The 72,089-nt window shown below is 44.0% G+C and overlaps 1 long non-coding RNA gene across 1 annotated transcript; it reads left to right on the forward strand.

Annotated features, from left to right (window-relative positions):
• The first annotated feature begins 21,817 nt into the window (after positions 1-21,817).
• Positions 21,818-60,275, forward strand: LOC115088808. Its single transcript, XR_003855898.1, has 3 exons — positions 21,818-21,857; positions 51,263-51,390; positions 60,144-60,275. It is a non-coding gene; the product is annotated as an uncharacterized LOC115088808 (long non-coding RNA).
• Positions 60,276-72,089: the final 11,814 nt, after the last annotated feature.

Consider the following 72,089-nt stretch of genomic DNA (forward strand, 5'->3'; position numbering starts at 1 on the left):
CCCCCCAACTGGCCAAAAGTTCTTTTTGGGCCGAACGAGCCGTCCGGCGACGAACGAGCCGGGAATCACGTGACGCCGCATCACTCGACGTGCCACCGACGTCACATGCTTCTCGCCAAGGATTGCAGAAATGACGTCCTCACTCCTCGCTCGATCACCAGGGAGTTGTGGTAAGTCTGGGGGGGGGATTAAGGAGGGTGAGGGGGTTTAATTTTTTTTTTTGCACATATGTACATATACCCAACTCATTGGATTTTTTTTATGTCCATATTGGCCGCAAGTGGGACCCCCTTTTGGACATAAAAAATATGAACATAAAATTTTGCTCTGCACATCCCTACTAGGTATGCATATATTGCCTTCCCCAATATACTTAAAAAATCTGGCAGTGACCTGCTATCCGGGGTGAAGACTCTTTGGCGAGGTCCCCAGATGACAAAACTCCCCTTTTCTCTCTCAATCTCCTTTGCAAAACAGATTGTAATTGATTTTCCTTGAGGAAAGACATCTCACTGAGAAGATGGTTTTTAAGGCTTGCCAGCTATAGGTATGGAAGGATGGCAGAAAAGAAGTTTCCTTCCCTAAACGCAGGTAGAAAAGTAACACTTGTAGAAAATATGCTTGATCTCTCTCTTACCTTTGAGATCACTGCAGCCTTCTCTTGATCTGGGTGAAGAGGTATGCAGGACCCTACTGGCCTTCATACTCAGGGGAAACAGGCACAGGCACAGGTCTTAAACAGGAAAACTGAAAAACTCAGGAAAAAGAGGGAAATGAACCACTCACTCAAGTCCTCCAAATAACAATTCTCTTACTCATAGCCCACACCCCCTCCAGTCCTCGCAGTCACTATCTCTTCAAACATACTCCTCCAATCTCCTAATTCACAGAGCACAGTGCCTCCAAACCCCTTACTCACTAAACCTCTGCATCCCTTTTGATCCCTTCACTCAATAACTTCCCTACATCTCTTCTGATCCCCTCACTCAATCATTCTCTTTTCTGGTCACCCCTGCATGTCTCACTCACACTCCCTCTCCTCACCACCCCTCAGATCCCCCTCATTCTGGGTGGCAGAGAAAGAGAACATGGCCAAACTGCTGCCACTGCTTGCTTCCTCCCTTCTCCTGATCTGCAGAAAGGCATGGGGCTGGGGGGGGGGGGGGGGGGGATGAGAAATTGACCAGTAGATGGGGAGGGGGTTAATATCATCAACACAGCATTCTTTGCATAATCCAGCTTGGCTCACAGTCTTCCACAGCAATTCCGCAGTAACTGGCCATTTCTGAGGGAAGGGCTGAATTTTGTGGGCCTTCCAGTAGCTGCAAATTCACGGTAGACTGGGAGCCCTAAATGGGTGTTAGTCTTTGGGGTCCTGCAAGGCTTTATTTTGTCACTTTACTTGTTTAATATTTTTGTGGCCTCACTCTGTGATGTGATTAAGACAGTGAGGTTGACATATCTTTTTTTTTTTGCTGATTAACTATATACCGATGGCTGGGGAGAATTTGTGTGATTTGTCAAGAATTAATGAGGGCTTGGATGCTGCAGCTTTATGATTGGGGTCTCACGAGCTGAATATGAAGACATAAGTGCCATGGATAGGAAAAGATGTATGATGAGTGTTCACAGATGGGTCAGTCTGCATGACATCTGGGGATTTGGCTGACTCAAGGCTGTTTTTAAATTGTTTAGGAAAATATATGGTTTTCTTCTTGTGATTTGCCCACTAAGGCTATATTTATTGAAAGAACATTTAAGAATATTGGAGCAAAACTCGATGAAGTCAAGATTAGATTACTGCAATTTGATGTATGCATAGCTACCACAAGCATCTTTTCTTTGCATGCAATTTTTGCAGAAAGGTGTAACAAAAATGATAGGGGTTTGACTGTTAGAAACCATATAATTCCTTTGCTGAAATGGCTGCATTGGTTGCCAGTGGTGCAATGTAGGAAATTTAAAATATTAATGCTGGTTTTTAAAGTAAAAAAAGGTTGAGGGCTAGATTATTTAACAGAGAAACTAGTCCCATTTAGGCCTTCTCACAGTTTGCATTCTTCTTGGGAGGATCTTTTGTGTATCCATCCCTTCTCATAAAGAAATGTAGCTATAATTCAAAAGAAATAGAAAATTTTCAATATTAGTTCCAAAATCATAGAAAATAAGACAATACGACAATTAGACATTCAACAATAAGAATATTCACATTGTCACAAGATGGTTAAGTCTTGGTTGTTCCAGCAGACATTTGATGGAGGAGTGCAATAGGTTGGTGAAGACTGTGGGTTGAGTTTAGTAGTGGGTGGAAGAGTATTTTATGGCTGTATTTATGACCATAATGTGGTGGTAGTTAGATTTATTGATCAAATCATGGTATGTCTATGTCTATGATTTTGTAGGATGTAAAGGAAGGGTGGGTGGGGCAGTATGGTGTTGGTGGGGAGGGGTTATTAATAATGGGTTTTAAATGATGGTGTAAAGATATATATATTTGTTGATTGCGGATTGATTGTGAGAATTTTATATGGTGGTTTGGGAGTTGGGTATATAGTTTGTATATCTTTACGAGCAAGTTGAAGATGTGATAAATAAATGCAATGTAATGTGATCCCTTCATGAAAAATTCTCTAATCAAGCATCTATATTATAGAATTATGATCATACACTGTACAGTTTTATTCTATGTCTTAAAGGGCCATTTTCAAACAGCCCACATAGACTAAAGTCTGTAGGTATTTTTGAAAATTTGAGGATTCACATAGTGCTGATATACATGCACAAAGTTACACCTACTCAAGAGTAGCTATAACTTTGTTGAGTTTGTATATTTATTTGCATACTTTTGATTTTCAAAAGAATGTGTGGTAAATCATGTGCAATCATGTGTGTAAATCATGTAAAAATATGCACTGAATTGCTTTTGCATGTTTGCTTGCATGCACAAACTGTTCCCTCCAACATGCTAATATTTAAAAAGGCCATTTAAGTGCATGAATTGGGGGTGTATAGGCAATAATCCATTGAAAGTTACCCCTTTAGAGGGGTAATTTTCAACAACCTGCATAAGACACAATAACACAAATAAGTTGGTAGCATCTAAAGTTATAAAATAATTGTCATTTTGTTTAAAACATTTAATATCCGGCTTGAAAAGCATTTTAATCTAGGTGGTGTGACCAATAAAATAGTGTTTATAAAATACTGCACATTTCTCCCTGAAATGTACATGTACATGTATTATAATGCAGTAAAATGCATAAATCTCTATCCATTATACACAACTACATGCATATATTTTACACATAGTAATTGTAATATGTGCGTGTATTAACTCTGAGTTATATGGAGGCATGCATTTTATAAAAAATGTGGCATACAATGTCTACAAAAATATTTGCATGCATACTTCCTATCACCAGTATGCCAACACCTCCACCAGCTCATCCAGTGCTCCACCAATTAAGACATACTCTCCAGCACTTCACTCTGACCTCTCACCAAAAAACTGCATACAAAAGACAAATGTAAGTAAGTGTGACTTAGGCCTGGATTTTCTAAGTTTGCAGAACTTAGAAAATCCGGCGGTAACGAGGGGTGGGCCTGCGAAAGCTGGAAGCCATCGCATCACTGTGGTGCGCTGACTGCCGGCTTCACACCGAATAACTACACCATAAAAGGTGTAGCTATTCAGCGCGAAACTGGCGGCGATAAGGGTCCTTACCTTTTTCCGCCAGCGATGTCACCGCAGTGTCGGCCCCGGTGCCGCCCTGACTCCTCCTCTTCCGGGGCTGACTCTGCCACGACTCCACCCTGATCACCCTATCGCACATGAAAAGTCCCTTTTCGCGTGGGAAAGCTTTTGTAAATGATCCCCTTAATTAGCAGGTGTAAGAGCATATGGACTAGTTTGCTAATGAATGCAATATACCACTTACAAGGCACCAACTTGTATGCAAAATTTCGAACCCAGTTGTGAAATGCCCCTTAACCCTCCCCTTTTTTTTTTGTTTCATTCCTATGCATATGGTATGCACTGTTATGAACACTCCTGCCCGCGGGTTTCCCCGCGAGCAGGCACACTCACCCCATGCTGTTTTCTTCACCGGCGCAGCAGGACGCCACCGTCGGCCTTCCCACGTGGCCGGAGCCGCGGTCCAAAGTTCCTCATGCGGCCTGGAGGCCGCCCGTGCTTTCCTGTTGTTCGTGGTCGGAGCCGCGACCTTCTTCGGGGCTGGGACCGCCCCCGACGCATCTTTTCATCTTCGCAGCGCTAAGGCCGCAGCCCCGGGCTGGAGCCGCCCCCGGGGCCTCCTGCAGTGGCTGGAGCCACTGCCGACGTCGGAGCCTGCGTCCAGGCTCAGCCCTGCCTCTTCTGTCTTCTGTGTTGGTGCAGGCCGCTGTCCGTGGTCCTGCACAGCTCCTGCTCTCTCCTTAGGCGCTGGCACGCGCCTCTCTACTGAATTTAAAGGGACAGGCACAGGAAGTGTGCTGGCCCCACCTAGGGAGTGGACTTCCTGCCTCAGCCCTATAAAGGGCTGCTCCGTCAGTTTGTTCTTTGCCTTGCATCAGAGTTACTTCACTCTGGAGGCTCCTGCCTGCCAGAGCTCCATCAGGTCTTTTCTTGTCTTCGTGGAGCTCCTCATCTCATCTTGTCTTCTCATCATGCCATGTCATGTCTTCATAGCTTGAGGTCCTCGTCCAGGTGTCCTGGTGTCTTGTGATGATCTTCTACGTCCTGGTGTTCCTGACTTCCTGAATGTTTGTTCCTGTGTCTTCGTCTGGTGCTCCTGAGGCTTCTGGTCCTGTGGGCCGGACTCCCTCGGACGACGTCTTTACCGCGTTGGAGTGGCCTGCAGGTGGACTGGTGTCCTGTGCTCTTGAGCCGTCATGTCCTGGATCTTTCCTGCGCTGTCCCCTCGTGGTCCTGCAAGGTCTGTGTAGGGTGCGCAGTGGGACAGGGTGGTCCGCGACTCAGTCCCGCGGGTGGCCTGAGTAGGGCGCCCTGAGAGACAGTGCCAATGTCCGCCTTCCCTACTTCTCGTCTTGTCTGGATTCCAAGTTCCTCGTTATGTCCGCATTTCAGCGTCATGTCTCTGTTGCCGTTGCATAGACCCTGGTCCGGGATGCCGTCGCATCGACCACTGGTCCGTGATGTCTTCGCATCAGCCTTGGTGTCAAGTCTTCATCTGCGATGCCGTTGCATCGATCCTGGTGTCACGTCTTCAATAGTCCTGGTGTCATGTCTTCAACCCAAGTCTTCGTGCCATGTGATGCCGTCGCATCAACCCAAGTCTTCGTGCCATGTGATGCCGTTGCATCAGTCTTCATAGTCTTGTCTTCGTGTCAAGGCCGTCTGCCCTCAACCTCAGGCCAGGCCTGCTGCTCCATGCTGCTCGCAGCAGGACCGAAAGGGTTCGGAATGGTCGGAGGACCATTCAACTTCCAACATCCTCGGATGTTGGCCTTGGGAGCTTGCCAGCCTGGCAGAGGGTCAGACCGTCAGCCATGCGGAGCCACCGTCAACCCTTGGCTCGGCCCTGAAGGTCTGCGTTGGGCTGAGGCCCAAGGGCACACTAAACCACCCGCTACATAACATGTACATACCCTGGGCTCTTGTAAAATACAACTTACGGGTGTATCATCCAATTTTACATGCTTAAACATTTTGAAAATTTATCCCTTAATGTCTGTAGCCAAATGGTAAGAATACTAGTGCCATTAACCATGTGTTCAATCCTTCATTTAAAAAAATTGCATTTTAATTTTTGTGTTATTCTTTTCACTGAAAAAAGGAATATTGTTTTGTCATATAACTGTCACTCATTCATTAACAGCACAATGTTTAGATCATTAGTTTGGGAAGACTGGATTTGAAATTTAATTCTTACCCCTGACTTTTTTTATTAGAGTCTACCAGACTTTTCATTATGAAGCGGATTTTAAATGCCCTGCTCACCGGCTTTCCTATTTTGCATAGGCCGCCGGCGCACGCAGAGCCCCAGGATGCGCGTAAGTCCCGGGCTTCGTAAAAGGGGCGTGTCAGGGGCATGTCGGGGGGGGGCGTTGTGGAATGACGCGGCGTTTCAGGGGTGTGACGTGGCGTTTCGGGGGCGGGCCTGGGGGCATGGCACCGGCCTGGGGGCGTGGTCGAAGCCTCCGGACCAGCCCCCGGGTCGGGTGATGGCGCGCCAGCAGTCCGCTGGCGCACGCAGATTTACGTCTGCTTTCAGCAGGCGTAAATCTGCCAACAAAGGTAAGGGGGGTTTAGATAGGGCCGGGGGGGGGGGTTGGTAGGTAGGGGAAGGGAGGGAAGAGGTTGGGGGGAGGGAGAAGGAAAGTTCAGGCAGCGCGCACTGGGCTCAGCGCACGCAGGTTGCACAAATGTGCACCCCTTGCACGCGCCGACCCCGGATTTTATAAGATATGCGCGGCTACACGCGTATCTTATAAAATCCAGCGTACTTTTGTTCGCGCCTGGTGCGTGAACAAAAGTACGCGAGCGCGTATGTTTTTAAGATCTACCCCTATATATATATATATATAGTAACTAATAGAATTTAGACAATGTAAATATGAGTATAAAGTGCTCACTAAGTACACACAAAAAAAAAAAAACTCACAGTAAGGGAAGAAAAGTTCAAATGTATTGAGTACATAGGCAATATTGCAAAAATAAAAAAAATTACTTTATTAATATAGACCACACACAATGAAATAAAATAAATGAACATGAAGAGCCGGTGAGCTCCTAGACGCCCTCTTACCTTGGACCACGCTGAGGAAGCTGAGCCCCGGAGACATCTTGAGGAGCTGGGAGAGAGGCCCGCGCAGCCGGCGCTTGAGCCCATCGGGGTAAGGCCTTAGATCTCGCCCTACCTCCGTGGGCCCCCGCGCCGACCTCGAGGGAATCGGGGTGTCCACCTTCCGCCTTCCGCCTCCTCCGCTGCGACGACAGCCGACCGGTTCGGGCCCTCTCGCCGCCCAGCGCCGCCCGAATCCAGCAAGGGAGGAGTCCTCGGGGACTGCCACTCCTCCTGCCGACGGCCGCAGACCGACGCCCCACAAACGCAGCGAAGTCGCGCCGGTGACGTCACGCCAACGTGACCCAACGCGACCCGAATCGATTTAAAGAGCCGGCAAGCTCTTAGGCGCCACGCGCCGGCATCGTGCGCCAAAGGAGCGCAACAAAGGGGCCTACCCCTTCGTGCAGCCCCTGAGAAAGCCAACCCCATCTGAGCGACGGATGTAACTATACCCCCCAGGATCAGCCCTATCTCGGCCATCTGTGACTGCGAGACCTTCTCGCCCCGACCTCCACAGGCCCTATTGTCCCCTGTGTACCTCTATTAATCTCGCCCAAGCCAGCAAACACACAACCACATCCTTCCACCACTCAGCCAGCTGTACCCAGTTCCCCCCAGATCCCAGGACACATCCAACTGCATCCAGTAACCACCCATCAATGTCCAACACCCAATTCAGACACTCCCAGGACATTTTCAACACCATCCAGCAACCAACTCTGCCGCATCCAGTACCCAGTCAACTACATCCAGTACCCACACAGCTGCAGACAACAATTACCCAGCCACAACCAGACCCATCCATCCAGAACCCGCTCCTGAGCTCAGAAAAGATGACGAATTGGAAATAGAAGATATAAAAAGAAGGACCAAAAAGAAACCTTGTTCACCTTAAGGACCCCAAGAACCCTGAGGACCAATTTGCATAGCTGCAAGGACATCTCCCCCAACTTTACACACACAAGGTCAACTCCTCATCTAGAAGAATACCTCGCAACACACCCTCTACCTTCAACCACCTCTACAACATGCCTCCTCAATTTACCAACGTTCCTACCATGATCAACCGGCCACACACATACAAATCACTCATTCCAATCATGATCTCACAGACCACCCAATTTCTAGGACTCACACTGTTCACCATCATCCTTTTCAACGCTCAATCTCTCACCAACAAAGTGCTGATACTTAACGACCTTCTTCAAGACAACAATCCAGACTTCTGTGCCATAACTGAAACATGGCTCAAAACATCAGACATCGCCCTCCTAAACCAACTACCCACGCAAAGCTACGACCTCTTCTCCATTCCAAGGAAAAAAAAAAGAGGCGGAGGTATTTTCCTTGCAGTAAAAAAATCACTGAGATTTACTCATCAACCAATCATCTCATCAATCAAAATAGAAATAGGTCTCTTTAAATCCGAATCTCTTCAAATTCTCTTAGTCTACGCCCCCCCCAAGCATCCTAGAATCCAATACCTCCACTATTCTGGAAATCATAGCAACCCATCTAAATTTAGACTCACCAGCCATTATCTTGGGAGACTTCAATCTCCACGTGGATAAGTCTCCTCTCTCCCCCAACTGCGAAGCCTTCCTAACGGCCATGACAGCCTTGGGTTTCAAACAACAAATTAACGAACCTACTCACAAAGCGGGTCATACCTTGGACCTTATCTTTACCAATACCGGTATTGACCTCCCAAAACACCCAGAATGCAACAAAGTTCCATGGTCAGACCATTCAATAATCTCCGCTGCGTTCTCGGTGTCAAAACCGACCTATAATCACCCCCCCCCTCCACCTCAATCATTCCTATACAGAAAAACATGCCCCTCTGAGCAACTCGCAAAGTTCCTAGCCCCAGATCTATCCTGCATCGACACCACCACTCCCAACGCAGCCATACTATCCTGGTCTAAAATAACTGAATCTATAGCAAACACACTATGTCCTCTAACAACAAAACATCTTAAAACACAATGCAACAAAGAGTCAACCTTGGTTCAATGAGGAACTACAAAAACTTAAACAGACTCTACGACAGAAGGAAAAAAAATGGAGAAAATCCCCGTCACCTGCATCACTAGCTGAATACAAATGCACCCTCCACCTCTACAAAAACAGCACACTGAAAACCAAAAGGGACTACTACTCCAGTAAGATCCACCACCTCATCTTTGACTCGAAAGCTTTGTTCAACTACGTATCCAATCTCACAAAAACCTTGGCTCCAGACATCCCTATGGACATAGCACAGACTAAAGCAGACGAACTGGCTCACTACTTCAATAGAAAAATCTCTGACCTGCTTAAACAGTTGACACCAAACCCTAATCCATCATTCAATTCATCATATCTTCACCCAAACAAAAACACTACGCTCAACTACTTTGATCCCATCTCTACTGCTGACATACAAAAGGCTCTGAAGAAAATGAAACCATCATCTCACCCATTCGACCAAATCCCCACAAAAATCCTCCTACTAATCCCGGACACTATTTCCAAAACCCTAGCTGACATAATTAATTGCTCCCTAGCCCAGGGTATCTACCCAGATGACCTCAAAATGGCATCGATCAAACCACTACTCAAAAAACCAAACCTTAACACCAATGATCCCGTTAATTTCCGCCCCATCTCCAACCTCCCGTTCATAGCAAAAGTCATGGAGAAACTAGTAAACACACAACTATCCAATTACCTTGAGGATCACCAAATACTATCCCCTAACCAATTTGGATTTTGCAGAGCAGCAAGCACGGAAACGCTTCTACTCTCCCTCACAGACTTCCTCCTAACTGGCATAGACAAAGGACATGCCTACCTGCTAATTCTACTAGACTTTTCGGCGGCATTCGATACGGTCAACCACCACATTCTACTAAACCAATTGGCAAACATCGGAGTTCAAGGCACAGCACAGAACTGGTTCAAAACCTTTCTGGAGAACAGAGGATATAAGGTTAAAATCCATAACAAAGAATCTCAGTACCATCCATCTTCATTAGGGGTTCCACAGGGCTCTTCTCTTTCCCCCACCCTTTTCAATATATACTTGCTCCCACTCTGCCACCTCCTCACCAAACTAAACTTGAAGCACTTCCTATTCGCAGACGACGTACAGATCGTAATCCCCATAAAAAAATCCATTATAAACACATTAGAATTCTGGAACAACTGCCTGACTGAGATCAAACTCCTCCTTAACAGTCTTAACCTTATTCTAAATGCCTCAAAAACAGAATTCCTCATTATAGCACCCGAAAACAACAACATCACCACAAACATACCAGCCAACCTGCAAACCTCGCACATAAGAGACCTAGGAGCAATCATCGATAACCGCCTAAACCTTAAATCATTCATAAACCAAACAACCAAGGACTGTTTTCACAAGTTATTCATCCTTAAAAGAATCAGACCACTGTTCCACTCACAAGAGTTCGGAACAATTCTACAAGCAATAATCTTCTCAAAGCTGGATTATTGTAATTCTATTCTACTAGGTCTCCCTGCCTCTCATACAAAACCTCTACAGATGGTGCAGAACACAGCCGCCAGAATTCTGACCAACTCCAGGAAATTCGACCACATCACCCCCCATCTTGAAAACCCTTCATTGGCTTCCCATTCACTACAGAATTATGTATAAATCTATTACCACCATTTTCAAAGTCATACATCAACTCGCACCATTAAATCTACAAATACCCCTCAAAAAACACACCTCTGTCAGACCAACTAGAGAACACTACAAAGAATCACTTCATGTTCCAAAAGCCAAAACATTCCAACACAAATCTTTCGAAGACAGAGCTCTATCCACAGCAGAACCGCGGCCTATGGAACTCCATCCTTCAGAGCTTCGCCAGGAACCATGCCTACCAACTTTTAGGAAAAGACTAAAAACCTGGCTTTTCAAAAAGCCTACCAGAGTTTCAGATTGATCCAGGTTCCATTCAAACATTAAATGAGTCACCCCTAACCTTCTTCCCTTATCCTAGTGTAAACCCCCACCTTCTCCCCTTATCCTAGTGTAAACCCCACCACCCAATATTCCACCACTTCCTTGACTTCCATTTAGCCCTCGACGTCCACTAGACACAGATCCAATATTGCATACTATGTAAATACTCACTGTAAATGCGTTGTACTATGTAAATATTCCTGTCCCTATTCTCTTTTTTCCTCCTATCCCAGTTGTTAACTTCCTTGTTCATTGTAACTATCACTTTCTGCACCAGTTCAATACTTCTAGTTCTATGTTCAATGCACGGACTTGTTTAAATGTAAACCGACTTGATGCAACCTCTGGTCGTGAAAGCCGGTATAGAAAATAATAAAATAAATAAATAAATAAATAAATAAAAAACACAATTCTGAATCATATCAAGTTTATACTCAAAGAAAAAACAGTGTCTATCTGAAATAACTAAGGCCTAGATTCATCAAAATGCTATAAATATAGTGTAAATAGCACCTGTGATAAAAAGGGGGTGTGGTTAGGCTAATTTCCTTGTTCCTACATAGCATAGGTAATTTCTGCAACCTGTGAATCATTTATTGCTCCTGTGCTTTTTGTTTGCATTGAATGCTGATTAATCCACTGAAGGTGTGTAACTGAAAAGGTTTTTATTGCAAATGCTGGTGTGTGTGTTTGTGTGTGTGTGTGTGAGAGAGTAAGCACATGAGAGAGAAAGCACCTCTGTAGAAACCAATATGTAAGTTTACTATTTATACCACTGTAAGAGGGGCCACTTTTAACTTGGGATGAGGTTTTGGGGTGGGGTATGTTTTGGGGAGCAGTTTTATATACACAGTTAGAGGTACGAACAGCAAAGTTGACATCAGTGAAGATTTTCTGTTATTTGGAGTGATGAAAGGAAAAAGAGGAGTTGATTTGTAGAATGTACTCTCTACCTAACTCAATGTAGTCTCTACCTAGCTGCAATCAAGATAGGTAGAGAGTACATTGTACAAATCAACTCCTCTTTTGTCACTCCAAATGACAGAAAATCTTCACTGATGTCAACTTTGCTGTTCGTACCTCTGACCTCTCTCTCTTTCTCTCTCTCTCTCTCTCCCCCGAACCAGTGTTTACGATAAAAACCTTTTCGGTTGGAAATGTGCCTGTGGTAGATTAATCAGCATGCAATGTGAAAAATAGCATGGGTGTGATAAATTTATCACGCCTTGTGGAAATTACCTATGTGATGCGGGAGAAGGAAAATTAACCTAACTACACCCCCTTTTTTATCGTGGGCACTTTTTCCACTATATTTATAGCATTTTGATGAATCTAGGCCTTAATCAGTAAATTATGAGATACAAATGTATCAGTCATGTGTTACAATACAAAAGTTTAACAATGAATCTAGCACAGTGAAATGGCTTTATATACAGAGTAATCTATCTCATGAAAATATATAATAACAAAAAGTTCTGCTACCAGTAATCCTTTACCTAGACTTGAACAATCTATAATATGGTTGTATACATATTCATATGTCAATTATATAGATCTATATACACATGCATTTTACTCATGCACTTGCAAAGCTTGCAGTTAAAGAAACCTTATGAGAAATTCTAAATCTGGTAAGTCTCCCTTTGACTGTGATCAAATTTCCTGGGTGGTGTTGTAAAAACCCCAAAAAGGCCTTGTTTCACCTAAAATGGCTTCCTCAGGGGGAACCCTTGGAATGAAAGTAATCACACAGTATGGATGCCGTTTATGCAAAGTTAGATGTGCAACATAAGAGCAAGAAATGCTAGCATGATGCAGCCTATAAAGGATAGGTATTCAGAGGTAAAGTTCACATCAGCCTCTTAACTGGAATTCCTGAAAGTCATGGACGAGTGCCCAATGGGTTACAAGTCCACAAACAAGAACACTGATCAAACTGCCCTTTTTAATAGAGTAGGGCAGAGTGTTTGTGAAGATGCCGACGCCGAACCCATGATATGGTGGCACTCTGTCTTAAATCCCGATTTGAAAAATAGACCAATCTATACAAAGTAATTGGCAAGAGCCTATAGGTTTTATAGATTTTACTGGTATGACCTTTCTCCTGCAGCCTCTGTTGGGGTCTTTACAACACTACCTGGGAAATTTGAAAACAGTCAAAGGGAGACTTACCGGATTTAGAATTGCTCATAAGGTTTCTTTCACTGCAAACTTTGAAGGTGCTATGAGTAATACGCATGTATATAGATCTGTATACTTGACATATGAATATATATATACAATCATATTATATATTGTTCAAGTCTAGGTAAAGGGTTAGAACTTTTTGTTATATATTTTTCATGAGCTAGATTACTCTGTTACTTATTAACCATTTATTGTAATGATATATGAAGCCATTTCACTATACTAGATTCATTGTTAAACTTTTGTATTGTATCAAATGACTGATAAGTATCTTACACTTTCCTAAGTGACTTAGGCCTGGATTTATCAAAATGCACTAAATATCATATGTGATAGGAAAAGTAGTATGTTTTATGGTAATAGGTAGTTTATTACAATTTGTGATAAGTACCAGAATTGATATATTTCCTACTGGGGGGGGGGGGGGGGGGGGTTAACCATATTTGGTAGGTTTAAGGGGAGAAGGAGAGAGAGAGAGAGAGAGAGAGAGAACCTAGCCATAATGCCCTCACGCTAGATAGGTATTTATATCTCTATGGGAGGCCCACCTAGTAACTTGAGGTGAGGTTTAGGTATTAGTGTCGGGGTTAGGGGCCACTTTGATAAATGACCCCTCCAAGTTATTTCAGGTAGGAATTATTTTGTCTTTAGTATAAAACTTGATGTGATTCAGAATTGTATTCTTTATTCATGCTTATTTATTTTATTTTATTGTGTGGTATATATTAATAAAGTAGTTTTTTAATTTTTGCAGTATTGCCTATGTATTCAATACATTAGTGCTTTTCTTCCCTTACTGGGAGTTTTTTGGTATATATATATTTGTTTGTGATGCTGCTGTCTGAGTTTCAAATTCTCTCTAATATCAAACTTTCAATATAATATACTCTACACTTTAAAACATTATAGTGTTTCGTATATCTTTTTTAATGCAGATGTTTTGTCTTTGTTAATTTATGGCCATTGCATATTCATTGAGTGCTGACATCCTTGACCATATTTACCGCATTTGAAATTTCCTGTGGTATCTCTTCCAGTTGATATGTTATAAATATTCTGGAGCTAAATAAAAAAAATTACTAATCAAGTATTTAGATTAAAGTATCTTGATTATTTAGCATACAACTGTGATCTGTCATACTTGGCAGTATGAGCATCGGCTTCAGCTGTCATGTGTTCAGTCATTTACAAGAAGTATTGCCATGTTTTTGTGAGAAAAACAACAAAATGCCCCTGTTAATTTATGGACATTGCATATTCATTGAGTGCTGACACCTTTGACCGTATTTGCTGCATTTCAAATATTCCATGGCATCCCTGCCAATTGAAATACACTATATGTTGAGGAGGTGAATAAAAGATCTTCTAATCAAGCATTTGGATTGGGAGACCTTGATTATTTACTGCATGATTGTAATCTGTCATTGCTCAGAGGTATGAGCTGCTGCTCCATGGACTAGGGGTCAAGAGCAGAATCATTTACAAACTGTTCACTGTTTATTTATAAAAACAAAACACTCATAAAATTACTCACACATGGTAATAAAGCTACTAGCTTCCATAATTATCTAACCACATGTCTTCTTTGGTAGCCAAGCTAAACTCAGCTAATCCCCAAATCTTATGTGAATAGCCATGTCTAAAGGTAGAAAAAAAAGGAGGGGCTGAGGGAGAGAAGAGAGGATCATCATTGTTTTTGTGGGGAGCATTATGTTGGTACTGCCAAGCCTTCATCATTTTTCTTATTTGGGAGGGGTTATTTTGGGAGCCATTGAACCTTTGCTATTTTGTGTATGTGTGTGTGTGTGTGTGTGTGAGGAGGGGGGGGGGGGGGTAATTATATAACATAGAAACATAGAAATGACGGCAGAAGAAGACCAAATGGCTCATCCAGTCTGCCCAGCAAGCTTTCGTACTTATTTTTCTCATACTTATCTGTTACTCTGACAGCTGAGGTCAGTGCCCTTATTGGTAACTTTTTGGTTCTATTTTCCTTCTACCCCCGCCACTGATGTAGAGAGCAGTGCTGGAGCTGAATCAATGTGCAGCATCAAGCCAAAATGGTTAGGGATAGTAACCACCGCAATAAGCAAGCTACTCCCACGCCTATTTGTTTACCCAGCCTGTGCAATTTAGCCCTTGTTTGTTGTTGTCTGAATATAAATCCTCTTTTCTTTATTCCCTCCTGCCGTTGAAGTAGTGAACTGCGCTGTATATGTATTCAAAGTGAAGTATCAGGCTAGCTACTCCCACGTTTATTTGTTTTTCCAGCCTGCGCTAATTAGTCCTTGTTGGTTGTTTGAATATAAATCCTCTTTTCTTCGTTCCCCCCTGCGATTGAAGCAGAGAGCTGCTTGGATATGCAATGAAAGTGAAGCATCAGGCTAATTTGGTTTGGGGTGGTAACCGCCGCAACAAGTAAGCTACTCCCACGCTTATTTGTGAATGCAGATATTTTTTCCCACATTTCCTCTTGCCGTTGAAGCACAGAGCAATTTGGAGTCACATTAACCTTGCGTAGGTTTATTGAATAAGGGTAGTAGCCATCATTCCCGCAAGCCACCCCCATGCCTCTTCTCTTCATTTCATTCCATTAACATCCTCCAGACTTTATGGATCTACAGCGTTTATCCCATGCCATTTTGAAATCCTTCACAGATTTGGTCCTCACCACTTCCTCCGGAAGGGCGTTCCAGACATCCACAACCCTCTCCGATAAGAAATACTTCCTGCCATTATTTATGAGTCTTCCTCCCTGGAGTTTTAAGTCATGACCCCTGGTTCTGCTGATTTCTTTCCAACGGAAAATGTTTGTCGTTGACTTTGGATCATTAAAAACTTTCAAGTATCTGAAAGTTTGTATTATATCACGCTTTTCTCCAGGGTATACATATTTAGATTCTTCAATCTCTCCTCCTAAGTCATTCGATGATGACCCTCCACCTTTTTGGTCACCCTTCTCTAGACCGCCTCCTTCTGTCCCTTCTGAGATACGGTCTCCAGAACTAAACACAGTCCTCTTTCCACCAACTGACACAGTCCTCATTCCACACAAGAACAATGATTGGGGCCTGTGTTTCTAGCACTCTAGTGTTGCATTGCTTGTAGAGTCTGGCTTTCTAGGGATACCCATTTTAAGTTTTGTCTGTAAACATGCATTGCATCTTTGTACCCTAGGGCTGAGGGGAGGTTGCTCTGTCTGCAAGGAGGATCCCTGCAGATCCTCACATCCAGCAGGAAGACCCAGGCAAAGCAGTCAGAAGCTTTACATTTAACAACACATGTTCCCCTTGGATCGAGACTTTGGGTGACGGGGCTGGCAGGACGTCAGTGAAGGTCTCAGCTGATGATGGCAGAGCTGGTTCAAGCCCAGGCTAGGGTCATAGGCAGGCAGTGGTCAGGCATATAGTGAGTCCAAGCAAGGGACGAGGCAGGCAATGATCAGGAGTATCCAGAGTCCAGGCGAATGTCAAAGCCAGGTATCCATCCAAGGAAAAAGAAAGCGGGATGGCTAAGGCTGAAGCAGGCAGGCAAGGCAGTAGTAGAGCAGGCAGACAAGAACAGGAACAGGCTTGGTAAAGAAGACTTGAACAGGCTGGACCCTGAAGACTGGAACAGGCTGGGCAAAGAAGACGAGAAGCAAAATGCACTACTGAATGTAGCTGGACCTGTTGCTGAGGCATCGGGTGAGCATCCAGGATGTCTTCTTATAGTGAGAGGCTGATGACATCATCTAAAGGTGCTACAGGGATTATCCTGCCTTGGGCCCTTTAAATCCCTGATCTTAGGCGCACGCACTAGGGGAGTAATCAGTATCCTGCTAAACTTTCAAAACGGAAACTTTGATAAAATGAGAAAAATTGTTAGAAAAAAACTGAAAGGAGAAGTTACAAAAGTAAAAAAATGTCCAAGAGGCGTGGTCATTATTAAAAAATACCATTCTAGAAGCACAGTCTAGATGTATTTCACACATTGAGAAAGGTGGAAAGAAGGGAAAACGATTACCGGCATGGTTAAAAGGGGAGGTGAAAGAAGCTATTTTAGCCAAAAGATCTTCATTCAAAAATTGGAAGAAGTTACCAACAGAAGAAAATAGGAAAAAGCATAAATGTTGGCAAGTTAAATGTAAGACATTGATAAGGCAGGCTAAGAGAGAATTTGAAAAGAAGTTGGCTGTAGAGGCAAAAACTCACAGTAAAAACGTTTTAAAATATATCCGAAGCAGAAAGCCTGTGAGGGAGTCAGTTGGACCGTTAGATGATCGAGGGGTTAAAGGGGCACTTAGAGAAAATAAGGCCATCACGGAAAGATTAAATGATTTCTTTGCTTCGGTGTTTACTGAAGAGGATGTTGGGGAGGTACCCGTAATGGAGAAGGTTTTCATGGGTAATGATTGAGATGGACTGAATCAAATCACGGTGAACCTAGAAGATGTGGTAGGCCTGATTGACAAACTGAAGAGTAGTAAATCACCTGGAGCGGATGGTATACACCCCAGAGTTCTGAAGGAACAAAAAATGAAATTTCAGACCTATTAGTAAAAATTTGTAAACTATCGTTAAAATCATCCATTGTACCTGAAGACTGGAGGATAGCAAATGTAACCCCAATATTTAAAAAGGGCTCCAGGGGCGATCCGTGAAACTACAGACTGGTTAGGCTGACTTCAGTGACAGGAAAAATAGTGGAAAGTGTTCTAAACATCAAAATCACAGAACATATAGAAAGACATGGTTTAATGGAACAAAGTCAGCATGGCTTTACCCAAGGCAAGTCTTGCCTCACAAATCTGCTTCACTTTTTTGAAGGAGTTAATAAACATGTGGATAAAGATGAACCGGTAGATGTAGTATACTTGGATTTTCAGAAGGCGTTTGACAAAGTTCCTCATGAGAGGCTTCTATGAAAAGTAAAAAGTCATGGGATAGGTGGCGATGTCCTTTCGTGGATAACAAACTGGCTAAAAGACAGGAAACAGAGAGTAGGATTAAATGGACAATTTTCTCAGTGGAAGGGAGTGGACAGTGGAGTGCCTCAGGGATCTGTATTGGGACCCTTACTTTTCAATATATTTATAAATGATCTGGAAAGAAATAAGACGAGTAAGATAATCAAATTTGCAGATGATACAAAATTGTTCAGAGTAGTTAAATCACAAGCAGATTGTGATAAATTGCAGGAAGACCTTGTGAGACTGGAAAACTGGGCATCCAAATGGCAGATGAAATCTAATGTGGATAAGTGCAAGGTGATGCATATAGGGAAAAGTAACCCATGCTATAATTACACAATGTTGGGTTCCATATTAGGTGCTACAACCCAAGAAAGAGATCTAGGCGTCATAGTGGATAACACATTGAAATCGTCAGTTCAGTGTGCTGCAGCAGTCAAAAAAGCAAACACAATGTTAGGAATTATTAGGAAGGGAATGGTTAATAAAACAGAAAATGTCATAATGCCTCTATATCGCTCCATGGTGAGACCACACCTTGAATACCGTGTACAATTCTGGTCGCTGCATCTCAAAAAAGATATAGTTGTGATGGTGAAGGTACAGAGAAGGGCAACCAAAATGATAAAGGGGATGGAACAGCTCCCCTATGAGGAAAGGCTGAAGAGGTTAGGACTGTTCAGCCTGGAGAAGAGATGGCTGAGGGGTGATATGATAGAGGTCTTTAAGATGATGAGAGGTCTTGAATGAGTAGATGTGACTCGGTTATTTACACTTTCGAATAATAGAAGGACTAGGGGGCATTCAATGAAGTTAGCAAGTAGCACATTTAAGACTAATTGGAGAAAATTCTTTTTCACTCAATGCACAATAAAGCTCTGGAATTTTTTGCCAGAGGATGTGGTTACTGCAATTAGTGTAGCTGGGTTTAAAAAAGGTTTGGATAAGTTCTTGGAGGAGAAGTCCAGTAACTGCTATTAATCAAGTTGACTTAAGGAGTAGCAACTGCTATTAATTGCATCAGTAGCATGGGATCTTCTTAGTGTTTGGGTAATTGCCAGGTTCTTGTGGCCTGGTTTGGCCTCTGTTGGAAACAGGATCCTGGGCTTGATGGACCCTTGGTCTGACCCAGCATGGCAATTTCTTATGTTCTTAAGCAATGTGACAAGACGATAGCTAAAGCCAGAAGAATGCTGGGCTGCATAGAGAGAGGAATAACCAGTAAGAAAAAGGAAGTGATAGTTCCCTTGTACAGGTCCTTGGTAAGGCCTCACCTGGAGTATTGTGCTCAGTTCTGAAGACCATATCTCAAAAGGGACAGAGATAGGATGGAAGTGGTCCAGAGATGGGTGACAAAAATGGTGGGTGTTCTCCATCAAATGACTTATGAGGAGAGGTTGAAGGACCTAAATATGTGTACGCTGGAGGAGAGGAGGTGCAGGGGAGATATGATACAGACCTTCAGATACCTGAAATGCTTTAATGATGCACAATCAACAAACCTTTTCAATTGGAAAGAAATCAGTAGAACTAGGGGTCACATAATGAAACTCTAGGGAGAACGACTCAGAACCAACATGAGGAAATATTTCTTCATGGCGAGGGTGGCTGATGCCTGGAATGCTCTTCTGGAGGAGGTGGTGAACAGAAAAACGGTGAAAGATTTCAAAAGGGCATGGGATAAATACTGAGGATCCCTAAAGGCTAGAGGATGGAAATGAAGAAAAGAGTGCATGTGGGTAACTTGCTGGTGTGGCGGTTATTACCGTTAACCAATAAACCTTCATACTGTTGATGCAACTCCATTATTGCTCTCTGCTTTTATGACAGGGGGAAAAGAGGACAAGGGGAATTAGATTCAGACAGCAACCAACAAGGACATTGGATTTTACGGTATGGGAAAGCAAATAAGCATGGGGGGGAAACAAATAAGCATGGATTAATTTGCTGGTGTGGCGGTTATTACCCTTAACCAACATGCCTGATATTTTGGATGCAACTCCAACATTGCTCTCTGCTTCAATGCCAAGAGGTAACAGGGAATTGGACTCAGACAAAAACCAACAAGGGCCCTGACTTTGACGGTTTGGGAAACTAAGTAAGGGGGTGAATTGTATGGCAAAGCAGATGCTACCATAAGCTTGCTGGGCAGACTGGATGGACCATTTGGTCTTTTTCTGCCATCATTTTCTATGTTTCTTTATAGGTGTACAGTTGTATGAAAGTTATCTTGTAAGCATTAAAAAAAAAAAAAAAGGACTGAGATGGAGGCAGCAAAGTAATTGCTGGCATAGGGCAGCAGAAAAGCTAGCACTGGCCCTGGGTGGTCTGCTTATAAAAAACAGAATCAGTTTAAATTCAAGGTGTTAAAAAATACACTTTAAATAGTCATTATCATCTTGATGGCTATTAGATTAGAATTGCTCTAAAATCCTATGTAGGATATTATTTAGTACAGATTCATTGTTATTATAACATATTAGTAAATATATTGATATAGCAATTTTCTAGTTCCAGTAATATAATATAAATATCTATTGAATAATATAATAGCAATATTCTAATGCAGCAAATAAGCATCACTTTTTGTTTTTAAATAGTGCTCAAAAAATATTAATCATCAAGAGCAAAGCAGTTTGCTTTAATAAAAATATGCAAAAATATATATGTATTTTTTTTGTACAGTTTCTCTGTATAAAAGGTAGAACATTAAAATGACCCGCAATTATTTTACTAACCAACTCAATTTTATTTATTTATTCAGTTTGTAACTGTGATATTGCTGTATAATAACATCATATTCATCAGTGAGCCTATTTTGATGAAAATCTATATGTGGGCAATTTTCAGACTGTCTGCACTAGGAAAAAGTCTAAAGGCACTTTTTGTTGTTTTGGTGCTATTAGTCTGGCCCAGGCTTGTTGTTCAGGGTAAGAGAACTAGGTTTATGCAGCAGGGACCCCTACACCTCCAGGAGAAACACTTATTATGAAAATAAATAATTTATCACTTTTCTGTGCTAGCATGCAAGAATACTTTTCTTGGGTAATTTTATATAATATTTATTATTTTTCTTAGTTATTTGGTTCTTTTCGTAAGGATTGTGCTGATGTGACCATCCACAATAGGAAGGGAGAAATCTGATGGCTCAGACTAACTAATACAGGCTATAACCTATCTGGGAAACCCTTACAATCTCACCCCTTCTCATGCAGGATCAGGTGACACAACCAGGAATGTTAACCCCTTGATGCCTGGCCTGGAGAATAACCTTTTCTTTTTGGTCATCTAACATCCCTTCTTGATAGCTGAATGGTCAACGATTGAGCTCTGTCCTCTCCAGGATGTCTCTATGACAGTCTCTGCTGGAAACCTCACAACTGTGTATGCTGTTTCCACATAAGGAGCCTTTTACTTTTCATGCTGTAAAACACCCTAGATGAGATGGGATCCCCACCGGCTTTGTATTAGGTGTCCTTGGCCGAGACTTACACTTCGGGTTTCTCTGATGTTGCTCACTAGGTATCATTGCCAGAAGTCCCTTCTCCAATTAGGTACTAATAAAAAGGGTTCGTAGCCCACCTAATCTAGACTCTCAGTGGTAGGGAGGAAGCGTGTGGATAAGAAAAGGGTAAGGGAATGATTAATACCAAACATATTTACAATACCAGATAATATTTCCACTGCCATTAGCAATGGTAACATGGAATAGACTTAGTTTTTGGGTACTTGCCAGGTTCTTATGGTCTGGATTGGCCACTGTTGGAAACAGGATGCTGGGCTTGATGGACCCTTGGTCTGACCCAGTGTGGCATTTTCTTATGTTCTTATTAGCTATTTTTATTATACTTATTATTGCAATTTCTAACATTTTTATTTCTTTATTTTTATTCTAGAATCAGTTCCTTAAATTCTACCACTGTGCATACGTCAGGTAAGTATAGTTTCTATTACTTATAAACCTTCACAAAAACAAACTTAAATACTACTATCACTACATCTTATATAAGAGTAACCCTTATATTTTTCAGGTATCCAAACTTGGAATCTCAACTTGCAAAATAAATTGTGTTCTTTTCCTTCTTTTCTTTTCCTTTCCTTTCTCTCTTATCTCTGTATTTTATTTCTTGTCTTTTTATATCTGTTTGTCTTTGTCCTATTCTCTGCTCTGTAGTGTCTATTTTCTATGGGGCGGATTTTCAGAGCCCTGCTCGCCTAAATCCGCCTAAATCCGGGCGGATTTAGGCGAGCAGGGCCCTGCGCGCCGGTAAGCCTATTTTACATAGGCCTACCGGCGCGCGCAGAGCCCCGGGACTCGTGTAAGTCCCGGGGTTTTCGGAGGGGGCGTGTCGGGGGCGTGTCGGGGGCGGGCCCGAACCGCGCGGCGTTTTCGGGGCGTGTCGGGAGCGTTCCGGGGGCGGGCCCGGGGGTGTTGAAGAGGTGGTGTGTACACACTTAAGGGGTAGATTTTCAAAAACCGCGAATAGGCGTACTTTTGTTGGCGCTCCAGGCGCAAACAAAAGTACGTTGGATTTCAGTAGATACGCGCGTAGCCGCGCGTATCCGCTGAAATCCGGGATCGGCGCGCGCAAGGCTATCGATTTCGTATAGCCGGCGCGCGCCGAGCCGCGCAGCCTACCCCCGTTCCCTCCGAGGCAGCTCCGAAATCGGAGCGGCCTCGGAGGGAACTTTCTTTTGCCCTCCCCTCACCTTCCCCTCCCTTCCCCTACCTAACCCACCCGCCCGGCCCTGTCTAAACTCCCCCCTTACCTTTGTTGGGGGATTTACGCCTCCCGGAGGGAGACGTAAATCCCCGCGCGCCAGCGGGCTGCTAGCGCGCCGGGACGCGATCTGGGGGCGGGTCTGGAGGGCGCGGCCATGCCCCCGGGCCGCCCCGGGCCGTAGCCATGCCCCGGGCCCGCCCCCGGAATGCTCCCGACACGCCCTGAAAACGCCACGCGGTTCGGGCCCGCCCCCGACACGCCCCCCGACATGCCCCCTCCGAAAACCCCGGGACTTACGCGAGTCCCGGGGCTCTGCGCGCGCCGGTAGGCCTATGTAAAATAGGCTTACCGGCGCGCAGGGCCCTGCTCGCCTAAATCCGCCCGGATTTAGGCGGATTTAGGCGGATTTAGGCGAGCAGGGCTCTGAAAATCCGCCCCTAAGTGTTTAGCATTTGCACCTCTTTCTTCTTCTTTTCTTCCTAAGTAGAGTCTGGTCTTGTGGTCTTCTTTCTTTTGGGCCGATACAGTAAAAAACGCACGCACAGGACACTCTCCTGTGTGTGCGATACAGTAAAAAAAATTATTTAAATTAGGCCCGGTGGTCCCTAGTGCCTCTTTTCGGACAAGAGCGGTGGCTGTCAGCGGGTTTGACAGCCGACACTCAATTTTGCCGGTGTCAGTTCTCGAGCCCGCTGACAGCCATGGGTTCGGAAACCGGACGCCGGCAAAATTGAGCGTCCAGTTTTCAACCTGCGAGCTGCCGCCATGATATTAAGTCAGAAGGTGCACAGAAAAGCAGTTTTTACTGTTTTTCTGTGCACTTTCCCGGTGCCCAGAGAAATTAGCACCTACCTTTGGGTAGGTGCTAATTTCTGAAAGTAAAATGTGCGGCTTGGCTGCACATTTTACTTACTGAATCACGTGGGAATACCTAATAGCGCCCGCAACATGCATTTGCATATTGCGAGTGCTATTAGGTTCGGGGGGGGGGGGGGGGTTGGATGTGCATTTTGGACACGCTATTACCCCTTACTGAATAAGGAGTAAAACTAGCACGTCCAAAACGCGCGTCCAAATGCCGGCTAACAGTGTATGGGCCTGTTTGTTATTATCCTGTTCTATAACTAACATAAAAAAAAAGTATATCTCCCTATCACGGTCCCCTGTTCCATAAGCTAAGATCAGTGCATTCCCTAGGGTGTTATGTCCATGTCGTCTTGTGTTTACTGTGTCTAGCTAGATAGAAAGTAAATAATAATTATAATTACCCTGGCTTTAGAAAAGGGCAGGGCCCTACCGGCATTCACATTCAGTCACTCGTGTATTGGCTGTGAATGCGGTGTATTGTTACTTTTTAAATCACTGTTTTTCTAATTTAGAATTTTCAAAGTAACTTCTGGATGAGTTTGCCCTTGCAGCTCAATAGGCTTGCTTCAATGAATCTTATGCTTGTTATTGCACATGTACTATATGTAACATTTTCTCTTTAGAAGTCTCATTTTATCATAAGGGGCTCTTCTCATCATCATCATCAACACTTTTCCATAGCAATGTGACTTCTTCACACTTTGTTAATATTTTATTCAATCTGTACTCTCATTCATATCACAGCCTGTCTAAGCTGACAGTGGATTCCGTGAGTCAGCTTCTTATTAATTGCCTTGAATCTTATATTCTTTCCTTGACTAGTTATTATGGTAAATATTACATTTCATACATACACACATTCATACAATCACTTCCCTTCTGCTCATGTCAATAGAATTGTGTTTTGTTTTAAACTTTTATGGCCTTGGAGACAAGCTGGAACAAGATGCTTCAGCTCTCATTAAATCTCACCAGGCTTCTTCAATAATTCTAAACTGTTACCTGTCTTTACCTGCAGGGAGATCATTGCTTTTGCTGATGTCATGTTTGAATAGTCCCTATCGGTCCTTGTAATAGAGTATGTGATAGAAAGCCTCAGACTGTCTTAACGGACCAGCACCAGCTATCTGGCCCGGTCCAACTTAAGACAGACAAGAAAGGGATCCTCGGGTGGGGGCGTTTCCCTGAGGTAAGGGATACAAAGTCGAGGCCCTGAGAGAGTTAGAGAGGCCCCAGGAAGGAGAAGGAAGCCTGAATCCAAATGTTGTGTTTGTTCTGGACATTTTTCTTTGCATGTCAGTCTGCTGAGGTAAGCAGCCATTTGCTTCTTTTCTGTCATGTGATTTTGAAAATAATCTGATGAAAAGCAGACCATTCTCCAGCCTGGTCTGTTCTGCGGCTTACTCCAGCCATAGACCGCTCCAAGGGTATCACAGTCCTTTATTGGTCCACAAAATTAAGTTTAAAACTTATATTTCTCAATTGTGTTTTCTATTAATGTTATTTCTTGATTTTAGGTAACCTTACTTTTGTATGTAGCCTTTCCAATTTTCAAATCTTTTCCTGTGCTTTTACCTTCTAAAAAGATGCTGCCTCTACCCCATCACAGGTTGTCAGAGAAGCCATTGTCATGTTCCCTAGGATACTGCTTTGGTTTATACCTTGGTTGCCATGGTGGTTCTAGTTTTCTTAGGTAGCTATGGGATGAAACATTGGTCTTAGGGGTGGCCAGATTCTACCATCGCTCCAATTTTTTAAATATTGCTCCTTAAGTCTTCCTCCAAATATTTTTCTGAACCTCAGGAACTTTTTCCTAAATTATTCCTATCCATTACTATCAGTTTTTATTTTCAAAAGTTCTTTCTTTTGTTCTTTATTCACTGCCATATTTCTTTCCTGAACCTCTTACCTTTTTGGAGGTTCATTTATTTCTTCTCAGGGGTTCTTTATGTGTTTTTAATGGTCACTATTCTTATTTCTTATGTCTTAATGCATTTTAGGTGTTTTTACTCACCTAAATGTACCCTGGTTCTGAAGAGGCTGACTTCCATTTTAAAATTCACTCTGGGGGTCAAAAGGTAGGTTTGCTCAGGTGGCCACCATTATCATTTTCTTTAAATTTTATTTCTTTAGCTTTATTTTTTATTAAATCTATGACTCCCCCCCCCTTGGAGTGTGGGTACCCACTGATGTCATCAGTGATGTCAATGGGACCATGGCCTTGCCTGCTCCATGGTGTTGAGGACTTCTCAGGCCTCCCGATGCTGATTGCAGTTTTATTTCTTTTTTCTTGCTGTAAAACCCACGGAGGCATGGGAACCCACCTGATTGCTTGAAACCCACAGTGGGAAGATGCTGGCAGTCATGGCACTCCAGTCTGTCCATTGTAGCCTGCCTCCCTCTTTCTGGTCATGATGCTCACAGATTCGGGCCCATCACATCACGGTGCCATCAGCAGCAAGAGCACCCAGCAGTTCAGTGCCTGCAGTGGCAAGGTATCAACATCCTCACCCTCTCTGCCCAGAAATCCCAGCTGGCACCCACCATCCCTGATCGTGCTGTTCATCAACTTTGACCCAGAGAAGGAAAGCTGCAGACACTGCAACAGCCTAATGCTACCTTGCCCGCCTCCTTTCCAGCCACTCTCCAGTGTGATCACATTGCGACTTCTCTTTTTCAGTCTTTTCTTGTGACCTGAACATTGCCACTGCTTTAATTGCATGCTGGCTCTTCCTATTTTGTTGTTCATGTGACTCACTCAGTGGCTCCTCATGGCCTAATCCCTACTTAAAATCTAGGGACTGAATTTAGTTTTCACTATATTTTTTTAATTTGCTCCATTTCCCCCTCTGTGCTATTTTCTTAGGTCTAGGGCAGCTTACTGACAGGGCCCAGCTTCATTTTTTTGCTGCTGTTGTTGGACCTGTGGACTACCAGGCTTTCAGGCCCTGGGACTCAGGTAAACCTTTTTTATATTTATTTTTGGACAACTCCTTTACAATGCTACTGTCCTTAATTCCCCAGTCCCACATTTGGGAGGTCTTTTGACTTTATCCCAGGTTGAATGCCCCAGTATTTCTTGTACTTGTGCTCTGTAAAAGAGTCAGTGAGCTGGTGTACCCTTTGTTGTCCATGTAGACCATTGGAGTTTGTGCTCCTCTTTAGGCTCTGTCCCCTCAGCATCATCTAGAATATCTAAATTCTCCTTCTTCATCTCAGGTTGCTGCTCCTCTTCTCATCTGCAATAACATCCAGTTGTTCTGCAGATCGAACATGGTTTGTACCAGCAATGATATTTGATTGATCTATGGTTTCATCTTGACACATGTTGGTGTTAACGCTCATGGATACCATCTCCTCCAAGATAACTGGAGACATGACATTCAGTGAGAATGTCTCATTGAAATGTCACTCTGGGCTACTGTTACTAAGCTATATCAGGCAGCAAGGTTCTGTATCCCCAGCCTTGTTTCCTGTATCCCAACAAGGCACGCTCTATGATTCTGTTTGCTGTCTTGGAACATGTTTCTTTCAGAACATCTATGTAGGCATTACAGCCAAATACTTTTAGGTAACTCATGCAAGGTTTTCTGCTGTTCCACATTTCATGTGGTGTCGCCTTATTCACCCTTGTTGGCAGCAGATTCTGCAGAGAATTTTCAGCCATCAGTGTCCCTTCCCAGAACTTGTCAGGAAGGTTAGCATCCAGCAGCTTGTTCTTTGTCATCTCCACAAATATGCAGTTCTTATTTTCTGCTACACCTCTCTGTTCAGGAATGTAAGGCACTTGTCTGCCAGATCCCTTTTTGGTTGAGATATGCTTGAGTTTCTCTGTTCACATAGTCTCTTCCAATGGGGCTGATGTAACGAGATGCGCTGAAGCTGCCGCGGGTTTGTGTGCACCTATACACGCATTTGTACTCATATTTTCCTGTGCATAGTCCTATACGGGGATGTAATAAGTGTTTTGTGTGCGAGGAAAAAAAGAGCGTATGAAAGTGCTTATAGACCCACGGTTTTTCCTGCATGAGTGCATGCTAACGGCATGCAAAGAAGGCAATTAGCTAATCATAAGCAATGCAGGGAGCCATGCTAATGCTGGGTTTTTAATGCGGGTTTTTTACTGCCATGGTCAGGGAATGAGTTAAATGTCATCGCCGAATCGGGGGGGGGGGGGGGGGGGGGGTTGTGTCCGTCTGTTCCCAATGTCCTCTGTCCGCCCTCCTCATCTCTTTGGCACCTCCCTCTTCACCCGCGGGCAGATTGGCTGCTGCGGTGTTCCTCTGCCGAGGTCCTCCGGCATCCCCGGACCAGCTCCACCCTGCTAACCGCCATGTTTCCTGGAGGCCTAGGGGCGTGCGCACGGCATGACCCTGACTGAAGTACTGGCGTTGGCGTGAACCTCGGGGGCGTCCTCCAAAGATGACGTCACCCGCGACGGATATTTAAGGTCTCAGAATTTGCTAACACATCGAGTTAGCAAGGATATAGATTCGTTCTATCTATGCTACTCTGCCTCCTCGGACTAACCAGGGGTACCCACTCCTTGGGGGCCTCGCTCTCTCTCTTACTTTGTAGATTGCAGTCTGGAACCGGTACTTGCTCCTCGAGGGCCTTTGTTCTTGGACTTCTTCGAATTCACTTCTGCTTGGAAGTCAGCACTGCCTACTACATCTGTGAGTTACCATCGCTCTCTCAGAGCTTTCCCTGGAACCAGGTACTCGCTCCTCGAGGGCCTATACATTCCAACTCCTGGGCTTCTATGAGACATTGTGTGAGTCTTACTACAGCTCAGCCTCCAGGGATCGCTGTTCCAGCTTCTGAGGGACTACAACACCGCCAGGCATTCCAGCTCACTACTGACACCTCTGGTGGTTCAGTATACTGTCTAATAAAAGAACTAGTGTGTGTCTGTCTCCATACTCTGAGCCTGACCAGTGGTTCCTCTCGGGGTCTTCCCCAGGGGCGTGGTCATCTGCCACTGGTCCAAGGATCCACCCACAACTCTCCTAAATACTACAGATTGCTAACTCCTATCTGATTGCTCCTCCCATCAGATAGCGGTTTCATTACAGGTGGGCCTATGTTGGCATCCGAACATCTGGAAAACTACCTAGCTGAGTGCTTATCTTCGCATCCAAGTGGCTAGCTTAGCTAGGTGCTTTTCTGGGCAAGCGAGCTACCAGCATGGCTAGGTGGTTTTCTCAGCATTGGAGCGGCCAGCTTAGGTGCTTCCCTAGGCACTTTTCTCAACGTCCAAGTGGTCAGAGTTGCAACCAGGAGGTAGGCCCACTCCGCCTACCTATGGGTCCCCACCGTTAGCAGGCGGAGTGGGCTGATAGAGGCCACTGGAGCTTCACCTATACCAGCACTCGTTCCCCTCGGGTTGAGCTTTTGGGTGCCGGGGCCGGCAGGACTTAGGTGGTCCTCGGTGTAGAGACACAGTAAAGTCTGATGCAGCCCAGAGGCAGCGGGTAGAGGATGGTGCAGTCTTACTCAGAACACGGCAGTGTCCTGGAAACCCGAGTGCCAATGGAACGAGAGCAGACAGGGGGCGCTCGAGCAAAATCAGGCCAAAGCCAGAACAAACTACGTTCAGGGAGTAAGCTGAAGAGGCATCAAACAGGCTTGAGTGAGGGCTGACAGCAATCCGAAGGCAGCGACCAGCAAGGCTGAGGTCTGATCACGAAGATAGTTAAGCAAAGCAGAGGTCAAAGTCCAAAGAGAGTCAATGGTGTGGTGAGGCGAAGCAGAGGTCAAAGTCCAAGAAGCAATCCGAAGACAAAGACACAGGAACTTGAGGAAACACCTGGAGGCAACAGAGAACGAAGGAACCTGTTGCAAAGGCAAGCTCTGACCGTTAGAGCTTGCATTAAATAGGCCCAGGTGAATGACATCATTCGGGATGGGACGGCAGCCCCAGCGCACCGCGGGCCCTTTAAATCAGTCAGAGAGGCACGTGTGCACACTTGGAGAACCCAGGAGGAAGAGGTGGCCGGCAGCGGTGTATCTGCTGCGGGGCGGCCTCGCGAGGACGGCAATGGCATCTCCACCACACCACGATACCGAGGGCTGCAGGAAGAGCCGCAGAAAGGAGGGCAATGCAGGAGGCACTCCCACTCTATTGCGGAGGGGCCCATGCTTGATCCCAGAATGGCAGCAGCAGAAGGTGAGGAGGCTGGTTATTTATTTATTTATTTATTTTATTTAAGGTTTTTATATACCGGCAATCATGAAAACATATCTTGCTGGTTTACATGGAACGGGAGTGCATTAAATACATCAATTCGAACTGTGGTGACCGAAGGAGCAGTTACAAATAACAAGGGTAGCAGAACTTGGAGAAGAAGGAAGAGATAGGAAAGAATAAACGGTTAAACGGTATAAATAAATTAAATGCTATGTACAAAAGGCATGATTAGTGGTTGAGAGTTTTGTGGAGTCCTTGGAATGTGTCCTTGACTTGTGTTATTAGATTGTGTCTTGGAAAGCTTGGTTATGGGCTCTGTGGCCAGCCGACATAACAAAAACATGCATACAGGCATGCACAAACCCATGGCAGCTTCAGCGTACCTTACTACATTGGCTCCTTTGTGTGCCTGGAGTAATCATCAATGAAGATCAGGAAGTATCTGCTTCTAGAAGGAGTTACTGTCTTCATTGGTCCACACAGATCACGATGGATTAGCTCATCTGTACTGCTGTGGCTTGCCTCTGGCTATGTTACACATGTTTTTTGTTCTTCAGAGAGCATATTTATCTCAGTTTATCTGTGTACAGGGGTATCTTTAAACCCATTGACATAGTTTTGTTCAGCAAGTCATTTATTGCATTTATTGGTACCAGGCATTAGGAAAGAATTAAAAACCTGGCTTTTCCAACAGGCATATTCAATTGATAACTAGCCCCAAGCAGAATCCTATATTCTTTCATATTTTCTATTTTTATTTTTTAAATAATTAATGGAGTTTTTAGTTAGTTCTAGTTATCTTGCTTTTGATAATGTACATTTGGACAATTTTGTGAACATAATGTATTTTATCTATTTCTCTTTTAATATAATTTATTGTAGACCATTGAGATAGAATTTTTCTGTGCAACGGTATAGAAAACCATACAAATAAATAATAAATACATCTGGGCATCTGAGCTCCAGGTACCTGTTCTATGTATGTACACACTCCCGGTGTGGGGATTGGGTAGCTGCGTTGGCTTCTTTATATGTGCAAGTAATTCTGTCCAGGTTGTTACCTGCAACCCCTTGTGCCCCTATGCTTTCCCCCTTCTGAATCATGCATGTATTCCTGTGGAATTACACAGTGAAGCCCTTGCTTGTCAGTTGTTTTACTGACAGCAAGCTTCCCTTCAGGTCTGATACGTATAGCATATTCTACATGAGAAGTCTGTGCCACCAATGGTAATGCATCTAAGCTATCCTTTTCCTTTTTCTAATGTAGAAACATATTTCCAATCTGCTAGAAACATTTTATTTTTCACACTGCAATTAATGTCTATGAAAAAAATCTCTATTGCTTGTTATGTGGCTTTTGCTCCCGAATCAATACACCATTCTGTACAGAATTCTGAGTGAACTTGACTTCATTTCCAAAGCCATTCAGTATCCCTTTGTTGTTGTTACATTTAGCAGCTTATAGTGCACTGCATCAGCTAGGTTTCAGATTTCCAGGCTAGGCATTTCATTTTTAAATGTCCTACTTTTCTGCAGCCTCCTGCTGCTATCAAGAGAGAGCATGGACAGAGTGGAGTAGCAAGTTTGGGCTGGCCAAGTAAAGCAAAATGAAACTGCTTTAAAAGCTCCCACTGCTGTAGTGGTCAGGGATGTGCCGTGGGAGTATAAGCCTCCGCGCCTGCTGCTACAGAAAGGGCTGGACAGAAATGAGAGTGATAGCAGGGAACATTTTTGCCAGCTCCACTCCTATTGCAGTGCTTCTCTGGGCTCACTGATGTCACTTTTGATGCTGCAAACCTGGAAGAGACCACTGGGTCACAGCACATATGATGGCCAGCAATGAAGAGTTTGTAAAGAGCTCTGAGAAACAAGTAAATCTATGTTGCTTCTCCTCAGTTCTAGCTTAAAAAAAAATGAAAAAAAAAAACCTTGTTCAAACTGGCATCTCCAGATACTTATTTTTGTCATTATGTTTGTTTATTAATATGATTTTATTATGTATGTCTTCTTTGTAACCCACCCTGAACTATTCTGAGGGCAGGCTATAAATAATTGTTAATAAATAAATAAGTAAGCAATGGGAAACCACTAGGAAGGCTCCCACAGTTAAAATACGCTGAGAGGATAAAAGGGAAACCTGAAGACACATGTTAAACATAAGTTGCCACAAAATAAAAAGTCTTTCCTGCAACTGGTGTGTAGGCAGCACAGAGGTTCCCTGCTGAAGGTGAGAGGGCACATAAAAGCAGTGAGACCTGCCGGTGCAAGTTATTCAGAGGCAGGCTCATGCTTATTGATGCTGCATGTGGCTGTGATGTCTGTGAAATAATAAGTGAAAGGATACCCGATGAGTGACAGGGCTTGCTTCCTAGCGGAAAACTATTGACATTTTATTCCACTTTAATGTTACATTTGGAATATGGAGACTATCCCTACATTGAAAGAGGTGCAGTAGGGAAGTTAAAAGAATTCTTCTATGAAGATTGGAAATGTGAGAAGCTGGGACTATATTATTGAGGGAAAAGTGGGAATATTTATATATGTTGTGAATGGAATGGACGTGGTGCTGGTGTGAGTTGTGTGGTATGGAATATATTGACTTGGGTGTATGAGAGTGTGGGATATAAAAAAAAAGGGGATGGGGTATTTATTTGATAAGCTTTATGAACAATATAGGTAATTTGATGTTTACAAATACAGGTAACAATTTTCAACAAGTGATAAATTAATAAATATGTTTTAGATTGGAAGTGTGGTTTGAGAGTATAGACTGTCTCCTTCTGTGGGAGGTTTTACAGTTGGTTTGCATTATAGATGGTCTTTTAGCAGTTTACTGGTGTCTTATTGTACTCTATTATTGGTATCTGGCATTAGATTGATCCCAAACTTATACATGTGGAAAAGGAGGCAGCTAGGCACAGACAAAGACATTTTGAGGACCAGAAGTATATCAGCATGACTCCTGCAGAGAGAGAAAATAGTAGGTTATTTTTGTGTCACAGAAAAGGTAAATTGGAAAAAAAATCCATTAATAATGGTAGATATTGATTGGGTTTTAATTTAATGGCATAGCTCTAATAGAAAGAGATGTCTTTAGAATTGAAGGTAAGAAAAAGGAGAAATTTCTGTGAAAAAATTTTTGGTTAAAGTTAAATTTAGCAGCAAAACCATGCAGAAATTAGAAATCTGCTGTAGTTAAAGGCTTGGATGGAAAAATTGAACTGATTCTGATTGATGTTGAATTAATCTGGATGCAGTACAGTGAGAATTCTCAGACAGAAGCTGGTTTGTAGAACCAGAAGCTATGAGAACTGACAGGCCATTAGTGTTCCAATAATGACTTTGTGCATAACCAGGCAGAGGGACTTGCTATTATAAAGGATAGTTTAGAAGCCACAAGGATTTGTTTTGAAGTAACTCTCTAAATTAATAGTTTGGAAACTAAACAAGGAAAATTTGTCTGCTAAATACAACGTTCTCTACTAGAGCTGCTATCAGTGAAGGGGCTGAAGGAAACACTTGGTGTTGAAATAAAAGCATCTACATTCTTCACTGATTGAAACAGGAATAAGATTGTCCCAGTTACTGGCAAAAGCTCTGTCCAATCGAGATCGACAGACATACTCGGGAATGTAAAATCGGCTTATCTCTGACAAATTTAATTAAGAATATAAATTTATTTATTGTTTCTTTTATTTATTAGTTCACAAAAACAGTATTCTGTTCAGGAAACGAGGAATATGCATACCTAGAGCTTGTGGAAGATAATTTACGAAAGAGTAGATAGTTTCTCTTGCAGTTTTGCAGGTGTTGTGCTGAGGACAGATGAGGGCCAGAGAATCAAGAACAAGAAGGCGCACCTATATATTCTAGCATTGCCTGCAAAGATTCTTCAGAACTGAGAGCTGTATTTGCACACCTGAATATTAGCATATACACATGTAACTAGCCTCTACTTTCATACTTGTATTTTATAAACATTGAAAAGCATATATATATATATACATATGTATGTTTAGATAAAAAGGGTCAGTGTAGGAGCATTCTGGGACGAGGCCAAAACTTGCACACTAAAGGGTGGATTTTCAAATGCCCACACCTGTAAAAAGCGGGGTTTACGCACGAGGCCAGGCCTTGCTTGCGCTGTGCGCATTTTAAAATGGGTCCAGTCACGCATGTAAACCCTGCCTCGTGCACAAGTGCCGGGCCTAAAACAAGGGGGGAGCGGGGTCTGGGCGGGGCAGGACAGTGGCCATTAGCTGCTGTCCCGGGGAAATGTGCGCCGTAGTTGGCTGGCGTGCAGAAACTACTACTCCTCCTGAGCAGTAAGTAGAAAAATAAAAATTTTTGGCTAAGACTTGGCTCAGAGGCCGGGTCCCGATGCTGGTTCCTTGGCCTGGACCCAGGCCTGATGCTGTGACATGACTCATAAGCTGAGTCCCGATGCCTGGGCCTTGACCTAGGCCCGGAGCCCAGATCGAAGCCCGTTGATGCAACCCAGCCCGGAGGCCTGGTCCTAACGCCTGGGCCTTTGCCTAGGCTGGAGCCCAGACCCAGGCACGACGCTGAGACTTGGCTCAGTGACTGGGTCTTGACACCAGGGACTTGGCCTAAACCCAGGCTGGCTGGATGCTGTGACTCATCCTGGAAGCCAGGTTCCAATGCCAGGGCCTGGCCTGGAGGCCAGGACCCAAAGCCAGGGCGTCAGTCAGGCCCTGGCCCGGAGCCCGGGCCTTGCAGTTTCTCCCTCTTCATTTTCTTCTTTTCTTCTGAAGCAGTCTGCTGGAGTTGCAGCAGAGTTAATCAACTCTGGCATATGCACCCCAGTAGCTGGCACCCTTTTTATATATTAATGCCAGGACCTCAGCCCAGACCCAGGTCCAATGCTGTGATCTGACATGGAGAGGGAGGTCTCTGAGTAGGCTTTCTGCATGTATGTTCAGAATCAGTTCTGGATTTTACTGTTTCCATTCCACTAGATTATGCAGTTGTCCTCAGATGTACATAGGCCCGCAGTTATGACCCGACCCAGATGACTCAGACTCCGGGTCATGTTATGGTGTTGTGCCTGGCTAAATGTATGCTCTTAGATAGGAATCAAAAATCCAGAACCTCAAGGGTTGCATTTTCAGAAATGCTTCCCATGACATGAGCGGGATCTCAGAGGCAGCTGAGCTCCAGAGCCTCAATGCATGTATTAGAAAATCAAAACAATGGTTCTAGATATGATAAGGAACTAGGAAACATTCTGGGAAAGGGGAGCCTCTTTAGTCAGGAGATAGAGCAGCTTTAAATATAGATGATGGGAGAAAGCTGATAGTCGCTCAGAAGTGCATGAGTCAAATGGATGTACCTTCCAAACATACTTGCAAAACAGGGAAGTTAGAATATCCCAATAGTGTTTAAGGCTGAAGTAGCCGAGACAGACATAGACAAAGAGCACCCAGATGTGAATGACTCTAGACTGTATGTACCATTTGCTAACAAGCAAGTTATGAATGCAAAGAGAAATTAAAATTAAAAATACATTTTAAAATGTTTGAGTAATGTCAGAAGTCTGAACAGTAAGACTGGTTTTTTAGAATGTATGGCATTTATGTGGATATAGATATCATAGGCATTTCAGAGACATGGTGGAAGGAGGATAACCAACGGGGCTGTTACAATGCTGCTTGCTGCTAGGCCACAAGCAGCCTCTCACCTCTCCGCTGCCAGCCTTCCGATGCCATTCCTCATGGCCCAGAGGCCACCACCCTGCCGTCTGCAGTGGGCCCTGTCCGTCTTTGCGGCCTGGAGGTCGTCATTGACACTTCTTTCTTCCGCGGCCTGGAGGCCACCGCCAGCACCGTTCCTTCTGCAGCCAGGAGGCCGCCTCTGTCATCTTGTTCTGTGGCCTGAAGGCCACCCTGAAGCTTCCTCTTCTTGCAGCTGGTAGGCCGCCCCAGAGCTCCTCTTCACGGCCTGGAGGCTGCCGACGCGATCTCCTCCCCTGCGTGGGGAGTCTCTGCCTGCAGTATTCTCTCTTCACAGCAGGAGCCGCCTCAGACATCTCGGGCCTACTCCTGCTTCAACTCTTCTTCACAGCATGGCTGCTGTCCTTGGTCCTACCTCCTTAGGTGCGGGGCTGCGCATTTCCTCAGGATTTAAAGGACCAGTCCTCTTGGCTCCTCCTCGTGATGTCATCCTGGGTGTTCCTCTTCAGCCCTACAAAAGCGCTCAGCCTTTAGTTCCTCTTCACCTTCACAAGGAATTGGTCATGGAGTTGGATCTCTCCTGGATCTTCAGTTCCAGCTCTTCATTCCAGGAGACCTCTGTGATCCTTCTTCACTTCTTCAAGGCACTCTGTTCCTCATTGGTACTCCTTGTCTTTGTCCATGGTTCCTGAACCTTCGTCTTGATCTTCGTTCCATGTCCTGGTCTCTTGACAGATCCCATCCTCTTGTCTCCAGATGTCCTGATGTCTCCGTGTCTCCTGATGTCCAGACGTCCCCTTGTCTTCGGATGTCCAGATGTCTTGGTCCTTTGATGTCTTTGTCTGTCATGTTCCAGATGTCCCTGAGGTCCTCCTCTCTTGAGGTCCCTGATGTCCTGAGGTACCCGTGACCTTTGTATCTGATGTCCTACGTTTCAGCCCTGATGTTCCGAACTCTAATCCTGAAGTACCGTCAGGCCTCAAGCTCTGGGTTCAGCTTCGCCTCGCCCCAGTCCTCGTCTTCAGCTGACCTTCCTGGGAGTAAATCCGTATCTATCCGGTGTCTGAGTTTGGTGGCTGGAGCCTTCTTCCGGTTGGATCTCTCATCAAGCACTGCCCGGATTCCTCCTTCATCCTGAACCTCAGCCCTGCCCATGTTCCGCTCTCCGCGTGGTCCGCGACCAGCCTCCTTAGGTTGTGTAGGGCACGCAATGGGACAGGGTGGTCCGCAACCAGCCCAAGTCAGCTGTTTATGGCGCCCTGAGCAGCAGTGCCTATCTAAGTCTCCGAGTATCCTGAGTCCTTGTCCTAGTCCCTTCCAAGTTCCAAGTGGTCTCATTCAAGTTCCAAGAATCCCTGTCTCGTCTCATCCGAGTTCCAAGTTCTTGTCTGAAGCCTTTCCAAGTTCCAAGTCTTCGTGTGAGCCTTTCCAAGTTTCAAGCCCTCGTCTGAGCCCTTCCAAGTTCCAAGAGTCCTCATCTGGGTAACCGGAATCCTCTCCTCAGTCTACGTCTGATTTCCTTTCATGTCTGAGCATCTTCCTTCTGAGTTCCAAGTTCCAAGTATCCTTGTCTCATCTTGGTTCCAAGTATCCTCAACTTGTTCAAGTCTTCAAGCCTAGTCCAAGTCCGAGGTGCCGTCTTCTTCCTAGTTCCAGTATTATCGCCTGTCCTCGACCTCTGTCTGTCCTGCCGCATCTGCCGCTCCCTAGTGGTAGGTCCAAAAGGGATATCGAGTGGCCAGAAAGCTACCCCAGAGACCAGCATTGCATTGCTGGGTCTCTACCGGTGCGTGCAATTTCGGAAGAAGTTAGGGTGGTGGTCAGCCTGCTCCTCCCATGCTTAGGCACGTCTTGCCTGCTGCAAGTCATGTCGTGGTCCAAGGGCACACATCTCCCCAGCGCTCCCCACAACAGGACACTATCATGCCATGGTATAAATTATAAAAACTATAGAAAAGTCTACCTCAAGTATTGAAGGATTGTATGAAGTCAAACTGGGGAAACTGTTATGACACCAAGGCAATATATGGAAGTCTTCATGCAGGAAGTGTAACACTTGCTTGGCGTGAGCATAATCTGGTATAACAAGATTATTGTATACTAGCACTCATACCCACAGTAGTGGACTCATACTGGACCTATAAGATAGCTTTATGAGATAACAAGTAAAGCATCTTTTCATCTGGGGTCACCAATGATTACAAATTTATTCTGACATCCACAGTGGTGGAGTTGGAGTTTAAGTAGCCCTATAGGCATCTTAAAAGCCTTATGTTGGCACTTTATGAGGTTTCCCTAGTTTGACTTCATACAATCCTTCAATACTTGAGCTAGACTTTTCTATAGTTTTTGTTATTGCATAAGTGTCTAACACTCTTTGTATCCTTTTTTATGGTATAAATTATATCATCATGATAGGGAAGATCAAATTAGTGGAGGGATCGCACTATATGTAAAAATAGCCTGGAGCGAAGCATGTTAAAAAAATCTGCAAGCTACAAAATTCAGTGTGGAATGTTTATGGATAGAAATTCTACGTGTGATGGGTGAGAGTATAGCAGTGAGTGTATTATAGCAGCCACCTGGCCAAAATGAAGAAGCAAACTGTGAAATTCTAACTGAAATTACAATAGCAAATAAATTTGATAGCAATAAATATAGGAGCACAATCACTGGCAAGTTTTTCGATGTGAAATTCTAACTGAAATTTCGATGTGAAATTCTAACTGAAATTACAATAGCAAATAAATTTGATAGCAATAAATATAGGAGCACAATCACTGGCAAATTTACCGATGATAGCCAAACTGATGGAAAAAACAGTCAACAAACAACTCTCAGAATACCTTGAGGATCACAACATACTATCCTCAGCTCAATACGGCTTCCGCAAAGGTCTCAACACTGAATCCCTTCTCCTCTCACTCACGGACAACATCCTCTTAAACCTAGAAAAAAAACAAGCCTACCTACTGGTCCTTCTTGATTTATCTGCAGCCTTCGACACGGTAAATCACACCATACTCATCAATCAACTAGAAAATATAGGCATCAAAGGGTCTGCACTCAGCTGGTTTAAATCTTTCCTGAGCGATAGGTTTTACAAAGTAAGGATAAATAATACAGAGTCCCACCCGGTACTATCAGACCAGGGAGTCCCTCAAGGCTCCTCTCTATCACCCACTCTATTCAATATCTACCTCCTCCCTCTTTGTCAACTTCTCTCAAACCTGAATCTCACCTATTTCCTCTATGCGGATGACATACAGATCCTCATCCCAATTACAGAGTCCTTACAAAAAACCATCACTATCTGGAATGAATGCATTCAACCCATCAAACAACTACTCTCCAGTCTCAACCTTGTTCTGAACACTAACAAAACAGAGATGCTCATTATCACCCATGAATCCCCTTCTAACCCAACTAATCTCTCCCTGCCCTCTTGTCCTAATATCAACTTCTCACCTGTCGTCCGGAATTTAGGAGCCTGGCTGGACAATCTACTAAATTTAAAAAAATTTATAAACAACACGACCAAGGACTGCTTTTACAAATTGCAAGTCCTAAAAAAACTTAAACCCCTCCTTCACTTCAACGACTTCCGCCTTGTACTTCAAGCAATTGTTCTTACAAAGATTGACTACTGCAACTCTCTCTTACTCGGTCTTCCTCTCAACTCTATCAAACCCTTACAGATGGTCCAGAATGCCGCCGCCAGAATTCTCACTAACTCTAACAAAAGGGAACACATCACACCCATACTCCATAACCTACATTGGCTTCCCATCAAATACAGGATCCTTTTCAAAATCCTAACCATCATTCATAAATCAATTCACAACATCTCGCCCATCAATTTAAAGACGCAACTTCGACCTCATACCTCCTCACGACCCATCAGAAGCGCATACAAAGGTACACTGTATGCCCCACCCGCAAAAACATCACGAAGGAAACGAGCTCTATCAACTGCTGGACCTCATCATTGGAACACTCTCCCCCCAGACTTAAGACTAGAATCAAGCCATCCGGTCTTCAAAAAAAAGCTAAAAACCTGGCTCTTTAGCCAAGCTTTCACAGACACATAAGCAACTCAACCCTCGCAGTCTGCCCATAGTCTGCTCTCCATCACCTTCCATCTTCGACCCTTTTCCCCCTTCCACCCCTATATCACGTTATGACGGCCTCATGTTACTCTATGACTTATGTCAACTTAAGACATTAATGTTTAGGCCTTATGTTAATTCATAAAATTATGTCACCTCATTTCCCTATTGTTTATGCCTTATGTTACTCTATGACTTAGATCACTCTATGATAGCTGGATCACTTGTGTTTTCAGATTTCACCACCCAAAGACTTCGTTACACAATCTGCCTTCGCTTCTTTATTTATCTGTTACATGTTATTGTATTTTTACCTCATTTAAGTAGTTAATTTCAATTCCAATTTTTACTTTATTTTTATATTGTATTTATTGTGTACACTTCAGGGAAATCTAACCAAGTTAAAAATTTAACCAGACTTAGTTCATCTTTATCTAAAACCATCCAGTTTGTCCCTAACCCAGAGAAGTTACCTTATGAAGTTTCCTTGAATCGTTACTATTCATTATGTTATGTAAAGCCTTGTTTAATATGTTTCTTGTAAAGCCAGGGGCACTGTTTCCCGTCCCGCGGCATTATTGTTGTTACCTGTAAACCGGACTGATTTGTTTCCCAACAAGAATTTCGGTATATAAAAATCCTAAATAAATAAATAAATACATAAATAAGTTAAATGTAAAACAGTAATTAGACAGGCCAAGAGAGACTTTGAGAAAAATCTTGCCAGTGAGGCAAAAACTAATAATATAAACTTTTTCAAGTACATTTGAAGCAAAAAGCATGTGAGGGAGTCAGCTGGGCCGCTAGATGAACAAGGGACAAAAAGGGTGCTCAGGGAGGACAAGAAAATAGCAGAAAAACTTGAATGAATTACTTGCCTTGGTCTTTACAGAGGAGGATGTTGGGAACATACCTGAATCTGAAATATTCTTTAATGGCAGAAATTCTGAGCAACTAAAACAAATATCTGTTATGATGGAAGATGTAATAGATTAGAGTGACAAATTGAAAAGTAACAAATCACCCAAGAGTTCTAAAACAACTAAAATATGAAATCACTAACCTGTTACTAGAAATCTGTAACTTATCAGTCAAGATTCCTGAAGACTGAAGATGGCCAATGTGACTGATTTAAAAAAAAAAATACTCCAAGGGTGATTCAGGAAATATAAATGTGAGTGTCTGAAATTGGCACGCAGCTAAATGTTAGAAGCCATTCTTAAAAACAAAACCACTTCCTATAAAGATAGGCATGGCTTAAGTCCTATGGTGAAGAGTCAACATGGTTTTAGCAAGGGAAGTCTTGTCTTACCAATCTTTTAGAATTTTTTGAAGGTATAAATAAACAGATAGATAAAGGTGAGCAGGATGATATAGTGCATTTGGATTTTCAGAAGGCATTTGATATAGTCCCCCATGAGATACTCCTCAGGAAATTACAAAGTCATGGAATAGGAGGCAGTGTTCTATTGTGGATTGGTAACTGGCTGAAAGGCCAGAAACAGAGGTTAGGAGGACTAAATGATCAGTTTTCCAAATGGAGAAAGGACCCGTGCTGTTTAACATATTCATAAATGATCTGGAAAAGGGAATGATGAATGAGGTGATAAAATGTGCAGACGACACAAAATTATTCAATGTTGTTGAAACAACAGCAGATTGTGAAGAACTGTAGGTAGACCCTGTGAGACTAGGAGAGTAGACAACTGAATGGCAAGATGACATTTAATGTGGAAAAATGTGAAGTTGTAATGTTTCGGCCGCCTGCTTGCTTGCCACGTGCCCCCCGACCTTGGCCTGGACCTTCACACTCTTTGTTTTTTGCCTGCCCTGACCTCTGCTCACTGCTTGACTTCGTCTGACCACGCCTTACGGGACTCTTGCCTAAGCCCTGCCGGCCCCTCAAACCCAAGAGCTCAACTTGTGGGGAATGGGGCTAGAACCAGCCCTATGGGAGCAAGTCCATCTGCTGACAGTGTGGGCAGAGTAGGTTTGTCTGCTATGCTGTGTCAACCACGCTTCAGCCCAAGGGCTCACTGTGACAGAAGTGATGCACACAGGGAAAAATAATCCCAACTACAGGTAAACATTGCTAGGTTCTCTAAGAGTCATACCCAAGAATGTGACCTGCTCAGTGTGCAGTGACAGTTAAAAAAGCAAATAGAATGTTGGGAATGATCCAAAAAGGAATGGAGGATAACACAGAAATATCATATCGCTTTTCTTTATACATTTTTCTTATTCGACCCATGATGTGGACTTGTATTCTAGGTTAAATAAGGTATGTGTATTATTATTTTTCATTGTGTAATATACATAACCTAGATAATGCTTTGCATATTTTAAAGGATATAATCAATCCATAATATATCGGGGTTGGTAGTGTGTTCGTCAGTGCTCTCGCATGTTCTCCAGCCCGCCGATAGATGGCGCAGGCGGCTCCTTGGCTGCCTTGGAGGCTCAAATACGCCATATAGCAGCCATGTCACAACACCAGCTACAAGATATACTCCTGGGGGAATTCAGCTCTACTGCGGAATGCAGATTTTGCACAGAATTCCTCATTCACGCAGATTTCCTCCCTCACCTCGCCAATTTCCTCCCTCGCCGGAAGACTATTCAAAACTGGAAGGATAGCAGAGGAGACCCTGGCATGCCGCGAACAGAGCGGTCCCGCGGCACACACTCCGTTCACGGCGAAGATGAAGGCCCAGTGTGTCATTCGTGGTGAAAAGGGAAGGCCCCCGTGTGCTGTGATCGGCGCACCCGGGCCTTCATCTTCGCCACGAACGGAGCGTGTGCCGTGGGACGCGTTCCGTTCATGGCATGCTGGTGTCTCTGCTGCTATTTTCTGCTCAAGGTGAAAATGGAAGGCCCCTGTGTGCCGCAAACGGTGTGCCGGGCCTTCATCTTTGCCGCGAACGGCGCGGGTCCCGTGGCATGCCGTGAGAGAGAGCATGGGGGGGGGGGGATGCCGGTGAGAGAGAATGTGTGTGTGAGAGAGGGAGGGTGAGAGAGAGCATAGTTTGTAAGAGGGGGTGGGGAGGGTGTGAGAGAGATCATGGGAGGTAAGAGAGGGTGGGTTGGGGGGATGCCGGTGAGAGAGAATGTGAGTGTGATAGAGGAGAGGGGGTGTGGGGGAGTGCGAGAGACAGCTTGGTAAATAAACTTTGCCAGCCCTGGCTTTAGCAAATGTGCCTCCACGTCCCTTGCCCTGGGTGAAAATAACTTAGTTTTTCCTTTTCAGCTAACATAAGAACATAAGAACATGCCATACTGGGTCAGACCAAGGGTCCATCAAGCCCAGCATCCTGTTTCCAACAGTGGCCAATCCAGGCCATAAGAACCTGGCATGGGAGGTAAGAGAGGGTGGGTGGGGGGATGCCTGAGGGTGTAGAATGGGTACAGTTGCTAGTAAAGATATAATGATAAAAAAAAGAAATATCATATTGCCTCTGTATCAAGCCATGGTGCAACTGCACCTTGAGTATTGTGTGCAGTTCTGGTCACTTCATCTAAAAAAGGATAGTGGGACCAGCAAAAGTGCAAAGAAGGGAAACAAAAATGGTAAAGTAGATGGAACATCTTTCTTATAATGAAAGGCTTCTCAAGCTAGGGCTCTTCAACTCAGAAAAGAGACAGCTGAGAAGGGACATGATAGAAATTTATAAAATAATGAGGGGAGTGGAATGGGTAAATAACAATTGGTTATTAACCTTTCAAATAATACTAAAATAAGGGAACACTCCATGAAATTAACAACCAGCAGATTCAAAACAGATTATAGAAAGTAATTTTTCACTCATCGCACATTCAAGCTGTGGAATCTGTTGCCCGAGGATGTGATCAAGGTAACTAGCATAGCAGGCGTAAAAGAGATTTGGACAAGTTCCTGGAGGAAAAGTCTACACCACATTTGTCAGGTAAACTAAAGATAACTATTTTTATCCCTGGTAGTGAGTAAGAGGAATTAAACTACTTTAAAGGATCTGCTGGGTACTTGTGACCTGGATTGGCCACTGTCAGAGACAGAATTTGGGGCTTGATAGACCATGGTGTGACTCAGCATGGCAATTCTTATGTTCTTGTGATAAGAAAACATCTAGACAAGATCAACCGTAAAAGCAGAACCAAGCAACCAGTAATCCTTGACATTCTTTAAATTTAAATTTAATTTTAAATTCTAGTTCAATGTAACATGTTGTTTCTATATGTAAACCGGAGTGAAGGCAACTCTGCTATACCTCGGTATATAAACAAAATGCTAAATAAATAAAAAACAGGTAGATTGTTGTCATTTAACAACAATAAAGTAGACTAACAAGTAGGTTATTCCCCCTAAGGACAACCCTCCAATCAGGAACCAGTGTCTCCTAACCAATCAAGGTCTGACTACCAAGCACTCATCAATAACATGGTATAGTGTCCACCCTCAAGGCAGAGGTAGGAGGACCATGATTTGAACCAGTAAAACTTGAACATCGGAGCTTCAAAGACAGATCACAACAGAAAACAGGAAGTGCTATGAGTTTAAGATATCAGAGAGAGGGAATTTAACAGCATCAAAATCATGTCCTGTAGAAGAGTCCAGCTGGTCACCAGACCCCTTTGCATTTCAACTTTTAGTGAGAAAAAATCTAGTAGGGGATATTAGATTTCTTTTTAGACATCACTAGATTTGGAACATGGAGGGCAGAGTTTTGTTAGTAAGTCTTGTGTGAATCCTATCTTGACTCCTGGTTAGTTTGTACCTAGGGAAGGTACCTGGGACTGAGAGGTGCCATTCCCTTGGGGGCTCTCTTACAGTAGTTCTTCTCTAGTGCTATCATCTTGTGAGAGTAGAATATACATGGATAGAGCATGTTCCCTGATGACCTTCTCTGGGACAAAATTATCCCTAAGGCAGACCTTTATGCATCTGCTTTCACCACAAACAGAAGCTCTGGATTAGGGTATATCAAGATCGAAGTGAATGTGAACACTGCATTTAATTTGAATGTTTGCTGTTGTTTAAAAGTCTATTTGAATAAAATTTCCTTCTTCAGTTATTCTGTCAGCAAAGGCCACCATCTTTGAAGATCCTTGAAAAAACTGCCAATAGAAATGTGTGAATCCCAAGAAATGTTGCATCCCCTTCACAATACATGTGGTTGGCTATTCCATAACTACAAAGATCCTATGCAGATTTGTGTGCACGCGCCATGTGACAATATATTTTGTAGGAACTCTGACTTTTGCCAAACTCATATTTTTCTAATTTGCAAATAGCTTATGACTCCTTGAGCAGTCTAGAACCAAATGTACCTGCCAGTCATGACTTGTCAGGATATGTGAGAATATCAAAGTGACATCTAAATAAATCATTGTGCACACGTTAAACATGTCATTTAATTGTTCATTTACAAAATGTTGAAACTTTGAGTTCCTTAATCTGAATGGCATTTTTAAATACTTATAGAAACATAGAACCGTTGTGATGGCACCCCAAACGACGGTATAGAAAAATTGTCAAATAAATAAATGGAAACATGATGGCAGAAAAAGACCATTACAGCCTATCCAGTCTGCCCATCCACACCAAATACTCAAAATTATGATCCCTACTACTACCTCAGAAATCCTCTGTTTATTCCATGCCTTCTTAAATTCAGATACTTTCCTTGTTCTATTTGCTAGGGAGCTGATGTTCCATTAGGCAAACTAGGTGGTTGCCTAGAGTGCCAAACTTTTGGGGGCAGCAACATTCTGACAGGAGGAGGCCCAGACAGTGCTGTGCCAGAGCCATTACCGGCAAAGAAGCAAGAACTGTGCTAGAGCCGCTGCCACCAGTAGAAGGGAGTTCAGTTTTGGAGCTGTTGCCGATAGGTAAATTGTGGGAAGGAGGTCCATGAACAAAGGTTTACCTAGGGCACCAAATGCGCTTGCACCGGCCCTGGTATAGAATGTTAATTTTCATTCACTACCCTCTTGGATACTAACTAGGTTATAGATGGCTCCCCTAAGATTTAATTTGGTAGAAATCTCGAGTGGACTAAAGGCATTCCAAGAGCTGACTAATGAATGGAGGAGTAACCGGATGGTGCTTGTGTCAAGCACTTGATAGGAAAGGTTTGCAGCCATTATAATTTTGTTTCATTTTGGAGGATTTTCTGGAAGGCGGTTATTTCATTTTTTGAAAAAGTGCACGCTATTTACAAATAATGTGCACTAAATCCAAATAGCATGCACTAATTCCAAATAAAATTTACTGTTGGCAAATATTGTACACTATTTCTAAAAATGAAACCAAACACAATTAAAATGAAATTTAATTTCCTTTGGTTTCATTTTCAAATAAAATGAAACAAAACTGCTTATTTGTTACATCTTTCATTTTGTTGTAAAACAAATACACATCTCTATTCACTATTCAACATAGGGTCAGAAAGAACCATCTTTGGCATGGAGAAGATCAAGTCTACTGCCAGGGAAGTTGAGGGCCTGATGAACCCCATCTACAGATTTCCATGCAGATAATTATATAGTGCCTAGATCCCTGTGAATAAACTTCTGCTGCAGGTTACAAGTCTATTTGGCAATCATACATTTTATGAGGAGGTATTATATCTGAAGTGACTTAAACAAACACTTCGCAAAACTCCAAGTATATCTTGAATAATTGCTCTACTTCTGAGTTGGCAGTCATGTAATATCTTATGATCTGGGTGAGCTCTTCTGGCTCATTGTCTTTCTCCTTCAAAATTGGGGAGACAATTCCGTTGACAGAAGGTGGAAGTGAAGGTTACCTAGCATGCTTTCTGAATTTGCGGGTCATAACATTCCAGCCAAGGTAATTCGGAGATGACTGAGAAGAGTGGTGGATGGGTGAGATCAAAGTATATTATTCCCTGGTGTTTATACATAGTAGCTTGGCTTCTTGAGTGACTGGGCCTCATTAGGAGGATTTTTCAATTGTTTCCACTGTTATGTTTCTTCATTCACTTCTATTGTATTTGATTCTTGTATTGTTGGGCAGATGTGACAGCCATGAAACACTGAGGCTCCTGAATTGATTGTGGCAAGAACTTGCTGTTCCTTTGCCTTCCAAAATATTGAATTGTGATTTTCATGTGGAATGTTCATATTCAAAGTAGCTTTATTGATCTGAGAGAGATTGTTCTTTCTTGTTCCACCCCAGTTACCTCTACTATGGTTGGAACTGTCCATTTCCCCATCATGTAGTCTAGTGAAATTACAGCCTATTTATGCAGTTGCTTTAATGGTGTCCCAGAAGCCCACAATAGAAGAAAAGGCCCTCTTGATGGGACCTTTATTTTTCCTCTATTGATAGCCAGTATCAAGTGCCATCAATTATCATGAGCTTGTCTGAAGGTTGCTGCCTGATGGAGAGTTATTTGTTTCTCTTAGTACTAGGGGATTTTTGCTTCTTATCTTGTTTCTGTTCTATCATATCTCTCAATTCTAATGAGGAGTGATCAAAGCTTGAAGGCTTCCTAAGATGGGGGAAGTGGGCTTTCCCAGCCCCCCACTTCATCTTTAATATGGTTTGCCAGGGACCTACTAAAGTGCACTCAAAATGTTGGTTCATTTCAGTCTAAATCAAGGTACAGTGAGAAAAACTTTCTGTGTACTCAAACGCTAATTGCTGACCTTGGCAGAGATTTATCACCCTATGCTCTACTAGATGATCCTAATGAGATTCTCCAAATATCTGGGAGATGGCAACTATGAATTGATTGAGATAATCCAGGATTGGACTGTTTTACCTTAAGAATGGGGTGAACAAGGCTAGGGCATCCCTTTAAAGCAGACTAATAATTAAGTCCACCGTGAGAGAATCCATGTCATATGTCTGTGGCTGTATTTTTTCATTATTAATTTATTTTGATTTGATAATTTATCTTTCATTAAAAATATTATAGTAGAGTTAAAAAAATTATATATTCATAAAACACAATAGAAAAAATACAGTAGTAAGAACAGGAGCATGCACTGGTTGATACATCTTCCAAGCTCCTTTCTTGTCCTATGAAATTATTCTAGGTGTGGCCTTCAAGGTTTGCAGATGGGACAGGTTGGGATCCTGCATTTTTATAATGTTGCTGATTTGTTTTATTTTTGGTTTTAGTTTTAGCTCATATTTTTTCGATAGTAGCCCAAGGTAAGTTACATTCAGTTACCGTAGACTGTGGATCTGTGTCTTCTTTGCCTAGATGGAATATACTACGTTCTTCATAATGCTGACCATTCCTCTGCCATCTCATCTCAGTCTACTCTTTCATTTTGGGCTGGCACAAACTGACAGGATATATCAGTCCGTAGGCAACTGGTATACTTTCTCTTGGAATATTTTCTCAGTCCTCAATTTGGGTGAATTAAGACTTACATTAAAAAAAGATCTAGGAGGAAAGTGAGGAAGAATCTGTAGGGATTTCAGGTTACTTAGGATCTTGCAGTAATAGCAATACAGATTGAATTAGAGTCCGTGAAGTCTGGAATCAAAGGTTTCATTTCTCTTAGCTTTACTGACTGTGCTCCATTGGAATTCTATCCTAGCTATCAACACTGAACATTAAAATGCAGGGTGACTAGGAACTATACATTTTCTTGTGATTTTTTATGTGCATGATTAAAAGACATGTGTATGATGCTCTACAATTTTATAATATACTATTTTTAGACAAACTGGTACTGTAAAACTAATTGTACTTGTGAGACTTTAAAGGCAACATTAAAGTGTTTTCTGTGCTTTGTCTATTTAATTAGCATCTAAATTATATACCACATTTCTTTAAATGCTATACTATGACACCTTACTTTTAGGCTACATATTAGAGTTATAAATGTATACTGTATCATGACACTAACAAGCCTGTAAAAAGAAATGCATAACTGAGAAAACAATAAGAACAAACTTAATCCTATCTAACTAAAACATATAAGAATAATTCAGTGGATTATTTATGCAGGTTATAACAAGCAATAAATAGTGATAACTAAAGTCAAATTGTAACTGTTGTGCTTGGGGGTGGACCCCTGTCCTGTGGCAGTACAGGGACTGGCCACAGGGGGCGGAGCATGGAGGGAGACAGAGGCAGACTAGATCTTCACCTCTGGAAGCCCGAGGTCCCCCTGGGAGGATCCCGTAGGGACCCGGGCCGCTGGGACTTAGGTGGGCCTCGCAGGGTCTCCTGGGAGAGTCAGAGTCTGGCGTGCCCACAGACAAAGGAAGAGCGCTATCAGGTTCGAGACTGGAAACAGGTTGGAGGAGAGAGAACCAGAATAGAGTTGGTGAGGACAAGGCTAGGGACAGAGCCAGAATCAAGCAAGGTCAGGCGAGCAAGGTCAAAGTCCAAGAATCAGTCCGAGGAGTGCTCAACGAAGCAAGGGTCAAGATCGAGAGGTCAGGCAAGATTGAAGAGCAGGCAGAGGTCTTTGGCAGGCGGCAGGCAGGCAGACGAGTCAGGAACAGGCTGAGGTCTTTGGCAGGCAGGTCAGGAACAAGCTGAGGTCTTTGGCAGGCGGCAGGCAGGCAGACGAGTCAGGAACAGGCTGAGGTCTTTGGCAGGCAGGTCAGGAACAAGCTGAGGTCTTTGGCAGGTGGCAGGCAGGCAGACAAGTCAGGAACAAGCTGAGGTCTATACCAGAAAGACAGTCTGAGGTAAGACCGGGGAGACGAGCAACGAACATAGGAAGAAGCAGGCAAGTCAGGAACAGGTACGAGCAGGAACAAGCAGGAACAGAACTGGAACAGAAGGATCCTGGAACAAGACTAGGAACAAGTAAGCAGGAATACGAGCAAGGGCAATCTAGCAAACAAGCTGACCCGATTGCCAAGGCAAGGAAGTGAGGCCAGGAACTTCCTTATAACATGCGATCAATCAGGGTGCGCCACAGAACGAAGCCCCGCCCTGGGACCTACATCAGGGCGGCTGGTCCACGCGTGCAGGGGCATGACTAGTTGCAGAGGTGCCGAGGCCTGGCATGAGGCCCTGCGTGCAACCGAAGGCCCAGCGACCGCCGACGTGGGACGCCGGGGCCTAGCTGGACTTGCAAGGTCCACGAGGGAGACAGGACCGGGGCCTGCCATGTGACCCCAAAGGTGAGCGGTCCCATGTGAGGGATGACCGCGGGTGGGGCGTGTAACAGTAACTATACAAATTTGCATTAAAAATATAGTTATATGATACCTGCTATCACAGATCCCATTAGAGTAGGCAAGTATTAATGATTATAAAATAAACTCTACTGATAAAAGTGAGCAGTATAAGTCTGAAGGCAAATCATATAAGCATACAGTTAAATAATGACCTTGATTGTCATTGAACTTGTGCTTCTCTGAACTTCTTTAAACCCTGCTGGATGAACCAGGTTACTAGTTACTACCGCTTAACACTTGAAGGTAAAGTGCTGGATTAATCCATCTATAACACAAAACACAGTACCACATAGCCTTTTGTGGTCAGCTGTCACCGCCGTCTGCAGAAGCACTTAAGTAATTCAGGGAAAATGTGTTACTGGCCCCATCACTCACATAAGAACTGTTCTTTGAGCCAAGCCTGGTAAGATCTATCTCCCTCAAGCTCCTGCATGAGCAGAAGTTCTCCACATTTGTTCACCCATACCCTAGCAGCTGCTGCCTTATTCATTCCATACTAGCCTTCAATGTTTCCTGCAAGGAAATCAACAATGTGGGTGTCCCATTATTGTGCAAGATTGATGCCAGATGGACAGAAAAGCCACTGATGATCCTGGGTGATTAGGTCATGCTTGTGCACCATTCCCCAATATATCCTCTTCTTTCTCCTATTATGCCTTTTCATACTCTCCTAGGGATGATATTGAATCAGACATTTTCTGCCTTGCTGAACAGAGACATAAGTTAAATTCATTTTTTTTTTATTGAGAGCTCAGCACTTGGGAGAGAACCAAGGTTGTTGCCTCCCATGTGGATTATTATATTGGAGTCAAAGCCTGCTCACATGTAGCAAGTTTGTATTAACTGGTTCCATTTTATTCATCTGATCCCCATATGCCAAGTTCTTACTTTTTTGGGCAGGTTAAAGTAGCTAGTAAATATGTGCTCACTTGCTTCTTGTATCATGAAGAAGATATCTGAACATCCAGTTTTGGCTACACACGCTGGGATTTTTTTGGAAAAGTATTTTTGATGTCAACTAAAGGGAAGATCTTCTCTTGTCAGCGTATTTTGGGAACTATGTTGTTAATCCTTACCTGCTAGAAGAACACATAGCCAAATTATAAATTGACAGAGTGATGTTACGGGAGTGCTGGGAAGCGGTCCCAATGGGAGGTAGTGTGTCCTTGGACCACGGCGCGTCCGCAGAGGAGCTCCGGGGAAGCGCTGAGGCAGGCGAGATGTATCCAAGCACGGGCGGACAGGCTGAAGATCAGGAGCCCTGGCCTCAGCCAAACCTGAGCGCATCGAAAGAGACCCAACAACTCAATGCTGGTCTCTGGAGTAGCCCTCTGGCCACTCGATAGCCCTTTCAGACCTGCTGCTTGGTACAGCAGATGCGACAGGCTGAGCGAAGACACAGGATATCTTCCATGCATACCTTTGCTGTTCCTAATACCTTCTCAGCTTTTCAAGTTTTCTTCCCTTTCCTCCCTTTTTTGAGATACCTTGCAGTTTTTGAAAGCTAACCTTTTTGCTGATTACTATTTCAGTTATCTCCTGTGGATTTTAAAAGATTCATATTAACACATTTCAGTTTTTCTTTATCTAATTGCAGGATTCAAAAGTGGGTGATCCATGCAAGTACATCTTAAGGTTATTTGTGCTGCTGATGTCACTACTCCCCCCAGCTACCAGGAAGAAAGGGGGATCTTAACAGCACCAGCTCTCCTCACCTATGACCAGGTATCTCATGTTGCTAAATCTCAACCATGCAACACTGGCACACTCACACTATCGCACATTGCCATTTGAGCTCTTTCAGCATCACAGAAACATTTTAGAGTTACAAGCACTGCAGAGCACAAATGTAGTAAACTTAGAAGGACAGAAGAGAGGATGACAAAAAGAATAGCAAACAGGGATAGGGACATGATTTGACTGGGAAAAGAGGATAAAAGGCTGTGAGACATACTAGAGAGAGTAAACTAAGAAATGAAGAAAGAGGGAGGAGGGGACAGACATCCCCGTCCATGCACATGCACACATTTTCTACTTCAATCATGCTTCCTTTTTCTGTAAAGCTCATGACTTTCAGTATCCATTTCTCTGCTGATCCATGTACTGTGGCATGTTTTATTAATGTTATTTTCCTTTAAATATTTATGCAAAACAGTAAGGGTGTAATTTTGTAACAGCCTGCATACATTTAAAATCAAATACATGTTGCGCTCAGGGGTGGACCCTTGTCCTAGAGCAGTGGAGAATGGCTCCCTAGTAGGGACCAGGAAGCACCTGGTCCCTACCAGGTAGGGGGAGGAGCACTGGAGGCAGGGCAATGGAGCACTGGAGGTGGGGCAATGGGGCACTGGAGGAGGGCAGAGCACTGGAGGAGACAGAGGCTAGGATGAGCTTCACCACTGAAAGCTCGCGGCCGCCCCCGGGTGGAGCCCGTAGGGACCCGGGCTGCTTGGATTTAGGTGGGCCTCACGGGTCTCCTGGAGAGATGGTAGACAAGCATGCCCACAGACAGGAGAGAAGCACGATCGGGTTTGAGGCTGGAGGTCAGATGGAGCAAGAAAGACCAGAACAGCTTAGGCGATGACAAGGCAAGGGACAGAGCCAGAATCAGGAGATGTAGTCAATCAGGCAGAGATCAGAATCAGAGGGTCAGTCTGAGGAGTGGTCAACAATGCAGAGGTCAGGTTCCGGAAGTCATACGAGGTCACAGGCAGGCCGAAGGCAGGCAGCAGGCAGAGTGGTCAAAGAGCAAGCTGAGGTCAGGAGGCAGGCAGCAGGCAGGAGGGTCAAGGAGAAAACCGAGGTCAGTACAAGTGAGGCAGTCTGGAGGTACTACCTGGGGAGATGATAGAAGAACACAGGAACAAGAGGATACTGGAACAGAGGGATGAAGGAACAAGGCTGGAACAGAAGGATCCTGGAACGAGCCTGAAACAAGAATGGAACAAGGCGCAGAACGCAGTGACAATCTAGCACAATACTAACCCAATTGCCAAGGCAAGGAAGTGCAGGCAGGGACTTCCTTATATCAGGGAATCAATCAGGGTGTGCCGCAGAGCTAGGACCCACCCCTAGCCCTACAAGAGGCTGGGCAGTTCATGCGTGCACGTGTAGGGGTGTGGCCAATGCCATGGAAGGCGCTGAACTCCGACATGAGGCCTGGCTTGCAGTGGAAGGTCCGGCAACCTCCGCCGTGGGATGCCAAGGCCTGGAAGAGCTTGCAGCTGCCGCCAGGGAGGCTGACCAGAGAGGTGAGCACCTGGGCTGGACGCGGACGAGGTGCGAAACAGTACCCCCCCTTCTAGGCCTCCTGCTATGCAGCCATGGCTTGTCGGGGTGAGTCTTATGAAAGGTATTCAGGAGTTCCTTATCAAGGATGTTGTGGGAAGGTTTCCACGAATTCTCCTCGGTCCCATAACCCTCCCAGGGTAGGAGGTACTCCCATTTCCCTCGATGCCAATGGACATTGAGGACCTCTCTTACATGAAGGGATGAATCAGGTTCTGTAGAGACCCTTGGAGGAGAAGGAACTTTACGTGAGGGCCAGGAGAGGACCAACGGTTTCAATAGGTACACATGAAACGTGTTATGGATACCCATGGTACGAGGTAGCTGGAGCTGATACAATACAGCTCCTACTCTTCGGATTAGAGGAAATGGCCTGATGTATTTAGGAGCCAAGTGGTGAGAGGGAAGTCTCAGTCGTATGTGTCGAGCGCTTAGCCACACCTTCTGGCCAGGGCAGAAGAGTGGCGCAGGACATCTATGGGCATCTGAAGTACGCTTGTAGTGTTCAGCGGCCTGGGAAAGGTGCTCTTTTACTTGGTTCCACACTTGATGAATGGTATGAGGCATGGATTGCGTCACTGGAGAAGGAACAGTCAGAGGAACTGGAAGAGGCAGCCGAGGTTGCCATCCGAATACCACGGAGAATGGAGATACATCGATGGCCACAGGGTCATGGGTATTGTGCGACAGCTCAGCCCAGGGAAGAAGATCAGATCAGTTATCCTGTTGATCATTTACATAGGAGCGGAGGAATGTCTTCAAGGTCCGATTGGTCCTTTCAGCTTGACCATTGGCCTGTGGATGATAGGCCGATGTGAAACGTAGGGCAATATTAAACTTCTTACATAGGGAACACCGATATTTGGCGGCAAACTGTGGACCCTGGTAGGATATAATCTCCTTGGGGAGTCCATGGAGGCAAAAAATGTTTTTGAAAAATAACTTGGCTAATTCTGGGGCCGACGGAAGGCCCAGCAAGGGAATAAAATGACCCATCTTCGAAAAACGGTCGATGATTACCCAAATTGCCGTATTGTTCTGGGATGGAGGCAGGTCTGTAATAAAGTCTGTTGAGATGATGGACCATGGCTCAGGAGGTGCTGGAAGTGGTCGGAGTAAGCCCCAAGGCTTCCCAGTAGGTGGTTTCTGTTGGGCGCAGATGGGACACGAGTCCACATAGTTTCGGGAGTCTTGCACTTTGTTGGGCCACCAATAGTGTCTTCGTAACATCTCTAGGGTCCTGGCATGACTCGGGTGTCCTGCCAACTTGGAATCGTGAACCCATTTCAGAACTTGTTCATGTAATCTACGTGGAACAATGGTTTTTCCAGTAGGAACTGTAGTGGTCACAGCAAGGGATATGCAGGAGGGATCTATGATGAAGCTAGGGACTTCAGGAACATCTTCAGGGTCAAATGATCTTGACAGTGCATTAGCACAGAGATTCTTGGAGCCTGGGTGGAAACATAGAATGAAGTTGAACCGTTCAAAGAAGAGCACCCATTGGACTTGTCGGGGATTCAGAAGTGGAGCCTCTTTAAGGTGCTTAAGGTTCTTATGGTCAGTGAAGATAGTAAACTTGTGTTGTGCCTCTTCCAACCAGGGCTACCACTCTTGGAGTGCCAACTTGACTGTGAGGAGTTCTCGGTCACCAATGGTATAATGTTGTTCTGTAGGAGAGAACTTATGTGAGTAGAATGAACAAGGTATCAATTTACCCTTGGGAGAAAACTGGCTCAAGACAGCTCCTGTGCCAATTGCAGAGGCATCAACTTCAACGACAAATGGACGTCTTGGGTCCAGATGCTGAAGGCAAGGGCCAGAACAGAAAGCCTCTTAATCATCTGAAAGGTGACTTGTGCTTTAGGGGTCCATACCCAAGTGTTAGCCCCTTTCCTGGTCATGGCGGTAAGCGGGGCAACTAAGGTAGAATAATTGGCAATGAATCTCCGGTAATAATTGGTAAAGCCAAGGAAGAGTTGAAGGGCCTGTAGGCCTACTGGCTGGGGCCAGTCGCAGATCCCCTGGACTTTCTCGGGATCCATAGAGAAACCACGATTGGATATGATATACCCTAGGAAGGGTAAGTGATTACGCTCAAAAAGGCATTTTTCCAACTTGGCATACAGATGGTTCTCTCTCAGATGTTGAAGGATGATCCGAACATGATCTCGATGAGATTCAAGGTCTTTGGAAAAGATTAGGATGTCGTCAAGATATACGACTACGAAGGAGTACAAAAGGTCTTGGAGAATTTTGTTCATAAGGCATTGAAAGACCACTGGGGCATTGCATAGCCCAAAGGGCATCACAGCATATTCGTAGTGACCATCCCTTGTGTTGAATACAGTTTTCCAGATATCTTCAGGTTGGATGTGTACCAGATTGTACACACCTCTCAGATCCAACTTGGTGAAGATCTGTGCCCCTTCAAGGTGGTCGAACAGCTCACTGATAAGAGGCAGGGGATATTGGTCTTTGCGGTTATTGCATTGAGCCCTCTGTAGTCAATACAAGGGCGTAGACTGCCTTTCTTTTTCTTAACAAAAAAGAATCCCGTGCCAGCAGGGGAATCAGAGGGACGAATGAACCCTTTGTCTAGGTTCTCTTTAATATACTCGGACATAGCTTGGGTTTTGGTTTGAGACAATGGGTAAGTAAGTTCTGCCTTTGGGAGGCATTGTGCCCAGCAGAAGTTCTATGGGGCAATTGAACTTGCGTAACGGAGGCAAGGTATCTGCTTTCTACTTCAAGAAGACATCTTTGAAATCAGAGTAATGTATGAGCAAACCAGGTAAGGTAAAAGACTTCAGAACAGGGACTACTGGAGGTACAGAATGTAAACAAGTCTTCTGGTATTTAGAGCCCCACTGCACCATCTGCAGGGAATGCCAATCGAACTGGGGTTCATGGGCTGGAGCCAGGGCAGCCCCAGGATAACTGGATGTGTTGATCGTTTTAATACATAGAAGGACATCTCCTCTTCGAGGAGAGTGCCCATGGTTAGATGAATAGGCACTGTTTGGTGGGTGATGAGCCCTGGAAGGTGTTCTCCTTGGATGGAGGCGATGCAGAGGCTCACCTCTAATGGCTGAAGAGGGATGTTCAGAAGTTTGACAATATCATCCATATTGAAGCTGCCACTTGCTCCGGTATCAACAAGAGCAGTGTTGGCAAAGGTGTGGGCCTTGATGCCCAGAGAAATGGGAAGCAAGAGTTGAGGGCCAGTAACAGTAGCACCTAAGCTCGGGACCCCCGCCGGGCTCAGGCGTTGCAGTTTCCCAGATGAACCGGGCAGAACTGCAGACGATGACCAGAAGTGCCACTGTAAAGGCAAAGACCCTCCTTCCGCGAATGGAGATGTTCTGTCGGAGACAATCGCCCGAGGTTCACCTCCATAGGTGCCACCATGGAAGAGGGTGGTGGTGCTGGTATCTTAGCTGGAGGACTAGGAACACGCATGGGATGTGGTGAGGGAGAAAGGGGAGCCTTTACTTCTAGGCGCCTCTGCCGGAGGCGATGATCGATCTTCCCGGCAAGGGAAATCAGGTCCTCTAGAGACATGGGAGTCTCACGGATGGAGAACTCATCTTTGAGAGCGCAGGAGACTCCATCTATGAAGATGGCTTGCAGACAATCTTCTTGCCACTCAAGCTCAGTGGCCAGAGTCCTAAACTCCACCGTATACTCGGAGAGTGTCCGTGATCCTTGGCGAAGGTGGAGTAGGTTATGGCTGGCTACAGCCTGGCGGCCTGGGTCTCCGAAGGTCTGCTTGAAGAGAGCAATGACTTCAGATAACTTGGAAAGTATGGGATCAGAACGTTCCCATAAGGGAGAGGCCCATGCAAGAGCCTTCCCTTCCAGGCGAGATAGGATGAAGGTCATTTTGGTGATTTCCTTCAGGAACAACGAGTATTGCAGTGAAAATTGCATGGAGCACTGATTAAGGAAGCCACGACAGGAGTGTGGATCCCCATTGTATCAAGGAGGTGCAGGAAATGCCAACAATGCTTTGGGAAGCATGGAGGACGATAGGCCCACGGGATTGGCCAAACTGTATCTTGTAGCTGGGAACAAAGCTCTTCCACCGAAGAAGCCAGCGATTCCAAAACTTGGTGATGTTGTTTGACTGTGGTAGCCAAACCCGGTAGGGCCCTGGAGGTGGGAAACTCCACCAAGTCCATGGCCTTGGCAACCTGTTGTGCTCGGGGGTGGACCCTTGTTCTGGAGCAGTGGAAACGGCTCCCTGCTTGGGACCATGAAGCACCTGCCCTCAGGGGGTGGAGCACTGGAGGAGACAGAGGCTAGGATGAGCTTCACCATTGGAAGCCCGCGGTCCCCCCGGGTGGAGCCCGTAGGTACCTTGGCCACTTGGACTTAGGTGGGCCTCACAGGGTCTCCTGGAGAGATGGTAGACAGGCGTGCCCACAGACAGGAGAGGAGCGTGATCGGGTTCGAGGCTGGAGGTCAGATGAAGCAAGGAAGACCAGAAGAGCGTAGGTGATGACAAGGCAAGGGACATAGCCAGAATCAGGAGATGTAGTCAATCAGGCAGAGGTCAGAATCTGAGGGTCAGTCCGAGGAGTGGTCAATAATGCAGAGGTCAGGTTCCGGAAGTCAGATGAGGTCACAGGCAGGCCGAGGTCAGAAGGCAGGCAGCAGGAAGGAGGGTCAAGGAGCAAGCCGAGGTCAGAACCAGTGAGACAGTCTGGAGGTACTACCTGGGGAGGCGACAGACAAACACAGGAACAAGAGGACACTGGAACAGAAGGATTCTGGAACGAGACTGGAACAAGCCTGGAAAAAGGCTCAGAATGCAGTCACAATCTAGCACAGTACTTACCCGATTGCCAAGGCAAGGAAGTGCAGGCAGAGTCTTCCTTATATCAGGGAATCAATCAGGACGCACCGCGGAGCTAGGACCTGCCCCTGACCCTACAAGGAGCTGGGCGGTCTGCGCGTGCGTGCATATGGGCGTGGCCAATGCTATAGAAGGTGCCGAACTCCGACATGAGGCATGGCACGCAATGGAAGGCCCGGCGACCGCCACCGTGGGATGCCGAGGCCTGGAAGAGCTCGCAGCTGCTGCCAAGGAGGCTGACCTGGGACCTGCCGTGGAACCAGAGAGGTGAGCAGGCCCATGTGCGGGCCGGACGCGGATGGGGTGCGTAACAATACACACATAAGATACACCAGTTTTCAAAAAGAACGTGCATGTATGCTTTCTCTTTGAAATTACTCAACCAAAATTACAAGCTAATTTGTATGCATACTTTTGTGTTACACTTGCTGACCGCAGGGCTCCGCGGTCAACTTCATTTACACCCTGCCACCCTGCAGCAGTGGCAGTGGGCCGGGGCTCCCTGGCAGAATCGGGGAACTGCTGCCGACGCAACCTGTTCCTTCCTGGGGCCGCTGGGGTCTCTCCTTCCTTTCCTGCGGCCAGGATGCCGCCGACTGAGCCTCTCTACATGCCTCTCCTACACGGGTGCATGCACCTCCTCCCGGGCCTTAAAGGGCCAGCGGTGGGAAATTGCTGCCAGTCCTCTCCGATGATGTCATCAGCTCCAGCCTATTTAAGGCTGCATTGGGCTCCCAGCAGGCGGCTTGGCAACAAATCTCCTCACTGTCTTTTGCCAGTGTTCCCAAGTTGTTGTTCCTGTGTTCCAGTTCCTACTCCGGATTCCCAGCTCCTGTTCCTGTGTTCCAGCTCCTGTTCCCATTCCTGCTTCTGCTCCGGATCCCCTGCTCCTGTTCCTGCGTTCCTGTTACAGTTCCTTCTCCTCACCCCTTGGACGGACCTTCGCTCTCGACCTGGCTTGCTTCCTGACCACATCTTCTGCCTCCTGCCTCTGACCCTTGGACCGGACTTGACCAAGTCTCCTGCCACCTGCCTCTGACCTCTAGGCCAGACCTGACCTTGCCTTCTGCTGCCTGCCTTGGACCATCGGTCCCTAGTCACTGCCCACTTCGTCTGGCTGTGCTATACGAGATCGTCCACGCAGAGGCCCACCTAAGACCAGCCGGACCTGGTACCCAAGGTCTCAACCTGTGGGGAATGAGGGCTGGTAGTTGAGAAGCTCCTGCTGGCCTTTGCTTCCTGTCCGGCCTCGCTTCTTGACGATGGGGACCTGTGGGGTCTCCCCCACAGGTAGCGCCAACACCACCTTGGGCCAAAGGTCCACGCACCCAACATTTTGAAAATGCAAAAATGCCCATGCAAGTGCAAACCCCTTCCCAGCCCCATTGCTGGGAATGCTTCTGCTCACTGCTTGTACCACATACATGATGACCGGCCCTACTAATGTAAGTTTGCCCGAATATTGGATGGCCAACTTCATAATAGGCCATTTCCATGGGCAAATCACTATTTTACCTGTGGACATGTCCTTTTAAAATGTCCATCCCTGAGACCACTTTTTAAACCCTGCGGGGGAATTTCAGGCCTATGGCTACTTTGTACTGTTGATAGGCCAATTTTCAAAGGGAAACTGCTCACTGTTTCCCTTTCAAAGTCCTGCTGCTGGCAGCTCAGCAAGGATCGTTTACCCTGCATATTTTGCAGGTGCCAGATGTGTGGGGAAAAGAAAGAAAGAAAAAAAAAAAGTGTTCTCTCAGGGGCCTGCCCTAACCCTGCCCCGAATGCCACACTTTTCCCCAAAAGGGGGGCGGTGAATTTTCAATGTTTTTTTTTTTTCCACAGGTAAACACTCATTTACTGGCAGAAAACCCTTTGAAATGGGCCTCCTGATTTAATATTTTTGCTTTTCTCTAAACTCCCAGAGTTATTCCTGTGCCTCCTCTTTAAAGGGATCTTATATACTAGGAGGCTGCTTTCACTCTCAGTGGCAATCTTGTTTCATTTTGTGTTTTTACTAACACTGTTGCTTCCTTATAGTCTCTTTACATCTCCTGATGAATGATGTTCAAGCTTAAATGTTGTAGACGCTATTAATCACATTTGTACTCAAGATCTCAATTTCCTTCTGCTGGAACATGCTTGCATTGCAGTATTTGTACTTTAAGCGAGAGGTAACATTTAATTCCTTTAAATTACTGCTTTCATTATTGCAATATACATTCATTTATCTTTCTTGTAGTTCATCAAACAAAATATAATAATCTTATTAAGTAAGGTTCAAACATTCAAACATTTGTCTCCTTTTTTTTTTCTCCTCTCCCACTTTCAGGTGGTCACTTATTTTTGGCCTCATCAAACATCCAAAATTCTTGTAGCCATTGATTCAGACCTATCCAGATTCCCAAAGAACGGAGTTATTTCCAGATTCCTTGTAACTCCTGAATGCAAATCTTCTTCAAATCGTTATGTAGTCCAAATGTTTTTGCTGTTTGATGCACTTAATTCTGCTAATGCTTTCCTTTCTCTCCTTTTTTGTCGCCATACTACTTTTTCTGTTTCTCTTTTGACTTATTGATTAAACCTGTTCTCTCTTTTCCTATTGTTTACCATTAAATCAGCATTCAATGTGACCTCTTATTCACTTTCTCAGTGCTGTAGACACCTCTCCTTCAGGTATATCCACCAGGTGAACCTCCAGTTCAATTGCAGATTAGGGATGTGAATCATTTTTCTAATGAATTGAAATATTGTATGATATTTCTAAATTTGTTAATATATCGGGAAAAAAAGAAACAATCACTTTTCCCCCCGAATTTTCGTGTAAATCATTTTTCGGGTTAGCGCGCGCTAACAAAAAAATGTTTATTTTTGTTATTTTTTGTTACTTTTTGCTATTTTTGTTAGCGCGCACAAACGGGAGTTAGCACGCGCTAACCCGAAAAACGATTTTTCACTAAAAAAACCCAAAAACGGGGATCCACGGGAAAACGAGATTTTCCCGCAGCCAGACGAACCCGAAAGTGGGAACGATTGGGCACCCGATTCACATCCCTATTACAGATCATTCTTCCTCCAGGGATATTCACTACCCCTTGGTTTCAACAACTGTCCATGCTACTTCAGGGTGATTATTTTGTCCCTATCTATTACATTCAGGCTAGTTTTCCAAGTAGTAAAGAACTTATAATCAGTCCTTACTTCTGTTATTCCCTTCAGTTTTACTTTCAACTAGCTCCTGTGGTCTACTTTCACTGGTTATAACAAGACAAATGGTTAAACTCTCATCTCATTTCAAACAAACTTAAAATGGTAGTGTTTTTAATGGAACTCATTATTATTTATTTATATAGATTCCACTTTCCCAGGTACTTCAAATTGGATAAAAGGAAGTAGTTATGACAAAGCCAAGTGGAATATCTGGGTTCAGTTCCTGGCTCAGACCTTCCATTTAGCTGGCTGGGGTTAGGGATGCTGGGGAAGCATCGTCCACAGCTCTGGGAGGAGGGAAGATGCACATACAGTATCATGCAACAGAAAGACAAAGGCCAGCACGCGCCAATACTGGGAGATATGCGGGACTGGGCCACGTGTGTGCCGCAGGCATTTTCAAAAGCCCACAGCCACACACATATCTCCCAGTATGCACAGAAGAGCTGGAAAAGTAAAAAGGAGCGGGCTGGGGGAAAGCCGGGGTGGGGGTCTGAGCGGGGCGTGGGTGGGCCGGGACAGTGCCGTTGACCGGCCTGCACAACTTACACCTGCTCGGGAGAGCAGGTAAGTTCATAGACAGAAAAACCAAAAAAGACAGAGGGGTTTTATGGCTTGGGACAGAGAGGGGAAAAGGGAGGCAGGGTAGGTAGGAGGTTAAGGAAGTTCCCTCCCAGTCCACTTCTTTAATGGAGCGGACTGGGAGGGATCTGGGGAAAGGCCCTAACACGTTGCCGCGTGCTTCTAGGAAAATTCCTCCCCTTGCGCGCGCAAGTTGGCACCTGCATGCACATGCGCACACTGATATAAAATTGGGTGTGCATGTGGGTAGCTGATTTATAACATGCACATGTCGGTGTGTGCAAGTTATAAAATCAGCGCATCCATGTGTGTGCAGCAGGAACTAGGGATGTGCAGAAGGAAATGATACATTGCTATTCAGTATTCGTTGCACCGGGACCCAAATCCATTCATTTTCATAGGGGGAAACCCAATTTGTCCATTAGTTACATTCGGTATTCGTTTTCCATTAAAGTTGAAAAAACAAACAAACAAAAAAAACATCCCAACCCTTTAAAATTAATTAACTACAACCCCCCACCCTCCTGACCCCCCCCCCCCAAGACCTGTCAAATGTCCCTGGTGGTCCAGCGGGGGTCCAGGAACAATCTCCTACACTTGGGCCATTGGCTGCCAGTAATCAAAATGGCGCTGAAGGCCCTTTGCCCTTACTATGTCATAGGGGCCAACCAATGACACCGGTAGCCATTTTTAATACTGGCAGCCAATGGCCCAAGTGCAGGAGATTGCTCCCGGACCCCCACTGGACCACCAGAGACTTTTGGCAAGTCTTAGGGGGGGGGGTCAGGAGGGTGGGGGTAAATTCGGTAATGATACGTTGCATTCGTGGGGGTTCGTGATACATTTCACGAACCCATGAATGCAACGAATAGGGACCTATCCGTTGCGGATTACACATATGTTCAAAATGAATGCACATCCCTAGAAGGAATCACGAGCACATGGATGCCCACAAGACAATTTAAAAACCGACCTTTTAGGGTGTAATTTTCATAAAGATTTCTGCACATAAACAGCATATCTCATAGCAGTTTTCAAAAACACGGGAAGTGCTTTTACTAAATGGATGGAAAACCTATTGACAATTCAATAGTCTATATTGTAGCAATTTTCAAAGCCTACTTACGTGCACAAAGTGCATTTACATGCGCAAAACCCAGTTTTTGGCAGGTAAATCCTTTTGAAAATTATGTCCTATGAAGTTAGGAACGATGATTGCAGGGTTCCAGAAGAAGCCTAAGTTCATGGACCCCAGCCAAGGATTGCAGCTGTGATAAATGGACAAGAGAAGGGGAGAATATAAAATAAGGGGAGAAATCCCAGGGCATTTTGCAAATGAAGGCTCATGGTGCCAGATTCCATGCCCTGGAAACCCAAAGTATCAGAAAGAAACTGTACTCCCATCTCTCCTTTCCACTAAGAGAAGGTTTAATCTAACGATAAGACCAGTAAAAAGTGTCATACTTGTGTGTTCTAATCTTGGTTCAATATCTATTTCTTTTTTTATCTTAGTCAAGTAAAGCCATTTTTTGTTTTCCAACAATAACAAGATTGGAAGTGTTTAAAAGAGAACATACAGAGGATGGGGTGGTTTGGGGGTGGCTTACTGGAATGGTGATGGCTACTACCTGGTGATTACTAGGGATGTGAATCGTTTTTCTGATGATTGAAAATATCGGAAGTTATTTTCAAACTTGTCAGAACTTAGGGGGCCCCCGAACCCGATAGGAAAACCCCACAAAATTTTTCGTGGGGTTCTCTTATTGTTTTGGGGGTGGGTGGGAAGAAAGGGCACTTAAAAATAACTCACAAACCCACCCCTACCCTTTAAATTTATTTCTTTCTAATCCCCCACCCTCCCGACCTCCCCCCAAACCTTTTTAAAGTACCTGGTGTTCCAGCGGGGGTCCCGGGAGCGATGGCCCGCACCATTTTTAAAGATGGCGCCAGCCATCCATTACTCCTACCATGTGACAGGGGCTGGCCAAAGGCACGGATACCCTGTCACATGCTAAGGGCAAAGGGCCATCGGTGCCATTTTGTTTAGTGGCAGCCGATGGCCTGAGAGCGGGAGATCGCTCCCGGGACCCCCGCTGGACCACCAGGTACTTAAAAAAAGTTTTGGGGGGGGGGGTTGGGAGGGTGGGGGATTAGAAAGAAATAAATTTAAACGGTCAGGGTGTTTTTTTTTCGGCACGACACAGCCGATTTAAACAGGTAAAATCCACGGGAACGAAGATTCCCCGTGGTTTTTACCCAAACCCGATACCGGAAACGAGTCCGGTACCGATTCACATCCCTAGTGATTACTACCCTTACTCAAAAAGCCTTCACACAGTTAATGCAACTCCAACATTGCTCTCTGCTTCAATGGCAAGGGGAAATGTGGAAAAGAGGATTTGCATTCAGACAACAGCCAACAAGGACTGAACTACACAATCTGGGTAAACAAATAAGTGTGGGAGTAGCTTGCTTATTGCGGCGGTTACTACCCTAAACCAATTTAGCCTGATACTTCACTTTGAATATATATACTGCATTGCTCTCTGTTTCAAAGGCAGGGGAAAATGTGGAAAAGAGGATTTACATTCAGACAACATCCAACATGGCATTGATCTGTGCAGTCTGGGTAAACAAGCATCAGGATAACTTGCATGATGCGGCGGTTACTACCCTTAACCATTAAGCCTTATGATTTACCTTTGATGGAACTCCAACATTACTCTCTGCATCAATGGCAGGGGGTGGCAGAAAATTTGAATCAAACAGTTACCAACAAGTGCCCTGAACTTGGTGGTCGGTGAAACAGATAAGTATGGGAAAATAAGTGTGGGAGCTTGCTGGGCAGACTGGATGGGCTGTTTGGTTTTTTTCTGCCATCATTTCTATGTTTCTATGATGACAAATGGGTTTCTACCAGGGCCCAGGAAGAATGAACTAAAGCTTGAGGAGAACCCACATTGGTTGATGTCTTTCCTTTTTCTGGAGAGGTGGTGGTAGGTAGGGCTGCCAGGCAAGGGAAGAATCCTAGGGCTTGATGAAAGTTGAAAAGCAAAGCAGGCAAAACCAGGCTGGGAAATCAGTCAGAAGTAAAAGGCCTGAATAAAGAAGACATAGATAAGTTTTCCAATATTAAAAAAAAACAGCAGATGGATGTAGTCTAAAATGGGCCTTTGAGCACATTTATGTGAAAAACAGAGTATTTGTTCATAAAGACATTTGCAAAACCCTTACTTTGAATCAGATAGTGGCTTGGTTTATCAGGTAGTTTAGATTATGTCCACGCAGTGGGCACACAGACAGTTATTAGTACCGGTATCATTTCACAAGGCATTCCTGGTTCTGGCATACTCCCATTCCCTTGCAGGGCATATGGGATTTCACAGTACTTTAGCTCAGTTAATTCAGGTTGTTTTGGCCAGCGTGCCAAGGTTTGTGACTTCTGTGATTCCTGTCCAAAGCTTCAAAAAGTATCCTCACATATGCCACAGAGGTCACCTTTAGTCATGCTCCACATGGGGTATGACTGAGTCACTTTCTAGGATAGGGTGAGTATCAATATCTATTAGTAGTGATAAATTATACCATTCACTATCCCTGGGCAGTTCCTTTGTACACTATATTGGCTAAGTATGTTGCTTGAGAGCTGTTAAAAAAATCTTTTACAAAACAGTATTCCTAAGCATGGTCCTCACAGATTGAGATAGAAACTTTGTCATGCCTAATAAAGTGAGTCTGAGACATGTTTAGAATCTGACATGTAGATCTATCAGCCTACCATCCTTAAACGGATACACTGGTGGAGAGAATAATAAGACTATGAAACCAATAATTTAAAAAAATGTACAGATGGGGATTGATAGCTTGGGATAAAGTAGTACCTTTTTCTACTCTTTCATTCAGAAAAGTACCCCAGGCCTCCACTGGCTTTTCCCCTTTTGAATTGTTTGAGAGAAGACCCTGAGGAGCTTCTTTGATGTCTTAAGGAGCTGTGTGTTAGGCAAGAGTTTAAATGTCTGGAGTTACATGGAGTAGACTGATGCTTCAGGACAAGAATGAGGTGTAGTGCTATCCCAACTCGTAGTAGGGGAAGAACATCCGGTATTATATTTAAGTAGGATGATGTTAGAGAATGAAAGAAACTATGTGACAATAGAAAAGGAATGCTTGACCATCAAATGGTTAATAAAAATCCTAAGATATTATCTAGCTGGAAAACAATTTACCCTGGAAACAGACCATGACCCTTTAAAATGGTTAAATGTGGTGAAAAAAAAGCAATGACTGCCACATCAAATGGGGTATGGCTTACAAGTCTTTAACTATGAGGTAGTATGTACAGAGAAGGGAAAACTATTCAAAATGGAGATTTTTCTTTTTATCCCTGGAGTGTCTAGGAAAAGCAATGGTCTCCTCTTAAAAGGGGAGGATGGTATGTGATGGAGACGTCACACTGGTAGATCCAAGTGAGCTAAGGAAAGTCCAGATCTGGCAATTAGAGGATCTCTAGAGCAGAGGAGATGGAGAGGAAAGAAACTACAGCTCCCATAATACCTAGGGCTGGGGAGATGAATGGGGATCTGGCGGCAGAACCTCTAAGAGATGGGCAGGTGAAAGTTCCAGCCCCACCAGCACAGGTGGGGTAATGGAAGAAAATAAATGTGGTTTTCTCCCTTAGAAGAGCTACAAAGGAGGAATTAGAGGAAGAGACCATGACCAGCTTCATAATTCTCCCACAGGCCTATTAAGTTGGGCCTGAGGGAGTCACATGTAAGATTTGTTTATTGGAGGTACTCCTACCAGCATTAAAAGCAACAAGTACATGACTGAAGTTTGACTGGTGATGAGAGGAGAATGCAAACAGAACCTAAACCATTAAAGATAATCATATGAGTTTGCAATATGGGAGAAGGATGCTGCAATTAACTGATGTGACTGAAAGATATAAAATAAGTTGTTCTTGTAGCATGATATTATTTCCCCAGTTTGGGGCAGATATAAATGACAGACCTCTATTGACTGGATCTAGCAGCAAAGAAGCAGCATGGTAGGATTGAAGGGAGACCCAGAAATATTAATGGGTTGTCGACCCACATCCACAATGAGGCACAACTGAAGTAGTTGCAAAAGGTGCATAGCAAGACATCACTATGGAATTGAACTAACTGTAGTCAGGTGATCACTCTGGGAAAGTGAACACTGGGGCATACAAAGCTGTTACCAGAAACATCAGAGTTTAAACCAAGATCTGGACTGAATTGTTGTTCTTACTTTCTCTCTCCCCTTGTCTTATAGACTAAAATCTCAGGATCTTGCAGAGGCAAACAGGAGCTTCTACTCTTGAATTGGAAGATTATGCCCAGCCAGAAGACCATGATCTCATAAGACACATTTACATTTGTTTTCATTAAGGCCCTGATCTGCTAAAGGTTTTTTTTTTCCCATTTTCTATCTATGGGAAGAATGCTTAGTACATGGGCTCTTAAATTAAATATTATAATCTCATTATCACAAAAGATCATTACATATTTATTCAAAATCACCAACAGCAAAATATACTAATTAAAGAAAGCTAAAGTCATTGGGAAGACAATTTTTCAAATGCATTTACCCAGGTAAAAATGACTAAGTTGCCTCCTAAAATGCAGTTAAAACAAGAAGTAATTTATTTAGTGTTATGTACTATTAGCCACATTAAAAGGAGGCATGTGTAGTGTATGTGTATATCAGGTGAAGAAAATAGTTTGCATAAATGGTATTTCCAAAAGTATGAGCTCTAATATGCCCCTGCTTGGCCACTCACAAAAATAGTAGATGCAAAGTACATGGATTCCTTTAGCAAACATACTTTGCACCCAGTGCAGGTTACTGAACAATTTTCCCCACCCCTCCAATATTTTAAATTCAGACTTTGTGGCCAATTTAAGTATTTCACATAGCACAGCTTGTGCATGATAAAAAAAAAACCAAAACAAAACCAAAAATCACTGCAGGTGGTTGGTAGAAATTATTATATTTTTAAAAAAGTCTTATAGCCAAAATAGCATTCTTGACATATTACATCAAAACATACATATGTAAACATTAACAATCTCTTCAAGCTCTTCTATTCCTTAAAATATTTATTAATGCATAAATGCTACTGATACATATAGATATCTATGAAATATTTGTTCTGTGTAAGGAGTTTCAAGCTTTTTGAAAACCGTCTTTACCCTGCATGTGTGCATTTATTTCCTGAGAGTGTAAAAAGGCAACTTTTCCATCCTTTGCAAGTTCATCAATCTTTTCAGAAGACAAAATGTCTAGTGGTAGACTATGCTTCTATGGGGGCAGTTTTCAAAGGGATTCCCATAGGTAAATGGGAGTTTACCCATAGCAAAAAAACAACAACTCTGGAAATCGCCCACTCTACTTTGTGGGGAATTGTATGTGTACACTCTCTATAGCACACATACTTTTCCCATGGGGAAAAGGATTGGCTCCAAAGGCAGTGTTAGGATGGGTCTGATGAACTATGTGTAGGGATTTCATTTTGAAATCCGGAGTGTTCTTTATGCTGTGTGAGGGGTGCTTCACTCTCTCACTAGTAGTATTACCTCTTGATTTAGTCAAAAGCCTACATCTAGCATTTTTTAGATCATCCCTTAAACCCCCTTACCTCAAGAGGCTGGGATTAGTCAAGGTCTCTCTATAAAACTGAGGTTGAGCATGTGTAGAATGTAGTGGTTGTTTTGATTTTGGAGAATAAGGAATAGATTTTTTGATGGTCCCCAACTTCAGGCCACATAGCCTGTATTGGAGGGTATAAGACTTTGCCTTGCTTGCCATTGCCCCCATGGTCCTGGGAGAGGGAGGGTCCTAGAAGAGAAGAAGAGGGGATAGTGTTTTTTACTTTTTGGAGAGATCTTTGTTTTCACCCCAAGAGAGGCTTACCCTAGTATGGAACCAGCCACTGAAATTTTTCAAAGGGAAATTGTATGGAGAGTTTCCCTTTGAAAATCTGCTTGCAGGCCCATGGTGGCTATAAAAACTGATTCCTCAGGAGGAATGACCTCATAAAATTATAGTGTTATCCCAGAAAAGAGAAGGCATATTTTTCAGTGGCAGAACCAAGCAATTTGTCAATGAGGCTAGACATTCATTGGGCATTTTAGGCCAAAATTGACTGTAGTTCAAAAAGATGCCACCTGACATGACAGTCTTTGATATATTAATATTCTGAGGTGGCCAAATTTATAGTTGGCAATGTAAAAGAGATGGCATAATTTGTGTAGGCAAAGGATAGAATTATTCATCAGAGTAGGGAGAGCCTTCTGACTAGTGGAACTGGATGCAGACCCAGCAAAATAATTAATTCTTATGGAACAGTTTGTTCAAATCTCTTTGGTTTCCTAAGAGTAAAGGGAATTTCAGCCAGTTTAAATCCACCTTGGAACTTGAAAACCACTTGTTCTTTCTGCAATAATGAAATATGTTAAAAGATAATACTTTTATTAAGAAAATAAATGTTTTAAGAAGCTAGATTTCTGCTAACTTAAGGTTCATTACATATTCTTTAGCCTAGTAAACATATTCTGTCTGTTTCTGAGCAGTGGTGGTGTTGCTGAGGTTTTTAGTGCTGTTGACCTGAACATTCTTGCAGAACTTACTACTCTTGCCTTAGCTACCAATTTCCTGGAATCTCGGATAACTCATGCTTCGTTCTCAGGCAGTTTCTATGCCCACACATAGTGCTGGTGTCATGGAGTGTGAGCCCTTCAGCTGTGGTGGGATTGGCACTGCTGGGCTAGTCAACCAGCTGTCCCACGCCAACAATAGGCAGACTCGCTCAGACTGGGACAGGATCTAGGCTTCACCTTTACCAGCCTCTTCCCCCTCAGGTCGAGCCCTTAAGTTCTGAGGCTGGCAGGACTTACACCAGGAGAGTGGTCTGGTAGCATTAGGAACCAGGCCAAGATCAGGGCATGTGGAGTTCAGGTATCATCAATGTCTAGAGCAGGTCAGGGCAGGTGGCGATCAAGCAGCTTTGGTATCCAAACAGAGTTCAAGGTCTGAGAGGCAGTCAGAGTGTTAGAGAGGCACAAGCAGGGCTGGAGACAAGGCAAGGAGAAGAGCTGGACTGGAGACAAGACAAGGCAAGGCAAGGAGCAAGATTGGAGACAAAGAGAGGTGAGGAGCAGAATTGGAGACAAGGTGGGGAGCTGAAGAAGCAATACATACTGCTGGCAAGGCTCGCAGGAGACCTGTTGCTGAGGCACCAACTGAGAGCACAGCTGGAGTTTAAATACCCAACTGCAGTGATGTCATTAGGCAGTGCTGTGGCTCTGATTCTCACTGGAGGGCCTATTTAGATGGCTGGGAGGCACGCGAACACACCTAAGGGAAGGTGTTATCATTCAGAGGCAGACAATGGTGGCGTCCCTGTCACGTGCGACATTTTGTGGTGAGTGAGCCCAATCTCAGGGCCATCTCGCACCCAGCAAAATATTACAGCCAGCCATACAATTGATCTTATTTTTCACCCAAGCATAGTCTAAATCTAAAACTACAAGTATACCCTTTATCTTGATCATACCACTTTTCAATATGTTTTAACTTAATTGCTCTTTTCTTTAAGAATTCAACCTCTGTGAAGTTGGTCTATTTTAGGAAACAACTGACTCTGGATAAGCTTTTGAGGGCTTAGGACAATCTTTCTTTGTGTTTGAGTGGTAACTCAGATAATTTAATGGAGTATACAGGACAATAGTATAAACTGTTAATCCCATCACCACCTCTAAATAGATAGGTACTCTCTCAGATGAAATCCACTCCCTGGTTTTCATCTGAATTACTTATTATGAAACAACAAGACCAAAAACTACAGAGGCATTGGCAAAAATGTGCAGTAGTCAGTGATTGATGCCAATATGAGCTTCATCAACACTTGTATAATAAATCACATGTCACTGCAGTAACAACTGTATTATTCTTCCTTGATTATGGAAGCAGAACACTTTTCTAAAGAATTATTTCACATATTAACTGCCTTTTACAAGGTCCCCCTAGAAGAACCTATTGTCTCTGTGGTGATTTGTTGCAATTTATTTGCAGAACCCTTTTCAGAGAAAATCTCCTGTATCTGTAAGGAGTTTGACACTAATTTGGTTGAGGAGGCTCTGGGTTTCGGCAATGCTCTGGCCAAGGAACTTACAGTAATAATAAGTTCAAAGTCAGTTTTGTCTATTAAATTGATTTAGAATGGTTTACAGTAAGGAATTTGAGGAATTCTTTGTGAATCTAACACCCATCAAATGCCTCCTTGATCTTTGCCTATCATGTCTTCTAAAAGCAGCCAGATGGTTTGTTGATTCACTTTAATTATAAATGCCTCCTTAAGTGAGGGTCATTTGCCTATGCCACTTTAAAATGCTATAGTTTCCTATATTCTCAAGAATCCCAATTAAAGAGAAAGGATCTTGAAAATTATAAACCAATTTCAAATATCTCTTTGTTAGGAAAAATAAATAAAAGTATCTTAGCAAACCAACTACAAGATTTTCTAGATTCCAAAAACTGGCTAGATCCACCACATTCTTGATTTATAAAAGATTTCAGTACAGAAACTGCACCTAGTTACCTTGGTTGATGATCTACTTAGTACTCTAGAAAAAGGCAGCATTTCACATTGGTGCTTCTCGATTTATTGGCTGTTTTGATACAATCGTCCACGTGCTGTTGTTAAACCAATTATTAAGTTTAGGGATTAGAGAACTTGTGTTAAATTGGTTACAATCTTTTCTAAAGGATAGAACTCAGATGATCACACTGATGGAGTCTTGGTCTTCTGCATAGCTGCCACATTTTGGAGTTCCGTAGGTTTCTATTCTGTCACCTATACTGTTCAGTATATATATAAGGCCTTTAGGTAAGGTTACTCAAGAGTGTGCTATTCAATATCATTTTTAAGCCAATGACATTCAATTTTAAATGGCCTTAGGCCCTCATATTGAAAAATTCAGTTTTTAAGTTGAATATCTTGAAAAAATAGCTACATTTTCAAATTAACTAACCAAAATTAAATCTCACTAAATCAGAAATTCTGGGGCGAGTAAACTTCTAACATACAAGTTTAATGGTCATCTAATTCTTGATGGTATAGAGTTACTAACTAATGTGGATCTAACTCTAAAGTCTGGGAGTTATTTTTTAAATTTACCTAACTTATTTATGTAGGTCCAAATTCAATTAGTGGCAAAGATGACATTTTTAAATCTGCACAGAATCTGCTGGCTCTATCCGTTTTTTTCACAAAATAGTCATGACTACTGTTTTTCATGATTACATAAGAACATAAGAAATTGCCATCCTGGGTCAGACCAAGGGTCCATCAAGCCCAGCATCCTGTTTCCAACTGTTGTGTCCGTCGGTTCCCGACACCCTCTCTCCGCCCTCTTTACCTCTTTGGCGCCTCCTTCTTCGCCCGCGGGAAGATTGGCTGCCT

This window comes from Rhinatrema bivittatum, chromosome 3 (genome assembly GCF_901001135.1).
Source record: "Rhinatrema bivittatum chromosome 3, aRhiBiv1.1, whole genome shotgun sequence".
NCBI lineage: Eukaryota > Metazoa > Chordata > Amphibia > Gymnophiona > Rhinatrematidae > Rhinatrema > Rhinatrema bivittatum.